This window comes from Macaca nemestrina, chromosome 6 (genome assembly GCF_043159975.1).
Source record: "Macaca nemestrina isolate mMacNem1 chromosome 6, mMacNem.hap1, whole genome shotgun sequence".
In the NCBI taxonomy this organism is placed as follows: Eukaryota; Metazoa; Chordata; class Mammalia; order Primates; family Cercopithecidae; genus Macaca; species Macaca nemestrina.
The window spans coordinates 57731271-57803359 of NC_092130.1; the positions used below are offsets into that span (position 1 = coordinate 57731271).

The window sequence follows — 72089 nt, forward strand, 5'->3', positions numbered from 1 at the left end:
TATGCCAATTAGGTCTAGGCCTGTTTGAAGTGCTGATAGGACCAGTTCTTATTCACAGAGGCAATTGGTTTGTTGGAACTATTTGAATGATTCAACTGCTTCCACAGTAAATGCATTACTGTGTGATTAAGTTTAATATGCTCCTGACATTCATCAAACAACATAGCATATCACACTTTGAGAAAGAATACTCTGGACAGTCTTTCAAACTTAATTCTCCATCTGGAATGGAAATAAGAAACTACAGTTGATACAAAGAAAGTATTGAATTGGAAAGATTTCGGAAAAATCTTCTTTAGGGCTTGCTGGGCAAACTAGTAGTCTAACCTTCTGGGAAAAGAATTAGGTAGCTCACTAGAGGTTTAGTTCTACACTCATTGTTCACTTATAACTTGGAATGTTAGAATCTATGCTGCATCCAGCATTGAACATGAAACAGGTAAAATAAATAGAACAAAGCATTCAATTAAAAAAAATTCCCACTGCCTGTTTTTATTTTAAACTGGTGATTTGGAAGCAATAAATATTTTCACTTTTACTTTATGAAAGTAAGTTCATTTCCTCTCTTTTAAAGGCTGAATCAAGTGGATAACTTATTTTTTTAATTTTTAAAAGATTTTTCAGTGTGCTGTTTCCTTTTTTCCCCCCTTCAAATTTTAAGTTCCAGGGTACATGTGCAGTACATGCAGTTTTGTTACATAGGTAAGCATGTGCCATGGTGGATCGCTACCAGAACCTCCAAATCACCTGGGTATTAAGTCCAGCATCCATTAGCTATTCTTTCTGATGCTCTCCCTCCCCCACCCCCAACAGGCTGCAGTGTGTGTTGTTTCCCCCATGTGTCCATGTGTTCTCATCGTTCAGCTCCCACTTACAGTGAGAACAGGCGGTGTTTGGTTTTCTGTTCACGCATTCATTTGCTGAGGATAATGGCTTCCAGCTCCATCCACGTCCCTGGAAAGGACATGATCTTGTTCCTTTTTAATGGCTGCATAGTATTCCATGGTGTACACGTACCCAAGTGGATAATTTAAAAACAGCAAGTTTGTAATTGGCAAGATGATAAAGATAAAATAAAAAGAGCAAAATCAAGACTATAAAAGATGTAAGAGGTCCAATATGCAGGAGTTAGTGTAGTGTGTGTAGGGTGATGTGACACTAAGTATATTTATAGAACTTAGTTTGAATTCATTTTATTTTTTCTACAACAAATATCCACCCTTACTGCTGAAAACTATTTAAAATCATATATTTGCATATTTATCATATAAAGTACATATTTAACTCCTTTATTAACATTAATGCATATCATTATACAAAACAAATACCCATGGTGCTTTTTGTATAACCTGATTAAAAGTTGGTGTGTGTGTGTGTGTGTGTGTGTGTGTGGTATGGTTTTAAAAATTCATTGATTTGTATACTGTATCTAGAGGTATAAAAAATATTGGGTAACCTCAGTTATTTTTAATTTTAGTAACTTTTAAAGTGACTTTTTTGTTCTTTTTTTCTTAGTAACATTATTGGCATTTACAGGATTTTTAGCTTTCTCTTTTTTCTCCTTAGTATCTTATTTTTTTATTTATAAACATTCATATGCTATACTATGCTAATGTTGGCTATAATTTAACTGTTATTCACTGCTTTGACTCTAGTTTCCTAATTGAATGTAGCAGAGGTTATAAAAGATGAGATTTACTCTGCTTAGCACCCTTCAGAAAAGTGGATATTGTAACTTCCTTTAATAATTTATCTTTGTTTAACAATTCTTACTCTCAGTAAATTCTTTGTATTTCTTAACTAAATCTCATATGGGAATCAACCCTGTTCATATATTAATTGTCTTCTCCAATTGTTTTGGTTTGTTTTCTTTTGTGGGTTCTGCCCAAGGTAATCCTATAATGAAATGTGGAAATAAATAGTCCAAATGCACACAGAAGAATCACCCTCCAGTTCTTCAGTGTTCTTTTTCTCCTTGGCATATTACAAACATTGGAGTTTAAGAGGTGAGATCTGGGGTCAAGCACACTATATTTCCAATCCTAGCTTAGTCTCTTACCAGGTGGTGATGTGATTTTGTTTAGTCTCAGTTTTCCCCTCTCAGAAATGGTGGGAATAATGATTACACTCCCATTTGGATGTGGTAAGGATTATATGACATAATGTTTAACATACTACTTGGCACTATATAAGTGCTCAGAATAAATTATACAACAATTCTAGTCCAGATATTGAAATACTTAAAATATATAATATTAAACATTTATTTTAGTTTGATGAAATATCAGAGCAGAAAAATAAGAAGTTCTTATTTAACATGTCTATGTGTGAATAAATTGAATGTGGGGAATTTGAACGTGTTAGCTCATTTTCAAATAAAGCCTCTGTAAATAACTAGGACTTACACAGTAAAACAATACCCCAAGTGAAAAATTACACTCCATATATAAACTATATATTGCACAAGTTACCCAGAAGTGATGTATAAAGATATTTAATATCCTGGAACTTATTCAACTACAACTGTGATGCTATACACAAGTTGAGTTCTTACTCCTGGGTAATAGTACTTTCATTTATATAGCATTTTACAAGGCCCTTTCACATACCTTAGCACATTTTATCTTCATAAAAATCTTGCAAGACAGGCAGAACACATGTTATTACCCTTACTTCGCAAGGGGAGAAAACCGAGTTTGGAGAAGGAAAGTAACTTGCTTAAAGGCCACAGAGTTTCTGACAGGGTAAGAACTCCCTTTCCATCACTAGTTCTGGGATCTCCCCCCTCATGGTGCCTCTCTGCCAGCCTCAGTAATGACAAGGTTTAGCGTTGAGATAAGAGATCAGAGAAGGGAAGGTGTTTGTACTTTTTGTTGCCATCTGCCAGGCTCTGTATTTGTAAAAGATCGTGGGCCAAACACCTCTGGCATGCTCCTTCCCACTGTCTCTAGTTTCCTGTTCCTCGGGACTCTACCTATATAGGTAAATGTCTCAAGATGGCACCATGAGACTGACACGAGTGCCCAGAGGTGAGAAAGAGGGGGCTAGACAGAGTTCCCAACACGAGGAAGGAAGAGAACGAGTCTTTGGAAAAGGGGAGATGCGAGTAGGGAGACCATATCTGTAGTGCTCTTTCTAGCCATGAAAGAACCTCCATGCCTCCCAATTCTGAGGCATCTGCTATTTACTAAGGCAGATAGCAAGTAACAATGATCTACTCCTTCTTGGAGAGCTGATTTTTTTTCTAGGATCAGTGGAAGTGAACAATTTTTTTTTTTTTTTTTTAAAGAAGAGAGGTTTATTTCTTACAGTTCTGAAGGCTGGGAAGTCTTCCAGCCTCAAATGGAAGATGGAGGGGCCATATCTGGCCACGGCCTTCATGTTTCATCCTCTCATGGCAAAAGGAAGGGAGAGGAGGAGGGGAGAGAGAGAGAGAGAGACAGACAGACAGGCAGAGAGAGACAGAGAGAGAGAGAAAGAGAGAGAGAGACCAGTGGGGGTGGGAATAAAGATTTGGAGAAGAGGGCCGAACCCATCCTTTTATCAGGAACCCACTTCTGAGATAACTAACCCACTCCCACAACAATGGCATTAATCCGTTCATGGGGGTTCTGCCTAGTACCTCTTAAAGGCCCCACCTCTCTGCGCTGTTGCTTGGGGGATTAAGTTTCCAATGCGTGAGCTGTGGGGGACACATTCATACCATAGCAAGCTCTATTCACAGCATCTATTTCTTGTGGAGTCAGATGAGGTATTCCGTGTCTTCCTAGGAATTTGTCCATTTCATTTATCTAATTTGTTGGTGTTCAATTCTTCATATTATTTCTTTCTAAAAATTTTTATTTCTATAAGGTTGGTAATAAAATCTTGACTTTTGTTTCTGATTCTAGTAATTTGAGTCTTTTTGGGGGTTGGTCAATCTAGCTAAATGTTTGCCATTTTGTTGAGCTTTTCAAAGAACCAGCTTTTGATTTCATAATTTTTTTCTCTATTGCTTTTCTATTCTCTATTTCATTTATTTCTACTCTAGGCTTTCCTTCTTTCTGCTTTCTTTGGACTGTTATTATCAATTATTGAGAGTGTTGTATGAATATGCCACATTATGACTATGTATTGGTGAAGTTTTCTTAAGAACTTTAATTTCTGTTAAAATTTGCCTCATATATTTTGAGTATATGTTAAGTATATACAAGTTCGGAGTTATATATTTCAGGTTAATTGTTCCTTTTGTTGTTGTCTAATATACTTTATTTCTAAAAAACTGTTTTGGCCAGGCGAGGTGGCTCACACCTGCAATCTCAGCCCTTTGGGAGGCTGGGGTGGGAGGATCACTTGAGCTCAGGAGTTTGAGGCCAGCCTGAGCAACATGGCAAAATCCCATCTCTACTAAAAATACAAAAACTAGCCTGGCATGGTGGCATACACCTGTAGTCCCAGCCACTTGGGAGGCTAAGGCAGCAGGATCGTTTGAACTCTGGAGGCACAGGTTGCAGTGAGCCGAGATCGCACTACTGCACTCCAGCCTGGGCGACAGAGCAAGGCTCCATCTCAATAAAAAAGTTTTGCCTTAAAGTTTAATTTGACAAATATTAGTAAAACTATGCCAGCTTCCTTCCTGTATAAAACTTATTGATCTGAGACCTTTTAAAAATATATATGTAAGTATTTGAAGCTATAAATTTCATTCTTAGCATTGATTTAGCTTCATCCCATGTTTTGGTTTGTTGTGCTTCTGTTTTTTTTTTTTTTTTTTTTTTTCAGTTAAAAGTGTTTTCCAATTTTACTTACGATTTCTTCTATTTATTTATTTATTGAGATGGTATCACTGTGTTGCTCAACCTGGAGTGCAGTGGCACAGTCACTGCTCACTGCAGCCTCGACCTCTGTGGCTCGGGGTATGGATCCTCTCACCTCAGCCTCCTGAGTAGCTGGGAGCATGGGCTCTGGCTGCCATGTCCAGCCAATTTTCCATTTTCTGCAGAGACAGAGTTTTGCCATGTTGCTCAGACTGTGATTTCCCATTTAACCATTGGTTATTTAGGAATGTATTGTTTAATATCCACATATTTGTGAATTTCCCAAATTTTCTTCCACTATTGATTTCTAATTTCATTCCATCGTGTTTGGAGAACACACTGCGTGATTTCAATCCTTGCGATTCTCCTGCCTTAGCCTCCCGAGTAGCTGGGACCACAGGCATGCGTCACCACGCCCAGCCAATTTATTTGGTACTTTTAGTAGAGACGAGGCTTCACCATGCTGGCCAGGATGGTCTTGATCTCCTGACCCCATGATCCACCCGCCTTGACCTCCCAAAGTGCCAGGACCACAGGCATAAGCCACTGTGCCCGGCCTATTCAAAACATTTTCTATGTCTTTTTTTAAGTTTTTGAAGTTTTCTCCACAGAGGTATTAATTTTCTTTGTGAATTCCTAGGTACTTTTACATTTTTTATTGAGAGGTACTTACCTTATGTTTCTTTATTACTGGTGTTCAGAAATGATATTAATTTTGTAGAATGATCACGTGGCTGGAAAATGTGCTAAAATGTCATTCTAAAAGTTTGACTATTTATTTTGTTAATTTTGCGAGTTTATCATCTCACCTTCAAAAATCTGTTTTTATTTCTTCCTGTGCTAGTTTTTGCACCTCTTATTATGTCTGGACCATTGTACTATATATATATTTTTTCATTATACTATATTAAAACTAGTGGTGATAGTAATTTCCCCTCAAATTTGGACTGAAAGTCTCCTTTAAAAAAACCCCAAATTCAGCCTGGGCAACATGGCGAAACCACTTCTCCACTAAAAATACAAAAATTAGCCAGGCATGGTGGCACGCATTTGTAGTCCCAGACACTCAGAAGGCTGAGGTGGGAGGATTGTTTGAGCCCAGGAGGCAGAGGCTGCAGTGAGCCAAGATGGTGCCACTGCACTCCAGCCTGGAAGCAGAGTGCTGTCTCCAAAACAAAAACAAAAACAAAACAAAACAAAACAAAAAACAAAAAACAAACAAAAAAACCCTAAAAATTGGAAACAAAAGGTAAGTTTATAACTTTCTCTCATTAAAAGTGGATGATAGTGTATACTCACTTCCACAACACATATACTAAAATCAGAATGATACAGAGAGAAAAGTGGATGATGGCTTCTCTGGTTACCTTGAAAAAAAAAATTCTTTTGAACTGGATAACCCAGCTGGGTGCGATGGCTCACTCCTGTATTCCTAGCACTTTGGGAGGCTGAGGCAGGTGGATGATGTTAACTCCAGGAGTTCGAGACCAGCCTGGGCAACATGCAAAACTTTGCCTCCACGAAAAATACAAAAATTGGCTGGGCTCGGTGGCTCATGCCTGCAATCCCACACCATGGGAGGTCAAAGTGGGCGAATCATTGGAGGTCAGGAGTTCGAGACCAGCCTGGGCAACATGGTGAAACCCTGTCTCCACCAAAAACACAAATATTATCCGGGCATGGTGGCATGCACCTGTAATCCCAGCCACTAAGGGGGCTGAGGCAGGAGAACCACCTGAACCTCGGGAGGTGGAGGTTGCAGTGAGCCAAGATTCTGCCACTGCATTCCAGCCTGGGTGACAGTGCGAGACTCTGTCTCAAAAAACAAAAAACAAACAAAAAATTAGCCGAGTGTGGTGGCGGGCACTTGTAGTCCCAGCTACTCAGGAGGCTGAGGTGGGAGGATCACCTGAGCCCAGGAGGTCAAGGCTTTGGTGAGCCATGATTGTGCCACTGCATTCCAGCCTGGGTGACAGAGTGATTCCTAGTTTTAAAAAAATAAAGTGGATAACCCCGAAAACCACTGTCCTACTTTTAGAAACTCCAGGATAGTTTTGGGAGGGGAATTTTGGAGTCTCATTGGCCATGTAAGGGACTAGGAAGGCTTCTCAGGGAGAATTGTGGGGCTGATTGCGTAGTGCCCAGCTCTACTTGGAAATCTCTTTTCACAACATTTCCATGGAAATCAGAGACACAGACCCAGATGTTTGGGTTAAAATGAAACAAAGGAAACAATAGCTATGTACAAGAGGCAAGAAGACCTCTTTTTAAAATGGTCCATATTTATTAGTACTCTGGTCAGAGAAATTCAAAGTCTACCGTATTGGAGGTTTTCTGGAATTCCAGGCTGTCTGTTAGACTGTAGGCTTCAAAGCTTTGGCTTGTCATACTGGGCCAGGTTTGTGTGGGAGATAGGCCTACAGCTGGACCAGCAAAGTGCTGAGAGAGAAATCCTGTCCTCCTACCTGGTACCTTGTGGGTGAGAGATACTGATACCGACAGTGGAAAGAAGAGCTGGATATCTCATTCTCATCAGGAAGATTGTACAGTTCTATGATTTGGGATATGTCATAGGCATCGGAGTACAAAGTAGGAACTGGGGCCACCAGCCTCTCTCATTGAGTATCTTGCATTTGGAAGTCACTTGTGGGACTTTCAGTGAAGGTAGAGTTCCAGGCCCAGTTGGAAGAGTCTAGGGGCTGAGGTGGAAGGGAGATGTAGAAATCTGAAACTACAGGAGAAAAAGCATAAAGACTGGGGGGTGTTCAGGGGAAGGTGGGCACATTCTTCTTGAATGGAAGGATCTGGTTTGCTTGCTTTGCTGATTGCTGCTGCTTCAATCTGAATTGCCAGTTCCTGAACCAAGCCTTTACTGTTGACTCCAGTAGGTTGAGTTTCAAAGCTAGATTCTCCTGAAGGTTTCTATCTGGGAACACAGTCTGGCTAAACAGAGCTTCTAGCTCTTCATACTGTTGGTGGATGAACGAAGTACGTTTTTGATGCCTTCTCCATGTTGCTGTAGTCCCAGCTACTCGGGAGGCTGAGGTGGGAAGATCACTTGAAGCTGGGAGGTTGAGGCTGCAGTGAGTGGAGACCATGCCACTGCACTCCAGCTTGGATGACAGAGTGAAACTGGGACTAACTGGATCCTGTGGTGGTTCACCTTCATGTTGGAATCATTCCTGTTGATGATGGGTCTGAGTGGAAATTCTCTGGCTGGAAATTCTGTTCATCATGGTTTCTCAAATCTGTCATGAATCCCCTTAGACTAACCATTTTCAGTCCTGCGTGGTGTGTCTCTCGCTGGAAATGCAGTTTCCTTAGTGTATCCAAAAGTTTTAAAATAACAGCCGTATCCAACTCAACAATAAAAGAACAAATAACCCAATTAAACAATGGGCAAAGATGTGAATAGACATTTCTTCTAAGAAGATACATAAGTGGCCAATAAGCACATGAAAAAGATGCTCAATAAATATCATTAGTCACTAGGGAAATGCAAATCAAACCCACAACAAGATACCACTTCACACTCACCAGGATGGTGAATAAAAAAGACAGACAATGACAAGTGTTGGTAAGGATGTGGAAAAATTGGGATACTCATGCTTTGCTTGTGGGAATGTAAAATGATGCAACAGCTTTGGGAAACAGTTTGGCATTTCCCCCTAAAGTTAAACAGAGTTACCATTCGATCCTGCAGTCCCACTTCTGGATGTATACCCAAGAGAATTGGAAACATATGTTCACACAAAAACTTCTATACTAATAATGTATACATTATATCTATACAATGGAATATCATTCAGCCATAAAAAGGAAAGAAATATGAATACTTGATACGACAGGAATGAACCTTGAAAGCATTATGCTTCGTAGACACAAAAGGCCATATATTATATGATTCCACTTATATGACATGTCTGAAATAGACAAATCCATAGAGACAGAAGTAGGTTAGCGATTGCCAGGGGCTGGAGGGGAAGGGGAAAGGGAGTGACTAATGGATATGAGGCTTATTTTTGAGCTGATAAAAATGTTCTGGAATTAGATAGTGATGGTTGTACAACTTTGTGAATGTACTGAATGCACCAAACTGCACATTTTAAATGGGTGAATTTTATGATATTTGGATCACTGTAGGTCTCAGTAAAAAATCCTTATCCAAGATGATGATAACACCTAACATTTATTGAAGGGTAGTGTAAGAAATTGTGCTACAAGTTTTATGAATTATTTAATTCTCTTAACAGTCACAGGGGTATGTGACTCTTATTATTTCTACCTTACAGAGGGGGAAACTGAGGCTTACAGAGAGTTACTAATTTGTCTACGTCACACAGCTTTTAATGCCAGACTTCAGTTTTGGTTTGATACCAGACTCGGGTTTTTACCACTATGCACTAGAGCCTCTGTAATAAGCATGACTAGACTTTGAATAATTTCCTGTTCTCTCTGTATTTGGGTCACTGGGTTCACCTTTGGTGTTTTTGGACCTTTTGATATTTTATTCCTTCAGGATTCTATAATTGGATGCTCTAGTGACCAGGAATAGGGAAAGATCTGTCTGGCAGTCCACTCCTCATCTCTCACTTCAATAAAGGACTTTGTTGAAGGCCAACTCCATCCCCTGTTTGCTCAAACATAATTCACTTGGAACAGCTCTTTGGATACTTCAATCTAAATGAAAGCCCTCCTTTTAGAGGTTCTCCTTGAACCGTATCCTTCTTTTTTATAGCACCTATTACAGTCAAGTAAAAATTTGATTAATAGCTGTCTTCCTCACTAGCCTACAAACTTCGTGATATTAGGGACCAATATAGTTTGAATGTTTGTTGCCTCCAAATCTCATGTTGAAATTTTGAGCTCCAGTGTTGAAGGTGAGCCCTAGTGGGAGGTGTTTGAGTCATGGAGGCTGATCTTTCATGAAAAGCTTTGTGCTGTCTTCATGGTAATGAGTGTCTTCTCAGTCTATTAGTTACCAGGAGATTTGATTGTTAAAAAAGAGCCTAACACCTTCTCTCCTCCCTCTTTCCCCCTCTCTCATCATACGATACATGGGTTCCCCTTTGCCTTCCACCATGAGTAGAAGCAGTCTGAAGTCTTCACAGGAAGCAGATGCTGGCGCTGTGCTTCTTGAATAAATTAGCCTCACGTGTTCCTTTATCACAATGCAAATGAACTGAGGCAGGAACCTGTCTGCTTTGCTCACTATTGTACACTCAGAAAGTAGCCCTGAGCACACAGTAAGTACTCAGTAAGTATCAATTGAATAACTAAACACCAGCACAGTGTGAAGATGTCTGCCATTTTCACACTTCTCTACTGTCCTCTACTATACAGGGTTCCTTTTTAGAAATGTCTATGTTATTCCCCTGGCTTCTGGATCCAGTGCTTAAGCTCAGCATGGGAGTGCTTCAAGGCCACTGCTGGCTTGCACTGTCGGAAAGTGACGCACTAGTGGAAGGCTTTGGCTTCGGTTCTAACCTCAGAGACTTCTCTAAATGTTTCCCATGTGTTGTGCTCCTTCACTCTGACTGGGATTTTGGCTATCACCTAATTCCTTGCCTCCACTAGCCCTTATGACTGTCCATAATAACATTTCCCATGAGCTCCCCTATGATGCTAAAAAATTTTACACCTGGCAAATCTAACGCCACCACCTAACTGGTTAAGCATGTACACGGCAATATTCCCAGAATAGAAGCAAGCTGAACAATCCCAAAATGTTAATTTCCCTAGGTTATACAGCAAATAAGTGATAGAACCAGAATGAGAAACTTACTAGATTCTGAACTTTTTAAGGGATCTGTTTTGTGTATTTGTTTTCCTTACCATGCCCGGCACAGTCCCTGGCACTATTAGGAACTCATTAAATATTTCTTAAATAGAATCCAAAATTCTTTCTGGAGGGGACTCACATTCTCTTTTGCTTCAACAGATTCTCAAACCCCTCAGTATATCTCCCCTCAACTACTCTTTCTAAGTTTTTATAAGTTTTTAGATGTGATTGGAGCACCCAAATTCCAATGATGCCTAACCAAACCCACCAAAAGAGTCCCACTTTCTCATTTTTCATGTTACTATTGTTGGTGCCACCATTTTTTATCCACCCAAGGTTGAAATCCACTTTTTAAATCTTTTTTATTCCACAATGAGTGGTTGAGTCCTATAGATTCTCCTTGTATAAAACCTTTGTGTTTTTCTTCATTTTCCACTGCTACCAGCCCAATGTAGACTCTCTGTCTTTCAACTAGACTTACTGTGATAACAGCTTCTGATTTTCCCCACCTCTGAGCTCTCTCAAATGTGCTAGAGAATGGTTATTTTTTCTGGAATAATTTTTCTTACTCTGATAGGCTTTTCTCAAAAACTTTCAACAACTCCCCACACTATTTTGTCCAAATTAAAATCCCATGGAATCCAAAGTCCTTCAAAAGTGATTACAGCTTACTTTTTTGTCTTGATCTCTGCCTTTTAGGAGCACAATTCTCTGGGCAAACCAAAAGGTCCTCTTCAGCATTCCCTGGGCATTCCCTAATTCCCCACTTCATGCTACCTATGATTTATTCCTTATGCAAAAATGTCTATATCATGGCCTGAACATCGCAAATGAAAGCTCATCCCAGAATTTTTTCTTGATTCCTGCCCCCAAATGAGGTCTTGTCATCTTTTGACTTTGGAATGAGGAGTCAAATTTTTGTCACTCTTCTGTGGCATATCTGCTGTGTGTTGTAATTCATGGTGTGGATGGCATCTCCCCTAGGAGACAATCAAGTCAGATCCATGACTTACACAATTTTGTACCCTGTACCACCAAGCTAGTGCCTTTTAAATAGCAATTGTGGAATTTAAATAGCTCGTTTTTTTTTTTAATCATTCATTTCTTCTATTTACATACTAAAAACCATTTCTTTGTATTCAGCATCTTACAAAGCTGATAAGTCATGTATCTAAAGCTCATTGCTCAGTTCCTTCATATACTCTATGGACATAAACTGTTTAATAAACAGACAACATACAGAATGGGGGAAAAGCTTTGCAATCCATGCATCTGACAAATGTCTAATATCCAACATCTATAAAGAACTTAAACAAATTTACAAGAAAAAAACAAATAACTCCATTAAAAAGTAAGCAAAGGACAGAACAAACACTTTTCTAAAGAAGACATACATGTGTCCAGTAAGCATATGAAAAAAAGCTCCACATCACTGATCAATAGAGAAATGCAAATCAAAACCCCAATGAGATACTGTCTAACATCAGTCAGAATGACGGTTACTGAAAGTAAAAGAATAATGGATGGTGGTGAGGTTGTGGAGGAAAAAGAAATGCCTGCACACTGTTGGTGGGAGTTTAAATTCATTCAACCATTGTGGAAGACAGTGTGGCAATTCCTCAGAGACCTAAAGACAGAAATACCATATGGCCCAGCAATCCTATTACTGGGTATAAACCCGAAGGAATAGAAATCATTCTATTATAAAGACACATGCATACCTATGTTCATTGTAGCACTATTCACAATAGAAAAGACATGGAATCAACCTAAATTCCCATCACTGATAGACTGGATAAAGAAAATGTGGTACATTATACACCATAGAATTCTATGCAGCCATAAAAAAGAATGAGATTATGTCCTTTGCAGGGACATGGATGGAGCTGGAGGCCATTATCCTTAGCAAACTAACACGGGAACAGAAAACCAAACACCACATGTTCTCACTTACAACTGGTAGCTAAATGATGAGAACGCATGGACACACAGAGGGGAACAACACACACTCCAGCCTTTCAGAGGGTGGAAGGTGAGAGGAGGGAGAGGATCGGGAAAAATAACTAATGGGTACTAGGGTTAATACCTGGATGATGGCCGGGCACGGTGGCTCACGCCTGTAATCCCAGCACTTTGGGAGGCCAAGGCGGGCGGATCACGAGGTCAGGAGATCCAGACCATTCTGGCTAACACGGTGAAACACCGTCTCTACTAAAATACAAAAAATTAGCTGGGCATGGCGGCGGGCGCCTGTAGTCCCAGCTACTTGGAGGCTGAGGCAGGAGAATGGCGTAAACCCGGGAGGCGGAGCTTGCAGTGAGCCGAGATCCCGCCACTGCACTCCAGCCTGGGAGACAGAGCGAGACTCCGTCTCAAAAAAAAAACCTGGATGGTGAAATAATCTGTACAACAAATACCCATAACACAAATATACCTATGCAACAAATCTGCACATGTACCCCTGAACTTAAAATAAAAATTAAGAAGGCCGGGAGCAGTGACTCACGCCTGTAATCCCAGCACTTTGGGAGGCTGAGATGGGAGGATCATGAGGTCAGGAGATCAAGACCATCCTGGCTAACACGGTGAAAACCCATCTCCACTAAAAATACAAAAAATTAGCCGGGCATGGTGGCAGGCGCCTGTAGTCCCAGCTACTTGGGAGGCTGAGGCAGGAGAATGGCGTAAACCCGGAGGCGGAGCTTGCAGTGAGCTGAGATCCGGCCACTGCACTCCAGCCTGGGTGACAGAGCGAGACTCCGTCTCAAAAAAAAAAAAAAAAAAAAAAAAAAAAAAGAGGAAAAAACTGTTTACTTTTATGCAGCCAAGGAACATACGAAAAAAAGCACATCATCACCGGTCATTAGAGAAATGCAAATCAAAACCACAATGAGATGCCATCTCATGCCAGTTAGAATGGCGATCATTAAAAAATCTGGAAACAACAGATACTGGAGAGGATGTAGAGAAATAGGAACGCTTTTACACTGTTGGTGGGAGTGTAAATTAGTTCAACCATTGTTGAAGACAGTGTGGCAATTCCTCAAGGATCTAGAACCAGAAATATCATTTGACCCAGCAATCCCATTAGTAGGTATATACCCAAAGGATTATAAGTCATTCTATTATAAAGACATATGCACATGTATGTTTACTGCAGCACTATTTACAATAGCAAAGACTTGGAACCAACCCAAATGCCCATCAGTGATAGACTGCATAAAGAAAATGTGGTACATATACACCATGGAGTACTATGCAGCCATTAAAAAGAATGAGTTCATGTCCTTTGCAAGGACATGGATGAAGCTGGAAACCGTCATCCTCAGCAAACTAACACAGGAACAGAAAAGCAAACACTGCATGTTCTCACTCATAAGTGGAAGCTGAACAATGAGAACACATGGACACAGGGAGTGGAATATCAGACACCAGGGCGTGTCCAGGGGTTGGGGGCAGGGGAAGGAGAGCATTTAGACAAATACCTAATGCATGTAGAGCTTAAAACCTAGATGACGGGCTGATAGGTGCAGCAAACCACTATGGCACATGTATACCTATGTAATGAACCTGTAGGTTCTTCACGTGTATCCCAGAACTTAAAGTAAACAAACAAACATGCTATGGAAAAAAAAAAAAAAAAAAAGAAGAAGAAAGAAAATATCAACTGTCGAAGGCATAGCATACAATGACTAAAAACTTTAGATAGTTGGCCAGGTGCAGTGGCTCATGCCTGTAATCCCAGCACTTTGGGAGGCCAAGGTGGGCAGATCACCCGAGGTCAGGAGTTCGAGACCAGCCTTCCCAACATGGCAAAACCCCGTCTCTACTAAACATACAAAAAATTAGCCAGGTGTCGTGGCGGACACCTGTAATCCCAGCTACTTGGGAGGCTGAGGCAGGAGAATCACTTGAACCTGGGAGGTGGTGGTTGCAGTGAGCCGAGATTGCTTCATTGCACTCCAGCCTGGGTGACAAGAGCAAAACTCCATCTCAAAAACAAACAAAACAACCCCAAAAAACAAACTTTAGATAGTTATTCCTAGTTTCAATTAATTTTGAATAGAAAAATACTGAGAGGAAAACTTAAAATATAACACAGACACAATGGAGCAGCCAAAAGACTAGTCCTAGCCTACCCCATGGAATGCAAATTTCTGGCGCCTAAAATACTGTTATCTTTTTGGCTGGTTTTGAGTGGCAGTGACTGGCATTAGTGGGATTCTACTCTCTCGGGGATGAAAAATGAAGTTTGAAAGAATGTTCATTACCATCAGGGTATGTGTTGACCAAACTAATTTTTTATCTGCCAAAATGTGTATACTGGCTTCTGTCTCATCTAGAGACCTCTGGAACTGAAAGTAATTGATCAAATTAGCCCAGCTATAATCCCCTACTAGTTCTGTTATGATTGTAGCTTGTTAACCTTAGTATACTGTTTATTTAAACCATGTGGATGACATCATGAAAACCACCCCCATTTCATCAAAGCAGGATGCAGACTATAAAAAACAATTTGGTTTCTAACCACTCTGAGATACAGTGTTTTTTCTTTTCTTTCCCATATTAAAAGATAAAACATAAAACCTCAGTTCTCAGCCATTTGATTTTCACTCCAGCTGGCCCTCCTCCAGTGAAATGGAAGCATTTTCATGTCATTTAGAATCAAGCAAACTAAAAATATCAAACAAGTTTGCTTCAGTCCTGGAAAAGGAGAACTGATGACAGAAACTGTTCTTTTGATTTTCCTCTTATCCTTCATTTGCCAAGTTCACTTTTCCATGCTGTATAATGGTTTCCTGCACCACAGCCTGGCAGATAATGCCCAGCAAGGTCCTTATGCTGGAAGTAGCTACAAGACTAGCATGCTATTTCCCCAATGCTGTGATTATTCTCCTCATATTCTTCTTGTATTCCTGTACAAGCGCTGATATGTTTTGATAAGAAAAATTGGTGCATATGTGTGCCATTCTCACCTTTTGAGGCATGCTAAGCTCCTTGGCTCCTATGGTGTTTCTGCTGTCACAGTTCCAACATCATTCCACAGACACAGCTTTCTTCTGAGTAAAATTATTAGCATCTATGAAGGCTAATTTTAAAATGTTAGTAAGAGACAAACTGGCAGTTCACAAGTAAGCCATTGCTTTACTGGGGGCATAAATATGAGCCAACACTCCAAAAGAGGAAATGAAATTCAAAAAAGTAATGGAATAAACGACAGCTTTACTCTGTAGGCACAGGCAATCTTTAATACTTTTTCAGCCTCCATTTCCTTAACATCTTGGATAATAAACCTACCTTTCAGATTGTGAGAATTCATTTGACCAACTGACTTTCCATGTACTAGTAATCTTTGTTTAGGTGCTACAGGAGTTTAAAAATGTAGAAAGTCATGATCATTGTCCGTAAGAAATTGATAATCTAGTTCAACACTTCCAAAACTGTATTCTTTGGAAAATTTGTTCTAAGACATACTCTGTGAAAAAAGAATTCCATGTAGAGAGAAGTCTGACTTCCTTCTTGGAAAGACACAACATATTAAAGGCCCTGAAAAATTCTGAAGTAAAGAAATGTGTTAAATGTGCTTAATCTAGAGTTTACCAAATTTATTTGATCATAATCCCTTTTTGAATGTAATACCTATAAACGTCTCATGGAAAACATTTTGGAGAATGCTGGAATACTGGCTCAGTAGCTTGTTTACAGGGATTTCACACTTTATTTCCTTTGTATCACCAGAGACCTAACCACAATAAGTTCTTAAAAATATTTGTCTAAATGAATATACTGTCTAACCCAGGTAGTTAGAGCAGTACCTCCCAAACTCCAGTCCATAGATGGATTTGTGCTGTCTTGCATTAATATTTCTTGAGGAAATATGTATATATATATTACACATATATAATATACATAGTAAGTATATATATTAAAATATGTTAAACTGTTATAAATACATCCTGGGTTTTGATCCTGTAGTTTTCAACTCTATAGGTTTGGGGTTGGACCTGAGAATTTGCATTGAAAATTTCCCAGGGGATTCTTAATCATGGCTAGTTTAAGAATCACTGGTTGGTATATATACATAAAAATAAGACCAGAGCTTAACATTTGGTCTCCCTTAACTAAGGTTTTCTATTCCATGGTCACAAACTAAATTCTAGCCTTGAAAACACGTGTCCTTTGTAATCCATCACAGATGTGAATGAGCCTGGTCAAGTCCAAAGCACTGGGCCTGAAGGTTGATCAATAAAGTTATCTTCACATATAGAAAAAAGAGTAGTATAATTTTTTTTTTCAGATTTAGCACAAACCTGTGATTTTGAGGAATGTGGAAGAGATATGAAATATTTCTGAAACTGAGAGGGTTTTTTGGACTGGTCTTTAAGATTGTTGCAATGATATTCCCGGCCATATGAATCCTCCCCAGAGTATAATAAGGTGGCCTTAAAACTTGGAAGGTTGGTCTGGAAGTTTGATATGACCATGAACTCAAACCTTGGGTGACAAGGCAGAGAAGATTATTTTTTTTTTCTACATCAGCATTGTAGATACTATACATCAGCAATAAAAAGTCCTGTAAGATCATAAACTTTATAGTCTCCCATGACAAAAATGTTCTATAAAGAAATAGAAATATATACTGAAAAGGTCTCTGTATTTTATACCCCAGATATCTGAGATCAGTCTTGTTTGGTCCCCTTCTTATAAAATTCAGTTTAAAAATACCTCTGTTTCATGGTTATTTTTCATGTACTGCTGACAATCAGGGTTAATTGAGGGACAGTTTTTCCCCTGAAACAATCTGAAGTAAGATCTTTTAGGTGATGAAATCAGCCAAAGCAAGTGGTACTAACTTAGGAGATTTTGAAGAGCCTTTGATGTTATTTTCTGAGGATAAACAATCAGGAGAACTATAAGGATTGCACATTAGTTTTTTGTTTTAAAATAACTGTCTTTTAAAAAAACCAAGCTAGTAAAAAACTTTAAAGATTTAGTAGCAGACTATACTTTCACTTTTTTTGCTTAATAACCCAATTTGATCTTCATGATGAGATTATATTATGGAATAGAGCCTTTACAATGGTTTCCTCTGATTGGTTACAGAATTTTATACATCTTTGCAATTTAATGCTATGTAGTGATTAAAAATGATTACACAATTCTATATTAATTTACATGAAAAAATTTTTAAAAAGGAAAAAAAAGATGCTCAAGATAATTTGTTAAGTGAAAAAGCAGGATGCCAAACAGTATGATTTCATATGTGTATATTCCATATATTTAATGTATTGATTCAAAATGGAAATAATAGCTATAGTTAACATGAGACCATGTGCCAGGCACTGTTCCAAGCACTTACATATATTAACCTATTTAATTCTCATAACCACCCATTAAGAGTACTCTGTCTCAAAAAAAAAAAAAAAAAAAAAAAGAGTTCTTCTCTTTTTTTTTTTTTTTTTTTTTTTTTTTTTTGAGACGGAGTCTCGCTCTGTCACCCAGGCTGGAGTGCAGTGGCCGGATCTCAGCTCACTGCAAGCTCCGCCTCCCGGGTTCACGCCATTCTCCGGCCTCAGCCTCCCGAGTAGCTGGGACTACAGGCGCCCGCCACCTCGCCCGGCTAGTTTTTTGTATTTCTTAATAGAGACGGGGTTTCACCGTGTTAGCCAGGATGGTCTCGATCTCCTGACCTCGTGATCCGCCCGTCTCCGCCTCCCAAAGTGCTGGGATTACAGGCTTGAGCCACCGCGCCCGGCCAGGAGTTCTTCTCTAATATTTCCCTCCTCCCTTCTCTTGAGAAACTGAATCATAAAGCCGCTTGCTTAGGGGCACAGAACTAGTAACTGGCAAATCTGGGATTTGAACCCTGGGCACTATGATTTCAGCAGCCTGCCCTCTTAACCACTTGGCTACAAGACATGTAAAAAATACTCATCCTATTTGAGAATGGTATAGTATGAGTTGTTTTCATTTCTTTATACCTTTATGGTTTGCTACAATGTCTTTTTCAGCCTATACGACTTTCAAATTAGAAAAACAAAATTTTGGATGAAAACGAAGAACTCTTCCCTCACCAAAGAGCACAGTGATAAATGCAACAGAGCCTCAAATGACATCATGCTATTTAGCGGTCAGTCTAGCAATTTAAACAAAACTCTTCAAGGATTACATATTTTCTTAACATTACTGATAAGGATATAAAAACTCTGCAATGTAGTGAGTTCTCTAGTGAAAGATGAGTCAGTGGCAAAGAATTGGCAATGTAATCCAGTATATTAATAGCTTGCAGATCCTATAATCCAGTATATCCAGTTTTAAAAATGAATGGTGCATAACAGATAATACTAGTTAAAGTTAAACTACACAGAATGGATAAACTATACAGAATAGATAGCATAATTTTTGTATGGTGACATCTTGGTATCTGTGGGAGATTGGTTCCAGGACCCCCCTGGATACCAAAATCCAGGGATGTTCAAATCCCTCATATAAGATGGTATACTATTTTCATACAACCTACATACATCCTCCCAAATACTTTAAATCATATCCAGATTACTTGTAATACCTAATACAATGCAAATATTATGTAAATAGTTGCTATACTGTATTATTTAGGGAATAATGACAAGAAAACAAGTCTGCATATGTTCAGTACAGATGCAGCCATCAACTTTTTTCTGTCTGTATATTTTTGATCTGCAGTTGGTTTGATCCATGGATGTGGACCCACTGATATGGAGAACCAGCTGCATTTATTATGTTAAAAGATATTAGGGTGCAAATCTACTAGGTGAACATTCCCATGTGCTGCTCACCACCTGGATACCTAAAAACACTGCCCTCCACTTGGTCTGCTTAGTGGGTTCCCAGTGTTCTAGCTGGTATCTTCTCAGTGGATGAGGAAGAAAGGTCTTGAAGGGTAGTATTCTGAACGGTAATCTTTAAGTCCAACTCTTCTAAGAAGTTTTTATAAAAGGCCAAAAACATTCACATTGTCATGCTTCATGATTGCTAAGTAATGTAGAAAAACAACAGTCCCATCAGTCTGATGGCTTTGTTGTTTTATAAATCATGTCATTTGCGAATCAGAAAAATCCTCCTCTTCTGTAGATTATAGTGTAGCTTTGTTTTGTGTTAATCAATTAGATGTAGAAGAAATCTCAGGGAAGTATAATTTATTTTATTATTTTGCATAATCCAACAACTTAGTTCTTTAGCTGATATCAGATTACCATGGACTGCACTGGAAAGTCTCCAGGATCCTTGTAATACTACAATTGAAGCAGTGTTTGTTGAATAAATACCGTATGTATTTCCAGCAGAACTGTGCTAGAAGTGTTGGGAAAGGAAAAGAAACATTACCTGTCACTTCTGTCAGTCACATTGATTTCTTGTGTTCAACAGATTAAGGGAAAGTTAGACATTGCAATTTAGAAATTAAATATTTCCAATAGAGAGGAGGGAATTGTTAGGGCAATAATTAATAATTTGAAGGTTCAGTAGTCAACAGTTTGACTTGTAGGGTCATGTTTTTTGCTGCTCCTAAAACTGGGGAATTGGTGAAAAGAATATCAATAAGATAAAGTTGAGATCTTTTTCTGATTATAAACATAATACATACACTGCCAAAAAGTTAAACTATACAGAACAGTAGCAAGAAAAAAATTAGATAAAATCTCATTGCCCAGAGACAACTAATGTTCTTATTTTAGCATAACTCTAAACTTTTGTTACACACATTTCTTGCAAAAAAAGGACCAAAACTGTTTTAAAACTTAGTTTCTCAATAATATACCTTAAAATTTTTGTTAATAAATGTAATTCTACATTTTCATTTTAAATATAGTTGTTCATTTCGTTGTTTGAGAGTACCATAATAAATTATTTAACTTACCCTGTTTTTTTAGAGATTTGGGTTTTTCAAGTTTTATGGAATCTTACAATACCACCACACACACACACACACACACAAACACACACACACATTTATGTTATATTTACATAACATGTATATGTATGTATTTTTGATCATTAATTTGATGATTTCCTTAGGATTAATTCCTGGAATTGGAATTGTTGCATCAAAGGGTAGGCATATTTGTCTTAACACAATATTGCCAAATTGCCCTCCAGAAAGGTATAGTCAGTTTATACCCTGACTCACAAAATGAGAGTGCTTGTATTGAGACCAATATCACCAATACTATGTATGAGGGGATCCAAAATTTCACGGAGGCTGAGTGTGGTGGCTCATATCTGTAATCCCAAGATTTTGGGAGGCCAAGGTGGGAGGACTGATTGAGCCCTGGAGTTCAGGACCAGCCTGGACAACATAGTGAGACTCCCATCTCTATATTTTAAAAAGTTAATGGAAAGACAGAATTCAAAGATAAAAATAAAAATATATAAACTTTAGTTCTCAACATAAGCTCCATCAAGTTCAAGACAGTTTTGTAAGCAATGATACCATTTAGTCCATCCTTAAAGAAGTGAGTGACCTTGGAATTTAATCATGTCAAAGCAGTTTTTTTCACATTATTAACTGAAGAAAAAAGGTGCCCTTTACAGATATTTTAAGATTAGGAAACAAAAAGAAGTCAGGAGGAGCCAAGTAGAAGTGTAAGGCAGATGTCTAATGATTTTTCCATTGAAATTCTTACAAAATTGTCTTTGTTTGATGAGAGGAATGAGCAGAGTGGAGAAGACCTCTTCTGGTAAAGCTTTCTTGGACGATTTTCTGCTAAAGCCTTGGCTAACTTTCTCAAAACACTCTCATAGTAGGTAGATGTTATTGTTCTTTGGCCCTCCAGAAAGTCAACAAGCAAAATGCTTTGAGCCTTCCAAAAAACTGTTGCCATGTGATATGGTTTGGCTCTGTATCCTCACCCAAATCTCATGTTGAATTGTAATCCCCATGTGTTGGGAGAGGGGCCTGATGGGAGGTGACTGAATCATGGGGGCAGTTTTCCCCTTCCTGTTCTCATGATAGTGAGTTCTCATGAGATCTGGTTGTTTGAAAGTGTGTGGCACCTCCCTCTTCTCTCTCTCTATTGCTCTACCATGATAACACATGCTTGCTTACCCTTCACCTTCCACCATGATTGTAAGTTTCCTGAGGTCTCCCAGTCATGCTTCCTGTACCGCCTGTGGAACTGTAAGTCAATTAAACCTCTTTTCTGCATAAATTACCCAGTCTCAGGTAGTTCTTTATAGCAGTGTGAGAACAGACTGATACACCATGACCTTTGCTCTTGACTGGTCCACTTTTGCTTTGACCAGATCACTTCCACCTCTTGGTAGCCATTGCTTTGATTGTGCTTTCTCTTCAGGATTGTACTGGTAAAGCCATGTTCCATCTTCTGTTACAATTCTTTGAAGAAATGCTTCAGGATCTTCACCCCACTTATTTAAAATTGTCATTGAAAGCTCTGCTCTTGTCTGCAGTTGATCTGGTACAATAGTTTTGGCACCCATCCAGTAGAAAATTTGCTCCACTTTAATTTTTCAGTCAGAATTGTATAAGCTGAACCATTTGAGATATCTATGGTGCTGACTATTGTTTCTGCTGTTAATTGTTGGTCCTCCTCAATTAGGGCAGCAAAGGATTAATTTTTTCCTTTCAAATTGATGTGGATTGTCTGCTTCTGTGGGCTTCATCTTCACACCATTTCATCCCATCAGTGATTTCCCCATTCTTCCTCCCAAACTTCACCATAAATTTGATGTTTGTTCATGCTTCAATTTTAGCAGAATCATATTGTTCTGATAGTGGATCTTTTCAAATTGCTATCTTATCTTTCTTAGTGCTTCAAACTAGATCCTGTTCAGGTATGTTACAAGTTAGTATGAGTGCAAAAAATTTGAAATCCACATATAGTTTCTTTATAATATGCATTTTCCATGAGCTTTTTGAACTCTCCTCATATTACCAGTTTAAAAACACTTGGGACTTTTCTAGGTAAAAAGTTTCTCTCCTCTTTTAAAATTTGCTTTCTGTCAATTACAAGTAAGGTTGAATATCTTTTTACATATTTAATGCACATTTTAATTCTTTCTTTTGTGACTTGCCCACTCATGGCCTTTGCCCACATTTTAATTTAGATATTAATCTTTTTCTTATACATTTAAATTATTCTTTATATATTTATTATATTACTTTTCTGTTTGTCGTACATGTCATAGATTTTTTCCCAGTTCATTTTGTATCTTTACTTATGTGTTCTTCTTTTTCTATACAGAACTTTTAAATTTATAATTTTTTAAAATTTAAATAAAAGTTTTCCTAGGAGTCCCTGCTTGTTGCTAATTTTCTTTGTTGATTTAATTTACAGAAAATAAATCTAATATAAGCCTATTAATAAAATCTGGGAATACTTGTAAGTTGAATAATAAATATACTCAGTATTTTATAACTGAAAGCAAATAATACTTTCTAAATTTTTAGCTGTTAATTAAAATTCAAACTAGAATGTTTTCCCCATTAATGTGTGTACTGTGAGACACATATACTTCTTTTACTTTTCTAATTTGATTGTAATTTAGTGTCTCTATACCTGGGTCTTTATACTTATTTCTAGATATCTTTACATTTTAGGCACTTGTGAAGAGTAGCACTTCTGTGGAAACACATAAACAGACATTTAACAACTTGGCAATTTGTATATTTGCATATTCTCACACACATACACACATATATTAGAGCTCAGCTTTGTCAGAGAGCATTTATTGAGCTCACAGAATGTATGTAGGAAAATACCACTGTCCTAATGTGGTTAATAGAAATGGAAGTTTGTTACAAATAGTTACTGCTAACAGAACTCATTTGCATTTTTTTAAAAAGTGTCATGATTCTGACCTTTTTACTTTGGTAACTGAAAGGTAGCAGGAAGGACAATAATTTAGCTGTGGTACAGTGTAAGGGGTTTTGGTGAATACTTGCCAAATACCATTTTATATAGACCTACTTGTAAAGCAAATAGTGACCTGTTGCACAGCCCAGCTCCATGTGTTCAGTCAAATTTCCTCTGAAAAAAAATCATGCAGTGAGCTGCCACCCACAATTCAACTTGGTTAAATGTTACCTCTGTCTTTTAATAAAAATGTAAAACCCATGGGCCCAATTCACTCTACTTGGCTCTGCATGTGTAAAGGGTGAATTAAATAGAAATAATTAGGGACTGACTGGAAACACTTGAAAAAATTAAACTAGGGATTAACTCAGATGCTAAGAGTTGCTGAAGTTCTTTTTGACCTTGTCTTATAAACATAATCTGTTTTGGTAACCTTGATTGCTTTGCAAAGTTGACTGGTTGACATAGCATCTCCCTGTGAGGTAGATTCCTAAGCATTCAATCAAATATGAGACTAAGAGATAGGAGTAATAGTATGCTTAATACTTGAATTATTACTTCAGGACTTGTTACATAGACTCTTTAAAAGAAAAAGTGTTTTCACACTCACATTTCTGATCCAGTTGGGGGCCATACTTTTATTGCTACATGGACTTTCAAAGACTCCAAGCTCATTTCAATTGCTGGTGCAAGGGTATAATATATCATAGTAATTTGGCATTTGTTTATTATTATTGTCACTGAATCTGCACATTTGAAATTTATTTTTAGTTAATGAATGCTGTTGTACATGAGTGGGTCTCTCAGAAGCCAATAGGATACACTAAGACCCTAGTGTCAATTAAGAGTTGAGTAATAGTTTCTGTACTTTATTTATGTTTTCTTTTTGGGAAGTTTATAGATTTTTGAGCAATTTTTTTCAGCATTCTAAGATGTAATCCTTTTGAGGGTACATACAAGATCCCCACAACTTGTAAATTTAGAACATAAATATAAATAAAATACAAATACTTTTTTGACATAGCTTTACTAGAGTGTAGAATGATACAATTTACCATAAATTGATGTATTAAAATTTTAAAAACAAAATGTGATCTGTCAGACAACAGAGTCTGAATTTACGGAATTTGAAGAAGGCAATGATTCTGTATCAATAACCCTTTTAGTGGGTATGACATTAGAAGACATTAGATTTTCAATAGTATCTAGAGGAATTGTGCACAGTGAAGACTATACACTTGGTTATTATATTTAAATTGGACCATACAGTTTTTAGGAGCATATAATGACATTACACATAATGTTTTTAGCACGTTGCCTTTCTAGGCTATAAACAAGACATGTTACCATATTAAGTTAATGACCCAGGCTTCCCTGATATTGGCACTCCCAGGAATTATCTCTATTTTACAAATGAAGAAATCAAGTTTTAGAAACATTAAAGAACTTTCCCAGCTCACATAGTAAGTGCTAGAACTGGGCTTCAAACCCAGTCTTGCTGACCACTGTGATATTCAACAGTGCTTGCCAAATCTTGGTGAGTTTACCTCGGGCAGTACATATGAAATTATTTTAGGTAGAACACAAACACATCTTTAAAAATGTAATATGTGTGTATTTTTAAAAACCATCCTCTCCATCCATTTTTTAATTCTGTATTTTGTTTCTGTCTTATGGTACCTGGAAAATCCTTATTCACATACAAGAAATGGTTGCCTTACAAATGAAAGAAGATATTTGCAGTATCCCTGAAGCATCTTTTGAAATCTTTCTCTTTTATTTTCTATTTTTAAAATAGCAGCTTTATTGAGATCCAATTCACTATCATCAGGTTCACCCTTTTAAAAGTGTGGATTTTAGTGGTTTTTAGTATACTCACAAAACTGACCATTGATTATTACTATCTAACTTCAGAACATTTTTATCCCCTCAAAAAGAAACCCCATAGGCATTCAGCAGTCACTTCTCATTCTTCTCTCCAGATATCTTCTGATAATCATGAATCTACTTCCTGTTTCTATGGATTTACCTATTCTGAATATTTTTTATAAATGGAATTGTACAATATGTGGCCTTTTGTGTCTGGCTTCTTTCACTTTGCATAATGTTTTCAAGGTTCATCAGTTTTGTATGATGTATCAGTATTTCAATCCCTTTTATGGTCAAATAATTTTCCATTATTTGGAAATTTATTTGTATGGATGTATCACATTTTGTTTATCCATTCGGCAGTTGGTGGACATTTGGGTTGTTTACACTTCGTGGCTATTATGAATCATGCTGCAATGAACATCCATGTACAAGTATTTGAGTCCTTATTTTCAAACTTATGGGCAATATATCCAGGAGTGAGATTGCTGGCTCATATAATAACTCTTTGTTTAACATTTTTTAGAAACCACCAAACTGTTTTCCATGGTAGCTACAGCATCTTACATTACCACTGACAGAGTGTGAGGGTTCCAATTTCTCCGTATCCTCACCAACACTAGTTATTTTCCATTTTATTGACTGCAGCCATCCTAGTGGGTGTGATGTGATATATGTATTTATTTTAATGTATACTTGAAAATATAATTACCACATTAATTAAGCTCAATATTTGTTGTCCCTTTATGGAAGCAATAAGACTCCTTAAGTACACTTTTACTTAAGGAGAAAAAAGTCACTTAAAGAAAATTAGTAGATAAATAATGTGTAGATGAGATGTGGACACTGCAAAATTTGTGAAGGTGTGGTCTTGGGCAAATTACTATATTTCTGTAAACCTCAATTTCTTGTGGCAATAAAAGATGACATCAGATTGCTGTGAGGATTAAATGGACTAGTATTCATAAAGTACTCGGAACAGTACCTGTAAAAGTGTGTGCTAAATAAGTACAGAAGGTGGTGTTGAATAAGCCAAGTTTGAGAAACTCTTGCATAACTTATAGTACAGCTCTTTATTGGCAGCAACTGACTTTTTCTATAGGAGGTATTCAATGTTTAAGTAATAAAATGGATGGCCAAGTGAATGTAATTGTGTTGAATTACCCTGTACACTCTGAGCTTGCATGATAAAAGGTGCTGTAGAAATGAAGAATTTTCTTGGAGTGGGGATGGCCTGGTAACACAGACATAAGAGAACCACTGCTGTTATTCTACCACAGAAAAACCCAAGCTGCTCTCCAGCACCAGCCACCCTTAAAGATTCTAGTGCTGATGCTGGGAGGTATGAAAAACACCCATCCTCCTCCTGACTTCTTGGCTTCTTATTTTTTTTTCTTTTTCAAATAATTTTAAAATTAATAGGTGTGACTAGATTTCAGTTCTCTTTCTTTTAGGCCATAACAAAAGGCAAATATGCTATGACAATAAATGGTGATATTTCATGAAGTCTCTATAATGGGATTTGCATTAGATATTGTTCTCATGAAAAATCACAGTTGCAGTCAGCAGTAGCCACCTGGCTGCCACTTGACATTTTGGGAAGTGAAACATTATAAACAACTCCCTTCTCTTATCAAATTCATTCTCTCACGCTTGGATGTTAGAGTTTAAACATTCATAAATTCAATGGCCAAATAAAAGTGATTACATTAGATCAAACATAAAGAACTTACTTGAGTAAAGCAAGAGAGCTAATGAAAAATATATTTCACTAAAATGAAAAAAACTTTAATTTTCATTTACAGAATTATGAGCAGTGTAATGTTCTCTGCTCAGCAGTGCCCCTGTTTTATGCATCCTTACAGTTAATAACTTATTCAAGGTATTAAATCTGTCACATTCCTTTTACTTGGGTCTGTGATGAAGAATTTACAGCAAGAGACCCAGAACTGACCCAGCAATTCTAAAACATAACACAGATATGAATCCAATTATTCTCCATCTAAACGCCGACATTTATGCCCTGCATCGATATGTGACATCTGAACCAGTCATATTTAATAACTGACTCATCAAAGCCAATCCAGAAGCACAAGCAAAAGGATTATTTCACACCCACTTTCAGAATAGAGTTCATAAACGAAAGGAAAAGAGAGCATGTCAGCTTGCTCTATGTAATTTAGATATTGACATAAAACATATTTTTAAAAGTTGGTTAAAGAACCAAATATGTGCTCCCCACAGTGTGCTGGTCTTTCTCCCTTTTGTGACTACGTTTGCACTGAAAAAGAAAGAGTCGCTTGTACAAGTTCATGAAACAAAACAAATCACTTCTGCAGCAGGAATATATCAGTGGGTTGCTGCTCAGGTCTAAGGGTTCTTGCCAAATGCTCCTATCATTTCTGTTTTTATTCTTTGTAAAATCAGCAACTGGAGCTGCTTAAAATGTTTTCCATATAAAAACTTAACTGGATCAAACAGTGGCCTTGCAAAGAGAAGGGAGGGGTGGGGGAGATTCCTTTGAAAAAAAATTGACTGAAAATTCAGGGATTGTGGTATAAACAAAAATTATGTTAAAAATATGGATTATAAATTGAGGCATTTTATTTTATCCCTCTACAATGGAGAGGAAGGGAGATGCATCTAGAACCAGCTGAAAAGTGATAAGATTATGAGTGTACACATTGTGACAAGATTATGAATCAGTGCTTCAACCAATGAGGACGGTAGCCTTTTTCTTGTCCTCAGTGTTGAAGAAAGCAAAAGGAACCAGGAGATTAAGAGGTTAAGAGATTATGATTCAGGAGAGAGTGAGTAAGTGTGCATCCTCAAAACACAAGTAAAGATTAAAGTAAAAGTCAAGGCTTAGGAAGCAGCTAATCATAAAACACACTTTCTTATATTTGATCAAAATTAGGTTCTATGTGGAGAAAAAAGTTTGAAGATTTTTTTGACTTCTAATGGATTTTATGTGAGAATAAAGGGACAGATTATTAATTCCCAAGGAAAAAATTTTAGCCAACTTTTTACATTGTATGAATTAGACTTTGCCTTTTTATTGTTGTTATTTATATTATGAGAGACACATTCTCTCATGACCATGAAAGGGATCAATATAAAGCAACACGATAAAGCAATCCAGTATCTCCAGAACTTGAAGTAAAAACAAAAGAGAAAGTTTCGATGTCAAAATTCAAGATGGCAATAAGAATGACCCTCTTCCACCAACACACAGACTCTATATTTGTATGATGTGGGTATTTTAATCAGTAGAAAAATGTGGCCTGGAAAAACACATACTTAAATCTTAGCTGTGATTATATTTTAGGGGACATAAATAATCTCCTTGACTAGAGGATTATCTTTACTTTGCATTAGCCTCTGTCAGAGCCGAATGGCTTTCACTGATTCTGGATTGGTTTTTATGCAAATTTCTTGGTGTATAAATGTATACTACATGGGTTAAATAAGCGAGAACCTCACACATACGTACGGTGCAGCTTGGGATTCTAATTTCTCAAGAGTGGATCTTTTTTCTCTCCTAGCTGTTAGTGTACAGCAAGTTTCTTGACTGTTTCTTTAGATAGTGATTAGAAAGAAATTTTCTGTTTCTTCTTTCATGAACAGAGAAGTCTGTCTATTTTCCGGATTTCAGTAGATATCTCATTCCAGCTTCCATTTGCATGACCGTAAACCATGGATTCTCTGCCAGATACAGGCTTTAAAGCTCCAGGATCTAGCCCAATTAAGAGCTCTGATTGGTTTAGATATTTCTATAAATCTTCTGCAACTGCTCAGCTTCTGACTCTGAATTCCCTTTTTGTATCTGTCACCTGGAGTATTTTTTGCTTGTTTATTTAAAAACTGTCTGATAAAAAATGTTTTGCAATATTTTATCCAGTTGGTTAGAAGTCCACAGTGTATTTGCTGATGATTTGAACAACCCTGGAAGTCAGGTAGAGTTTGCTACTAATTACTCCTGACTTCCTGTATGTAGTGTTAACATAGGGATAGGGATATTAGAAATAGGGATATTAGTGATTCTAGGAGTGAGTGGACTCAAGGAGGGTCAGGAAGACCCCAGTCTACAGGCAGTCAATTCTTTTACTTTACCTACCTTGTCTTTTATCTGGAAAACCAGACTATAATTTTTTCTCTTCCTTGTTTTTTTAATTGCGTTGAACTCTTTACCCCTGAAGGAATTTTTTCCCCTCAAATGTTTCCTGGTAAGTATGTGTGTTAATTTAAATCGGCAATTATGATGAACAAGCTAATACGCAACATTAGTCGGGATCTGTCTAGCTTTTAATTTCGTGAAGAACAAAGGAAGAAGGCAGTGCTGACACTCTAAGACCTTCAGAAAACAAAACTTTGAGACAGCAGGGCAGAAACGTGTGCTTGTTTCCATGAGACTGCACAACATCCCTGTCTGAAATTCCAATAATCTCCACTGATTTTTTTTTTTTTGTAAGCAAGATTGTGTTTTACTCATTCTTGTATTTCCCAGTGGCATCTGGTATATATCTACGCTCTACATACTAGTTGACTTGAATCTCAGATAAACAAGTTTCCCATCAAAGCCGGAAACATTTTTTCCTCTATGGTTATGATCTTTATATGTAGATAGCCATTTTTGGTAGTGAATGCTTTAGTACAGATTTGTTCTTCATCAGTGGAATTCCAGCTCTACATTGTCCTATTCCAAACAGGAAAGCCTTGCTTTGGATAATAGGAGGAGGAACCAGTTAATGTAATGTAATGTAATGTAATGTAATGTAATGTAATGTAATGTAATGTAATGTAATGTAATGTAATGCAATGTAATAGATGATATATATACCCTCTGTTTTTGTCATTTTTAGCTGCCTGGCATCCATTTCCTTTTCCTAATTACATGAAATTTGTAGGGGTGAACTCCTCTCTCTGTTCTTAAAATTGTGATTTTAGTGGGACATAGTTGGCTTAAACCTGTCAGCTTAATCTATCACTTGGACCACTATGACTAATTACAAATGGGTTTGTAATCCAGTCAGAGGTAGTGAGAGGGAAGAAAACATTTGCAGGGGTTTGCATTGTAAACTTTCCACATTGGAAGAACCAGCAACTCACTGAGACAGGAATAGACATATCTAAGATGAGTTTGCCTTTCTTTCAGTACCACTGTCTGGGAGCTAACCCTGTTTAATTAACTGGTTTTGAATCACACATAATATTGCAACAGATCAGAGGACTCCCTTTAAAGAAAAGGAGGTGCAGGCAGTGGGCATTCCCCCAGAACTATCTCGTTTCACACCACCTAGAAACTGCTGGCCTGATAGAGTGTTAGAATGGCCTGGTTAAGGATAACTGAAGGGCCAGCTTAGAAGCAATGCTTTACGAGAATCCAGTGCCATCCTTCAGGACACATAGATACTTTGAATCAAATGTATTTTCATGGTACTCATCCTCAATAGGATGATTACGTGAGTCTAAGAACCAAGGGTGGAAACAGAAGCAGTTCCACTTGTATTACTCTCAGTGGTATAATTCAGTGGTTTTACTAGATTCACAAAGTTGCACAGACATCACCACCATTAATTACAGAACATTGTCATCACCTAAAAGAAGAAACTCTATACCCACAGGCAATTACTCCTCAAACCTCGTGCTCTCATGCCCTGGCAATGGCTAATGTGCTTTCTATCTATAGATTTCTTTATTCTAGGTATTTCATTTAAATGGAAACATACAATATGTGATCTAGCTTCTTTCACTTAGCATAATATTTCCAAAGTTTATCCATGTTGAAGCATATATCAATACTTCATTCCTTTCCATGATGGAATAACAGTGAATTGTACTAATATACCGTATTTTGTTTATTTACCTATCAGTTGATGAATATTCAGGCTGTTCCCACTTTGGGCAATTAAATAATGCTGCTATGAACATTAATGTAAAGTTTTTGTGAGGATGTATGTTTTCAGTTCTTTTGGTATATACCTGGGAATGGAATTGCTGGGTCATGTGGTAACTTTGTGTTTAGCTTTTTGAGGAACTGTTTTTTAAACAGACAAATATTACAAAACATTTTATTTATTTATTTATTTGTAATTGACTTGGACTTTAATTACATTGTGACCAGACAATGTTATCTGTTCTTTAACTCTTGTTGTTTTATGATCTTGCATAGATATCATTTTCACAAATGTTATATGTCTACTTGAGAAGAATGTGTGTTTTCTAATTGTTGCACAAAAAGGTCTCTATGTATTCACGAGTTCATGACCTTATTCATTACTGATATTTATTCTGCCTGATTATTAGGAATTGGGAGAGGTTGTGGATTTGTCAGCTTCTCCTTAGGTTGCATCAGTTTTGCTTTACATATTTGGGGCTTTTTTTTATTAGATGTATATAATTTTATAATGCAACATATTTCTGGTGAATTTAACCTTTTATTAAGATGTTCTGTCTTAAAATCTATTGCAACTACCATTCAAATAGTTATTCCAGCTTCCTTTTTGCTAATAGCTGTCTGGGATATAATTTTTCATCACTTTACATTCAACCTTTTTAAATTCTTAGGTTTAGATGTTTTCTTCTTTACAGTATATAGCTGGACTTAAAAATGTTATCTCATAATTTCCATCTTTTGACTAATGAGTTTAATCTATTTACATTTTTGTTGAACTTTTGTTAGTTTATTTTTGTATTATTCTGTATTTTTATTTCTCATGCTTTGGTCTTGTGCACTGCAAATTTATTCTATTCTTTTGATTACTATCCTTGAGGTGTTATCATGCACGCTTAACTTGATGTTATCTATTAGAGTTTGAAGTTAAATAATATCTTAACTTCTTTCCTAAAATATACAAGTATCCTAGAATGTTTTAACTTTCATCACGCCTCTTCTGACCTATATGCTATTATTTTCCAGTACGTTAATTCTGCCTGTATTATTATTTTATATAATGTTTGTCCTTATAGATATGTTTGCCTTTTGGAAAAATTATTTCTTCTTGCATCTCAAACTATCATTCTGGAATGATTCTCTGTCTTGAAATATATCCTTTAGAAGTTATTTTGGCTGATTCCTTGGTGGAAATCTACTTCCTTTGGGTTAAAAAAATCTTTATTTTACCCTCATTTTCTCAAAAGAGAGTTCTTCTGGGTATACATTTTTTTATTCCATTATTTTTGTTGAGAGATCTGTTGTAATTCTCATTGTTGTGCCTTTGTAGATAGCCTGTTAGATCTCATTTTGTTTCCTCTTTTGCATTCTGTTTTTCTCTCCTTTTGGGATTCTGATTAGATGTATGCAAATTTTCTCATTTTATCTTCCACTTCATGTTTTTAAAAATATTTTTCCATCTCGTCATTTTGCACTATATGCTAGGTATTTTTTAATGTATATTCTGGTTTACTATTTCTCTCTTAAAATGTCTTATTTGGTCTTTAATTGTAGATTACTTTTTAAATTTTAATAATGCCATTTAAAAAAATTTCTAAAGGCTGCATTTATTTCTTTTCAAATCTGTTGGGATTTTTCCTTTTCGGATTGTCTTTTATGTGATGCATCCTCAATTTTTCAAAATATTACCTACAAGGCAGGTCTGTATTTTTCTATCCGATCATTTTAATAACTGCTGTAATTGAGAAGAGGGTCTAAAATTATTGGTTTTGTTCACTGTCTCTCAGACATAATGGATTGCTTTCTTTTGTATCTGAGCTATTGGATTGTGAATTCACGTCTTGATTTTATTCAATGGGAGTCCCTGTTCGCAAGTTGATAACTAAGGAAGCTTTCTTCCAGAGAAGATTCACTTTGCCTCTGCCAGTAGCCAGAAGTAGCCATTAACTGTGGGACCTTGTCAACTACTCTGGATGCTCACAGCTCACTGGGGGAAACTCTAGGATCCCTTCCCTACATAACTGCTAGACCAGACTTATTTTTCCAAGACTAATTTTCCAGATGGCACCACTACCATTGATAACTGCTTACAAGCATACTAATCTCTCCCCATTGCCTTTTTTTTTTTTTTTTTTTTTTTTTTTTTTTTTTTTTTTTGAGACGGAGTCTCGCTCTGTCGCCCAGGCTGGAGTGTAGTGGAGTGATCTCCGTTCACTGCAAGCTCCGCCTCCCAGGTTCACGCCATTCTCCTGCCTCAGCCTCCTGAGTAGCTGAGACTACAAGTGACCACCGCCACGCTCGGCTAATTTTTTTTTTTTTTTTTTTTTGTATTTTTAGTAGAGACGGGGTTTCACCGTGTTAGCCAGGATGGTCTCGATCTCCTCACCTCGTGATCTGCCGGCCTTCCTCTCCCAAAGTGCTGGGATTACAGGCGTGAGCCACCGTGCCCGGCCTGGAAGGGGAAGTATCTTTACACAGAAGTGGTGTCTCAAACCAGGAATTAATTGCTCTGTAGTTGAAGGGTCTCCCAAAGCACCTAGGCAATTTCAATGTCAGAACAAGTAGAACCGACGGGGCGCGGTGACTCACGCCTGTAATCCCAGCACTTTGGGAGGCCGACGCGGGCAGATCACGAGGTCAGGAGATCAAGACCATCCTGGCTAACACGGTGAAACCCCGTCCTACTAAAAATACAAAAAATTAGCCGGGCGAGGTGACGGGCGCCTGTAGTCCCAGCTACTCAGGAGGCTGAGGCAGGAGAATGGCGGGAACCCGGGAGGCGGAGCTTGCAGTGAGCCGAGATCGCGCCACTGTACTCCAGCCTGGGTGACAGAGTGAGACTCCGTCTCAAAAAAAAAAAAAAAGAAAAAAAAGAAAAATAAAAATTAGGACCTCTAACATTCTGTTAATAAGCTTCTTTTCTGTCTAATTGCCAAAGTCAACTCCTGTTGCTAACATCTAACGGGTATAAAACTGATGAAATCTACTATTTTAATTTTTTTTTTTTTGTTATTTACTCATTGTTTATTTTTTTCAGAGACAGGATCTCTCTCTGTCACTCAGGCTGGAGTGCAGTGGCGAATCACAGCTCACTACAACCCCTACTCCTAGGCTCAAGTGATGCTCCTGCCTCAGCCTCCCAAAGCACTGGTATTACAGGCATGAGCCACCATACCTGGCCACAATCCATTATATTTTATACTGAGATCAAAATAGTTTTACATTCACATAGACACATAAACATTGTTGAGATTTTATAAAAACAAATCCTTATAATCACAGAGGCGTTCCCTACCTGTGTATTCTTAACTGATGCAGAACATTGACTAAGCTAACACTTTTAAAATCAAGTCTCTCTAACTAGAAGTTTTCTCCCAAGAAAATATCTATTTAATCTGGCTGGATTTTTTTTTTTAGAAGTTAATCACAAATATGACAAGATAATAGAAATTGCATTCTTTTTTTTTTTTTTTTTTTAAAGACAGGGTCTCACTCTGTCACCCAGGCTGGAGTGCAGTGGTACGACCTTGGCTCACTTTGGCCTCCACCTCCAAGATTCAGGTGATTCTTCTGCCTCATCCTCCTGAGTAGCTGGAACTACAGGCATGCACCACCACAGCCAGCTAATTTTTGTAATTTTAGTAGAGACAGGGTTTCACTGTGTCGGCCAGGCTGGCCGTGAACTCCTGACCTCAAGGGATAAGCCCACCTCAGCTTCCCAAAGTGCTGGGATTACAGGAGAGAGCCATAGCACCTGGCTGAGGAACTGCATTCTTTATCAGTGGAATCACAACCATTCATCATTTAGCTATCTTGTCCTCCTTAAAACATTAGTCTTTGTGTAATTGCAAACCATTAATGGGAAGACTACTCTGGCTTTATCTTTTTGAGGACTTTCACCACATTTTGTTAACATTATAGTAAAACATATTTGATTAGGGCTGCCAACTTCCAGGATTTAGGAAAAGTGGTTACAGAAAATAAAGAAGAAATATGGAGGTGTCTTTACTTAACATTAATTCTTTTAATATTTAGTGAGCACCCACTTCATAATGGAATAGTAGTAGGGATTACAATGGTGAGTAGAAAGATGGTTACTATATCCTTGGAGCTTGCAGTTTTTGTTTTGTGTATGGGAAGGACAAGATAAAGCATTGATCAAATAATCATACAAATAAGTGAAAAATTTTAACCATGTTAACTGCCAGGATAGAGACATGGTGCAAAAGACAGACATGGTGCCGTGTGTGTACAAAAAAGTTGCTGTAGTCAGGGAGGCTGGGAAAGGCTTCCCTAAGAAAGTGACCACTGAACTGGCAGCTGAAGGATGAATAGGAGCTTACCAAATGAAGTGAAGTGGTAAGTGAAACACCAGGCAGAGAAACCCCCAATAAGCAGGAGCATGGCACATATAAGGAACTGAAAGAACTTAGTGTCTGGCGCCAACAACGCCATTGTGCAGTGAGATGAGGCTGGAGAGTTGGTCCAGACCGAGCCACATGAAGGAGTTTTGAATTTTTCTTAAGAGCAATAGAAAATCATGCAGATGGTGAAACCCTTTAATGGGTGTGTATGTGTATTTAGAAAAGCACGCAGAATGGATTTCAGGATGCAAAAGTGGATGCAGGCAGGAAAGTTAGGATGCTATTGTAGTCGTGAAGGTGCTTGGCCTAGTTACCTTAGACAGAGATGTCCTGTTAACTATCAACTTTGCTTTAAAAAATATATGCCTCCTGAACCAGGTTTTTAGCCTCTTTTAACTGATCAAATGTTTCAAAGTGTGCAAACTCACATGCACAAATTTAGCCAAAATATCATATCTAAGAGAAGTTAAGCTATGTCTGATCCAGGTGCATCAAATTTCCTTTGTTTAATTGCTCTCTAATTATGCTGTCTCTATTGATTGTATTCACTTTCTAACAACCATGCACTAGGTTCTTTCATTATCTTTGGAGACTTCACTCGTACGCTTGTCTTACAATCACTTTCACATCTGCCAAGGAAAAATTCTCACTACTCAGTTCACTCCTGGTTGTTCTAAAGGACCATGGAAGTTTTATCTGCAACAAATGTGTGGATCAAGGGTGTAAGTGGATAAGATCATGTATCTTTGACTTGAAGACACTTTTTTATTGATACATAATAATTGCATATAATAATTATGGGGTACATGTGATATTTTGGGGGCATGCATACAATATGTAGTGATCAAATTAGGATAATTATAATACCCATCACCTCAAATGTTTATCATATCTTTGTGTTGGGAATATTTCAAATTTTCTCTCCTAGCTATTGTGAATCTACAAAAAATTATTGTTAACTATAGTCACTCTTCTGTGCTATCAAATACTAAAACTTAGTTCTTCTATCTAACTGCATTGTGTATCCATTAATCAATCTGCCTTCATTTCCTTTTCCCCTTACCCTTGACAGCCTCTGGTAACCATCATTCAACTCTCTACCTCCATGAGATTCACATTTTTAGTTCCCACATATGAATGAGAACATGTGATATTCATTTTTCTGTGCCTGACTTATTTCACTTAACATAATGCCTTCCGACTCCATCCATGTTCTTGCAAATGACAGAATTTCATTCTTTTTTTATGGCTGAATAGTATTTTCTTTATCCATGCATTTGTTGATGGGCACAGGTTGATTCCCTATCTTGGCTGTTGTAAATAGTGCTGCAATAAACATGGGTGTGCAGATATCTCTTTAATATACTGATTTCCTTTCTTTTGGATATATACCCAGCAGTGGGATTGCTGGATCATGTGGTAGATCTATTACTAGTTTTCCGAGGAATCTCCATATTGTTCTCCATAGTGGTTATACTAATGTAAATTAGCATTGAATCTAAGGATCACTTTTGGTAGTGTGGTTATTTTCACAATATTACTTCTAATCCATGAATATGTTTTCATCTCTTTGTGATTTCTTCATTTTTTCCTCAGTATTTTATTGTTTTCCTTGTAGAGGTCTTTCACCTCCTTGATTAAATTTATTACTAGGTATTTTTTAAGGCTATCTTGTAAATGGGATTACTTTCTCGATTTCTTTTTTCACCAGTTGTTTTTTTGTGTAAAGAAATACTACTGATTTTTGTATGTTAATTTTGTGTTCTATAACTTTAATGAATTTGTTTAATCAGTTCCAAGTGTCTTTTGGTAGAGCTTTTAGGGTTTTTTATATAGAAGATCATGCCATTGGCAGGTAGGAAAAATTTCATTTTCTCATTTCCAATTCGGATGTCCTTTATTTCTTTCTCTTGCCTAATTTTTCTGGCTAGGAATTCCAGTTCTATGTTGAATAAGAATGGTGAGTGTGGGCATCCTTGTCTTGTTCCAGGAGAAGGTCAAAGCTTCGGTATAAAGTTAGCTATGGGTTTGTCATACATGGCCTTTATTGCCTTGTGATATGCTCCTTTTATACCTAGTTTGTTGAAGGTTCTTATCATGAAGGGATGTTGAATTTTATCAAATGCTTTTTCTGTATCTGTTGAGATGATCAGACAGGTTTTGTCCTTCATTCTGTTGATGTGATATATTATGTTTATTGATTTGCTTATGTTAAACCATCTTTGCATATCTGGGATAAATCCCACTTGATCATGGTATCATGGTTTACAGTCTTTTCTTTGCTAGTATTTTGCTGAGAATTTTTGCATCTATGTTCATCAGGGATTTTGACCTGTAGTTTTTTTTTTTTTTTTTTTTTTTTTTTTATCCTTGTCTGGTTTTGGTATCAGGGTAATGCTGGCCTCATAGAATGAGTATAGAATGAGTTTGGAAGAATTCCTTCCTCAATTTTCAAGAAGAGTTTGAGAAGAATTGGTATTAGTTATTTAAATGTTTGGTAGAATTCAGCAGGAAAGTAATCATAGTTCTCTTAAATATATTTAATTTCTCTTAAATACATTACTTGCCACTTGATGGCCCTTTTGTACTTATATCAGGAATAAAATGCAGCACATTTTCATGAACTTATGACACTTCTCTCCTAGGTCCTGCATTCACAAGAAAACACAGAGTGTAGTCATTACCCCAGTGACTATTATTTGCTGATTAATATCAAAAGTATATCTCATTGCTCTGTTTCTGTGCTATTCCATGCTTATTATAAATTTTTGTTTTAGTAACAAATCATAGCGTAATCTTTTTGAAGAAATTTTAAAGTTAGCGTGAGAAATCTTAACAGTACATGTAACTCATGTGAAGTGCTGATAATATGAGTAGCAATAACCGTGTTTGTGCATATATAGGTAATGACCACCATATCATGGCTATAACCTGGCCAACAGGGATTTTAAAATCACACTGATTTGTTTTTTTTTAAATAATAAGGTTTATTTTATTTTATTTTTTTTTGAGACAGAGTTTCACTCTTGTTGCCCAGGCTGGAGTGCAATGGCACAATCTCGGCTCACTGCAACGTCCACCTCCCGGTGCAAATGATTCTCCTGTTTCAGCCTCCCACACACCTGGGATTACAGGCACCCGCCACCACGCCCAGCTAATTTTTTTTTTTTTTTGTATTTAGTAGAGCTGGGGTTTCACCATGTTGGCCAGGCTGGTCTTGAGCTCCTGAGATTCGCCCGCCTCAGCCTCCCAAAGTGTTGGGATTATAGGCACGAGCCATCATGCCCAGCAATAAGGTTTAGTTTTTAGAGCAATTTTAGGTTCACAGTAAACTTGAGCAGAAAGTACAGAGTCTTCCTATCTACCCCACGTCCCCCACACAAACTGCCCAACTATCAATATCGTGCACAAGGCTTAGGATATTTGTTATAATCAATGAACCTGCATCGACACATCATTACCATCCAGACTGCATAGTTTACAGTAGGGCCCACCCTTGGTGGTGTATATTGTATGGGTTTGAACAAGTATATGACATGTATCCACTGTTATACTATCATATAGAATAGTCTTACTGCCATAAAAATCCTCTGTATTCTGCCTATTCATTCCTCCCTACCCACTGATCTCTGGGAACCACTAATCATTTTACTGTCTCCATAGTTTTGCTTTTTTCAGAACATAATGTAGTTGAAATTATACAGTATGTAGCCTTTTCAGACAGGTTTCTTTTATTTAAGTTTTATCATAGTAATATGCATTAAGTTTCTTCTATGTCATTTGATGGCTTATTTCTTTTTAGTGCCAAATAATATTCCACTGTCTGGATATATCATAGTTTATCCGTTTACCTACTGAAGGACATCTTAGTTGCTTCAAAGTTTTGGCAATTGTAAGTAAAGCTGCAACAACATCCATGTGAAGGTTTTTGTGAGAACATAAGTTTTCAACTCCTTTGGGTAAATACCAACAAGTATGATTATTGGATCATCTGGTAGGAGTATGTCTAGTTTTGTAAGGAACTCCTAGACTGTATTTCAAAGTGGCTGTACTGCTTTGCATTTCCATCAGTAATGAATGAGAGTTTGTGTTGCTCCACATTCTCACTAGCATTTGGTGTTGACAGTGTTTTGAATTTTGGCCATTCTAATAGGTACATGGTGGTAACTCATTGTGGTTTTAATTTGTAATTCCCTAATGACAGATGATGTTGAACATCTTTTTAGATGTTTATGTACCATCTTTCTATGTTTTTTGGGTATGGTGTCTGTTTAGGTCTTTTGCCCGTTTTTAAATTGGGTTGTTCATTTTCTTATTGTTAAATTTTAAGAGTTCTTTGTATATTTTAGATAATAGCCCTTTATCAGATATGTATTTTGCAAATATTTTCTCCCACTCTGTGGCTTGTCTTCTCATTCTCTTGAAGATCCCACTGATTTTAAGCCATAATTTCAAATATGTAAAATGTGAAAGAAATATTCACTTTAGAATTAGTGAAATATAAAATTCATGCAAAAGTCTTTTTCAACTTTTAGATTCAGGGGGTACATGTGCAGGTTTGTTACATGTGCAAAAGTCTTAATGAATCAGCAATGGCAACCAAGAGGGAGGTTGTAGGCTTTGGTTTATTATGGAAACTAGATGACAAAAGGCTGAGTATAATATTAATAGCAATTTGATCACCTAAATCATTAATACGGAATGATGAGTCACATGTAGTAGGAAGAAACATAATAGCAATAAACATAAAATCCTGTACTTAGGCTCAAACAAAACAAAACAACTCTAAAAGTATAAGATAGAGCAGAACTGATTTACATTTTTATATGAATGTGTTTATATGAAAAGACTGTTGTTAAAAATTGGCTATAAGCAGGGCACAGTGGCTCACACCTGTAATTCCAGCACTTTGGGAGGCTGAGGCGGGTGGATCATTTGAGGTCAGGAGTTCGAGTCCAGCTTGGCCAACATGGTGAGACCCCGTCTCTACTAAAAATACAAAAATTAGCCGAGTGTAGTGGTGCGCACCTGTAATCCCAGCTACTCAGGAGGCTGAGGTAGGAGAATCACATGAACCCGGGAGGTGGAGGTTGCAGTAAGCCAAGATTGTGCCACTGCACTCCAGCCTGGGCAACAGAGTGAGACTCCTTTTTAAAAAAAAAGACTATAAATTCAACAACGTGAGGTGACTGCCAAAAAGACAAAAGTACAGAAGACTTGCATCTCATGTGGTTGTCAAAAGGGACAAAAAGACAAAATTCTCATCAAGTCAAAGGTACCATGAAAGTCTAAAATTTCCCATAAGGACAGCAGTAAGGATGAGTAACACTCATCCTTATGCTTACGAGTGACACTCCTAAGTGTCCTAAGTGACACTCGTAAACATAAGGGTGAGTGACACTTAGCGCTACCTCACCATCAAAAGTGTTAAATTTGTGAAGCGTGAATGCCCCATTCACATTGCTTATTTCATGTTTACTCTGGAACATGTGTTCACTCAGTGGGCAGTATCTTTTTCAATTTATTTTTGCTGAAACACATAGTAGAATTGTATAAGTTAAGTGCATGTATAATGTAGCTGCACTGTAATTTTACATTTGGTTAATAGAAGAATAACTTGCACAGGGCAGGTGAGCATCCTACTTTCTTCTATGCTAGTCATTCTACATCTGAAACATCCTGTTCAATCCTGTTCATCCCATTCAATTGTATGACACAACTACAAAGAGTTGCTGACAAATGTGTAGAGGGCAGTGTCATTAACAAGGAATTGTCCTGGTGACATAACAACTTATTCTATTGGGAAGAGGGATGCTTAGCTTGGAAAAGGCAGCTTGGAATCTGTCTTCAAATATTTGAAAAGCTGCGATGTTAAAGATGGATTAGATTTAAGGTGCATCCCCCTTAAGTCAATATGATACTCCACATGTGGTCAACTACTGTGGAGCACCATGGGAAGATAATCTCCCGTTTTCTGGGGGACTGAAAATGTAACTAAAGATTGCAGTTGTTTTTTGGTAGATACATCACATGATTGAGTCCTGTTACATATTCAGTCGACAAAAAGTACAGTTTTTTTTCTCCACAAGATGTGTTTTCAAGACAGATCTACTTAATTCCGTGCATGGAAAGTTAAATTTTGCACCTTAGTGAAGAGTTTATATTTCTCCTGATTAAGTGAAGTTTTATTAGCTTTGCTCTTCAATTTTAGTTTAATGAGGTTTACTTGTGTGTGGGGGTGGGGGGAGGGGGGCGGGGCGGTAATACTCATTGTATTTTCTTTCCTGTTCAGCTTTTTCTAATCCACAAACAGGGCATAATTGTTCTATGCTTTTCATCCAAGGTGTTAAAGAGAAATGTTGGACAAGATGAGACTGTCTTCATAAATTTCCTGTTGCTTATAACAGAATACTTAAAATTGGGTAATTTATAAAGAAAAGGTATTTGTTTCTTACAGTTATGGATGCTCACATGTGCAAAGTTAAGGGGTCACATCTGGTGAGGGCCTTCTTGCTGGTGAGGATTCTATGAAGAGTATTGAGGCAGCAGAGGACATCACATGGTAAGGAGGCCTAAGTGTGCTAAATGAGGTCTCTTTTCTCCTTCTTATAGAGCCACCAGTCCCACTCCCATAATAACCCATTCATCCACTAATCCATGCATGGATTAATCCATTCATGAGTGCAGAGCCCTCATGACCCAAACAACTCCTAAAAGCCCCACCACTCAATATTGCCAACTTCAGGATTAAATTTCAACATGAATTTTGGAGGCGACAAATATTTAAACCATGGCATGTCTAAGTGTAAAATAATAAAGGACTCTACTGAAAGCTCCCTCTAATTTGATGCAATCCATAAATTCATGTTATTCTCTATTTTGTCTATTAGAACAGAACAAAATTAAGATATACCATCTCTATGACTTTTCCTTAAAAAACCAGTGAAAGTATGGTCAAAAAATTAAATTAGCCTTGTTTGCTATGAATTATTCTTAGTACAAGTATGTTCGCTAATTGTATTTCCCAAATGTTTCCGAATTATTTAAGCATCTTAAAATTGTATTTTGTTTCTAGATATTGCTATCAAATTAATTTGATGGTTTTTAATTTCTGGAATATATTTTTATCTTTCTTTAGAAAATTGGTTCATTTTTCCATTTCCCTCTCTTCTGGCACCTTCACATTTTCACATTTGCACCTTAGTGAAGAGTTTATATTTCTCCTGATTAAGTGAAGTTTTATTAGCTTTGCTCTTCAATTTTAGTTTAATGAGGTTTACTTGTGTAAATTCTTCAAGCATCGCTAGCAAACTTTGCATGAGTGCACCTTCAGGGCCTTTCAGCTACTGCAGCTGTGGTAATTTGTAATAATTAATCAAAACAGCTTAATTATTACAGTGATCATGAATAGAAGTTAACTTGTAAAGTCAGTATGTAAAATGAAAATTGAGTAAAGACAAAAGTGCTCTTGAAATCCCCTTAAATTGCTAATACAGAATATGATTTGGGTATACAATGCTATATACATTATATATATATGATATGAATAGATATATAATGTACATAGTATAAAATGAAGAGTTTCTATGAAAAAATACAGTGCAGTCACTATGAGGGCACAGAGAGCTGAGACTCATGGAGGGGCAACAGACTCAAAGGCTTCATGTCAGACAAACTGTGGAGCTTGATATGAACTCAGTGAATCAATGTGGGCAAGTTTGCCCACTATTAGTATCTCTGACTCAGAGTTCATATAGCTGTGTTCCCATGAATAAGCCACTCCTTAATGCAATTTCAGTGTAATGTGTCCTCCATTTTGGGCTTTATTTCTCCCTCAAACGTGCCTTATTTTGGTCTGATGGTGTAGCGCATACAATAAGTCTCAAAGGGTAGGAAATGAGAATATTTGGTTACCTTAAGTCCTTAAAGAATCCTGCCTGCCATGTATGGCAGATTTTACTTTCCATTGCATTTTTTTCCCCATTGAATCTATAGAGAATTATTTCACAAAGACTTTCTCTTTCTGGTATCATGTTGGTCTCTTCCTTGACATCATAACCTGTTATTCACACTCTAAATCCTTTCTATTAAGAAGGAATTTCCTCTAGCTGAAAGATAACATAAAAGAAGGACCTGTATCCCCAGTCTCTTAAAGTTCCTGGTGGTAGGGGCAAGTGGTATGAAACAGAAATCGTGAAATTTGGTTTAGAGGAAATAACCAAATGCTAGAAACTTCCAAAAAGATTCAGAATGAGAGAGCCCTGTATTCTCATTTGTACACATTTTTCTTTGACCTTTGGGCAAAGAAAAGTGACATCTTGAGAGACTACACAAATAATTCACACAAACACGCCCTACTTCACATTCCCCACCAAGCTATTGAGGATAGTATTTAAAACCAAACGAAACTTGAGCTGTTTGTGGTTCCCCTATTCCCTGCTCCCACGAGTTGTGCACCGATTCTCATGCAGAGATGAAACAAAGAATGTGCACTCTGTGCCATGCACACCGTCCCTGAGATGCAAAACAGTATTATATAGAACAAAACCTGGACGCTACTAGTAACACTACACCAAGCTCAGTGCGGACTTAAGATATGTTTGATCTTCACTGGCAAATAAGATACAGTGAGATTATAGCCCGTTGTAGCTGGGGGTGATGGGGATAGGGTGGCTATGGCAGAGGTGAACAGGAACACGTGTGGGTAAACCATCACTTCTAAAGGGTCAGTATGGCAGGAAAGAGGTAATAGAGAAAAACCTTCTGTGAAGTATTTCATTTTTGTGATTCTTTAACAATTTACAGAAGCAGTGGCACATAAGGGAAGTTTCCTCCTCTTTGGGGAATCATAAATAAAATAGTGGTGTAATCAAAGGACAGAAGAAAAAAGAGACTTCAGGTATTTAATTCTTATTTACCTCCTTCTCCATTATGTATGACTCCTGGGCAGGCAGGAAGCTTACAGAAAACAATAACTCAGCCTAACACTGTCTGCCAGAGCCTTCCAAGTTCTGAGCCTACTGCTCTAATTTATTGCTTTCTACTCAGTGAATAGAGAAAGGTTTGAAAAGGTCTTCACGGGGAAAAAAAAGTGGTGAGGTTTCTGCTGGATTTGCTATCAGGGAAAAAAAAAAGTGGTGAGGTTTCTGCTGGATTTGCTATCAGGCTTGTTCATCTCTCTGATCAATAGTCTTCACTGAAGTTTAGGTCTCCACCATGGTCTCCAGAGAGCCTGAGCTTCTGCTAGGGAACTTCCAGAAGCTTCTGCCTGAGGTGAGGGCTGGGAGACAGGAATACAGATGTTTTGACTGGCTTCTCTGCAGCCTTGGGAGTGTCAGGAGCATCAAGACAACCCTGTGATTGTGGAGAGGGCCCTTTTTGCCCACTCCCTAGCCAGGAATCCTGGCTGTAACTGTCAATTTCTTTACCCTTATACCCACTCAAGCCACAGTCAATGCAGAATGAATGCTATGTGCTGTTATCTTAGCAACATTCACTGACCATGTCGGGGAAGAATATTATATGTTGAAAGGAAAGTTTAGCCAGGTGGATTCTGCAGAAAAGGACAAATAATTGCAGACAAACATCTCCAGAAAGTAGAGATGGACAAGATCTCTGGGCAGGTTGTCAGGCCCACTCTCCTAAACTTCAGTTCTCAATTCTTCCCCATGGAAAAATAGCTCATTAGTCCCAATGTAGTCTTTTTGAAATGCTTCAGAAACAAATTTCTAAGCATTTTTCTCCACAGAATTCCTTACTAAAAATATGCAATACAAAGATATCATAACTTATATTTGTTACCTTTGACTGAAAAGCAATGATGACTTATTATGGAAGCAATTGCCAGAGGTTCCTCCTCGACCCTTTCACTGATAATTACCAATAAGTTTCCAACCATAATTTGGTAAGTATTATTAAAATAAAATACAGACCAGACATGGTGGCTCACACCTGTAATCCCAGCTCTTTGGGAGGCTGAGGCAGGCAGATCACCTGAGGTCAGGAGTCTGAGACCAGCCTGGCCAGCATGGTGAAACCCCGTCTCTACTGAAAACACAAAAATTAGCCAGACATGGTGGTGCATGCCTGTAATCCCAGCTATTCAGGAGGCCGAGGCAGGAGAATCACTTGAACTGGGGAGGCGGAGGTTGCAGTGAGCAGAGATCGTGCCAGTGTGCTCCAGCCTGGGTGACAGAGTGAGACTCTGTCTCAAAAAGAAAAAAAACCCAAAACAAAAAAACAGTATTTTGAGATTTAATAAAATTTTCCCAATTCTCTCAATATTGCTTAATGTCTTGTTACAGCAAAAGATTGTATTTTTTCATAGACTTATCACTATTCAGGTTATATTCCTGTACAAAAAGTGCCAGATTGTTATTTGCCTTAGGTAATTCAGTGGTAGGAATAAGTTTTCGAAGGTACATTTCAGCATTAAAAGTAAGGCATAAATACGAATCAATAAAAAAAAACCTATAAGAATGTGGAGGGCTTTGAAGAACATTTAAAAACATTAGACAGGCGTGGTGATGTGCTCCTGTAGTGTCAGCTACTTGGGAGACTGAGGTGAGGGTGATTTGAGCCCAGGAGTTTGAGGCTGCAGTGAGCAATGATCGTGCCACGGCACCCCAGCCTGGGTGACAGAGTGAGACCCTGACTCAAAAAAGCAAAACAACAACAACAACAAAAACCAAAAAACCAATGTGGAGGGCTTTGAAAATCATAATGTTATAATTTGTTTTAATCACCGTTGGTGATGGGGAAAAGTTATCATTAATCCTGTGGTCAAAGTTTCAGTTTTTGACATAGCCATAGATGACCCCAAGTCATTAGAAAAACAGATCATACAATAATATGCTCTCAGAATCTTTTCTATGCAAAAATTAAGAAGAAATTTGTATTAGTAAAATGGCATGAATTTTCTGTCTATATAAAATAGAGATTATTTCTATGATTCTCAGTCTAGAATTAGAATCTGCAAAGACAGACATCAATTATTATCATCTTTCAGGTGGATGGAGAGTTAGGAAGAAACTATGTCCAGACACTTGTGATATGACAAAGTAACAGCTATCTGAATATGAATATGGCAGATTGGCTATTACTCCTGTGGGACTGGCAGCAGGAATGCTGGGATAAGCGTGAGGCAGGTGAGGCATTTCAGATGCAAAGTATAAGTGTATGATAGAACCCCAAAAGCATCTATCTCCTTAGGTTTTGTGCCTTAGGCATCTCGCTTGTCTCCCCAACTCCTTGCTCTGAAAAATAAGATTAGTTATATGAGTTAAGTGTATTGTATATGTTGAAGAATATTTGTATGTAAGAGATCTAAAAACTAAAATGAAAACACAGCCTTGGAAATTGTAATTAATTATTTTACTTTATCCTGCATTTATGCTAATTTTTTTCTCCACCATGTACAAAAAGTGCTCATGTTACACAATTAAATATTTAAGAAATGTACAATAGTGCTGTTTTGGGAGAGTTGATGCAGAACCAATGGTAGAAAAATGACTTTATGACCTGGCTGCATAATCTTTCTTCCAAAGAGCTATTTTTGCTGGCATTTCTGTAATGACCACATATTGTGGTTAGACAGCAAGTTGATTTCAAATCATACTTTTATAGGTAGAAAGTGATTTTATTTGCTTTATAAATTCTTACCATAATAGTATAAGCAAGTTGGCAGCTTAAGATATCAATTTTGAAGTGACTGAAAATTTCTTCCTTAATGTCATACAATGTTGGAATATAAATTGATTAAGAACCTTGCCAATGCCTTTCCAATGGTCTAAGAAGAAAAATGTAAGATATGCACTATTTAATAGTGAAGGATTGATTGAAAACCTTTGAGGAGCTTTTGAAGGTGAAAAAAAGTCTTCCTGCAAATGGCTGATTTTGTAGTCACCAACTGCACCCACAGCTATATGCCAGAGCTATATTGGCACAAGTGACTTATATCCATAAATTTTCTTTCATCAGCACAATTACTACAATTGTCCTTGGAGTACGAAAGATGCAGGCCCAAGTTTACAGATGCTCTCAGCATTTTTCTTCCCTTTTCTGTTTTTCTTTATGGATATACTTAGCCTTAAACCAAGGATTACCTACTTTCTTTGGAGCAACGAAGATGTTTTCTATCTAAGGCTTTTTTGTTTTTGTTTTTTTGTTTTTAATTTTAGGCTCAGCACAATTAAAATAGACACTTCTAACAGTACTTTCTCAAAATAAATAATAAGTTGGTAATTACCAAAATTTTAAGGTGACTTACTTGAGTATCAATTTGCTAATTTCCTTTTCATTAAACTTACAAATATTTTCTGCTTCCTTCAAAGCCACAAACAACTAACTATGACTATCTATATTTCATTATTTCATTCAACCCAAAGCAAATTACAAATATTGTAACTACGTATAAGCAAACTGTTTCAATGTCAAAGGTTCAATACAAGGGGGAAAGCAATGTGCTGATTACAGCAATAATTCAAATTTCCAAGTATGCTTGCCATCTCTTTTCTGCAGACAGATTTCTTCCGAGTCACCGGTGGGAGCTTCCCAGGGAGATGCGGCTTTATTCCCTCATGGCAAACAGGAGGAGGATGCTGCGCGGGAGCTGATGCCACCTGGCAGCGATGGTGGCACAGACTGCTGGAGAGGCACAGATTGGAACCCAAGCCTCATCAGACGGCAGCTGTGACAGCGGCATATTTCAAAAATGTATTGCAAATTTCACACAAGGGGTCTTTAAAATAATTTGAAAGTCTCCTTGGCTTTCACAGACTTTTAATTAAGAGAGAACACCTCTTCTTTGAAAATCAAAACGCTTTTTGCCTATTTTATGTATCTGAAGGTAGATGGGAACTTACAGTCACATTAAAAATTTTGCAGTTGATTATGTAGTTTTCAAATTTAAGAAGCTACTATGAATAATTAACTCAAACAACAAGAAGAAAAGGGCACGTTGGCACCTCACAATTAAAAGAATAAGAGTGAAATGATGCTACCTTTGAAGACTTTATTTATTTATTTATTTATTTAGATGGAGTTTCACTCTTGTTGCCCAGGCTGGAGTGCAGTGGCACGACCTCGGCTCACTGCAATCTCCGTCTCCCTGGTTCAAGCAGTTCCCCTGCCTCAGCCTTCCAAGTAGCTGGGATTACAGGCATGCACCACCACACTCAACTAATTTTGTATTTTTTAGTAGAGACGGGATTTCATCATGTTGGTCAAGCTGGTCTCAAACTCCTGACCTCAGGGTGATCCACCTGCCTTGGTTTCCCAAAGTGCTAGGATTACAGGTGTGAGCCACTGCAACCGACCTGAAGACATTCTGTATTCAAGTATTCAGCCTCTACTTGACATGTTAGCAAATGAAAGGGTAGTGATAATGGAAGAAGTTTATCTTTTGGGATCTTACATGCAAACTTGAGAACATCTTTCCTGCTAACTGTAGAAGAAAAGGTCTAGGTTCTATTTCCTTAGTTAGCCTCTTTCAGAGGGGATTTCTTGATCCAGATTAAGCCACAATTGAGAAGCATCAATGCATATAGCTCTTCAGGCCATAAGATCACAGATAAGAGCAGAAACTAAGAAGCATCCATCTCTCTCTCTCTCAGCCTCTGCGTAAATATCTCTGAAAGAGGAACATGAGTCATGGGCTCTGAGGCTTACTAGAGATAAGAATATCTACGTCGTTTGCTCTGGTGACTTTATTCTTGATGGGTCCAGGTTGTGTGGAACCTGAAGTTTTCACAATTATGGGGGTCTTCTTTAAGCAAAATACTACAGAATTACAAATAAGAAATCAAGTTCAGGGCTTTAAGATTCTAAAGTTAAGCTTCATTAGCTTCATGGTGAGTCCACCTCAGGGTCTTACACATCCATGCAAGTTCCACTTCTGACAGGTAGCGCAGTGGGCCAGGTTGAGTCTCCACATGAAGAGTGTGGAGAGGGTTTTGTCTGCATGAGATTCCTATGGGTTTCAGAAGGACAAAATGGCTTCTTCACCACAGAAATCTAAACCCCATGAAGTCAACTTTTAGGGATGTGCAGAGTAGCTAGTAAAATACGAATGACTAGACTTTTATTTCTTTCCATACTGTCTGCACAAAATGCAGTTTTGAACAGTTAGTAAGGCCAAAGAAATGGATCATTTTGAAAGGCCATTTGACCCTTTTTTTTTTTTATCAGTTATATGACCGCATGTTTTATCCCTTTCTCATGTACTTACCAGCCCTTCCAACCTGAAAGGGGAATTCTCAATTTTAGCTATAAGGCTGTGAATTGAATTTGAAGTAGATGGTTAAACTCGATCATTACAAGTTGACAGTGTATCTATAAATGACTTCAATGGCCTTTGTAAAAGAGTGCCATCCCCACACAGAAACTACAGGAGCCCAGCATCATACAAGGGAGTCATCTCCCAGTGAGTGATAAGTCTGTTCAGGGCACGACACACTCAAATGCTGTTTTAATCCATTCGAAATCACTGTATCTGAATTTTTTTTAATTTAATTTTTTATTTTTAGCTAGCCTTGACTCCTAGTTCAAGGTGATGCAAGTATTTCCCAAAATTGGTAGATATAAAGTATGTTAAACTTCAGTCAGGATGGGGTCAGTACCAGGGCATTATGTGTAGGAAGAAAGAGTTCTTTCTATTCACCACATTTAATCGGTTCCCTTGATGCCTCAGTGGAATTTGACAGGTCTGTGTTTTCAATTCTTTCTTCCACACTTCCTGCCTCTTTGCTTTCTCATAGGGAGCTCTTTTACACAAATCTCTCTTCATCTTTTGCTCTCGCTTTAAAAATAACTATTCAATGAAATGTGTGTACATATTCCTTTTCTTTAGTATATATATTTAAAAGAATAAAAACCCCACAAGAATTGTGTCATTGCTCTGAACATTATTCACTAAGTACTATATTTTAATGCTCTACAGTAAAGATAAGCGATATCAGTTGGCCCAATTCAAAAATGGGATCAGGGCCATAGAATGTTAAGGGAAATTAAATTGACATTCATAAGTTACAGAATGCTGTCAGAAATAAATTCTGGCTAATCTCGGAAGCTGGTCAATGTTGAGAATCCAGCAATCTACTGATACCAGCCCTGGAACAGTACAGAAATGAAGATATACTTCACCAAAATTCATGATTGGACTTAAAAGGCCAGGAAGACAAAAGAAGGACAAGGTCGCTTTAAATTGATAGACTCCCTTTTACCTCACAGAATTGTTAGGAGAATTAATTGAGATTATCTACATGACTACTTTTATAGATGATAAATCCTTGTTTAACATTTTAGACATTATTATTGCCTGAGGCTGAGATATATTCAAAGGACTACAGGAGAAGGCGAGGGGAAGAACTGTCCTTAAACTTGAATCCCTTTGTAATATTGATGTGTTAAAACAAAAGTTGACTTGCCTGTGGGCAGGATCAATTAGAAAACTTCTGCTGTGGTGGATTTTTTTTTTTTTCTTTTGAGACAAAGTCTTGCTCTGTCACCCAGACTGGACTGCAATGGCACTATCTTGGATCATTGCAATGTCTGCCTCCTGGGTTCAAGTGATTCTCCCCTTAAGCCTCCCAAGTAGCTGGGATTACAGGCACCCACCATCATGCCTGGCTAATTTTTGTATTTTTGTAGAGATGGGGTTTTACCACGTTGCCCAGGCTGGTCTTGACCTCCTGATCTCAGGTGACCTGCCCACCTCGGCCTCCCAAAGTGCTGGGATTACAGGCGTGAGCCACCGTGCCTGGCCTTGCTCTGGTGGATTTTGATGTTGAATAAGATGCAGGGTGAATTAAGCAGTGAGTTTTACAATCTGCTTTGGTGTGGATCTCACATATGAATTTCACATGACGAATTCCTTGATCGAGGTAGACATTAAGGGCTTACAGCATGTATTACACTAGCACAGGGATAAGCATATAGCAGGGGCATAGATGTGTTTTTTTTTCTTTTTAACTTTTTTTTTGAGATGGAGTTTCATTCTTGTTGTCCAGGCTGGAGTGCAATGGCACGATTTGAGCTCACTGCAACCTCTGCCACCCAAGTTCAAGCAATTCTCCTGTCTCAGCCTCCCGAGTAGCTGAGATTACAGGGGCCCGCCACCATGCCCAGCTAATTTTTTGTATCTCTACTAAAAAGTAGAGATGGGGTTTCACCACATTGGCCAGACTGGTCTTGAACTCCTGACCTCAGGTGATCTGCTCAACTCGGCCTCTCAAAGTGCTGGGATTACAGGTGTGAGCCACCACTCCCGGCCAGACGTGTTTGCTAAGCAAATGAATACATATGTGTAGTCCTAATTGTCCTACTGTCTAGTAGGAAGTACTCCCAGAGAAATCCAAACAATTAGAACTAAAGAAAAGTATTTACCTTAAAGGCAGATTTTTCCCCAATGAGAGACTGTGATATAATACTTAGTTTGGTTAAGGTAAGGAACATAGAAAGGGCTTTCGATGTCATCTATAATCCATTCACTCAGTAAATACTGAACAACTGTCATATCCCAGACTCTAAGTTATATTTGGGAAATACAAAGACGAATGAGGCATAATTCCTACCTTTTGTTACCCACATAAAGTACCTGTTTTTGCTGCAACCCTTGCTACCACTGTGAGGAAGGCAGTCGGAAAGGAACATGCAAATTACTATGAGAGCACAGAGAAAGCAGGTGCCTCAAGCGGTGCCAGACCATGTTGGGCCTGGTAGCTAAAGTCTAATGCAATGGACACTTTCAACAGGGTGGATAATTAAAGATATCAGGTGTGATGGAGGGTTTGACATCAGATGTATGCCTAATTGTAAAGAGAAAACATGTTTATGTTACACACATATATGTACACACACACACAGACACTATGCAAGAAAGGATGGGGCACAAACAGAGATAGAGAGATTAACCATTTCAGATTCATTTTCTGCCTTTCCATCTATGGGTAGACAGCAGAGCTAGAGAGTGATGTTCGATACTTTCACACTATGTGTAGGCATATTCCATTAAAGGATCTTAAATTCTATTAGTATCTGTGAAAGAAAAAATTATTCCATAATATTTGTTCAAGCATGGTAAGAAAGACTTTATTCAGGATCATCAAGATAAGTACAGGGATTACTACAACCAGGTCTTGAAGTGGGAGAGAGAGATTGGGCTCAACTCCAAATACAGAATGGGCAAGTGGGAATTTATAGCTAAGGGTCAGTGGATGGAAAATTACTAGGAGGAAACAACAGAGGTAAGGAAGATTCTGGCTAAACTGATTCTTGTTTAAGACAGGCCAGGCTGATCAGATATTTCATGGGGGATGGCAGAGGATGAGGAACCCAACCAAATATTGAGAGTGATAAGATATCGAGAGTGAGAGTGGGAGTGGGAGGGTTTCTTGTTAAATTGACTTAGTAGATTGCTAAAACTGGATTTTATGAGGAAGTACACAGATGGGCCTAGAAGAATATTCAGAGCCTGACTAAAGTTTGGCCAAGCAAAGAATCTTTGTCACATTCTTGTCTACATCTAAATGAGCGAATAAAGTCTCATATGTGGTAGGCATTTCATTGTTTGTACCACACCCCTTCACTCTGTTCCATGGACTCAGCAGTCTCGAAACTGTATTGAGCCAATTAGGGGGTCTGTGTGTGTGTGTGTGTGTGTGTGTGTGTGTGTGTATAAATTGAGATTGTTTTTTAAACCACAGATAGTGTGAATCATTGGGTCTTGAAATCAACTTAGTGGATCAAAACCAGAAATTTAAAATTCAAATAAAATAAACTGGAAAAATTTGGAGTACAGTGCATATTGTAAGTATAATCATTATTTTTGGGTAAAACTTCGGTCTCAGTTTTATGACTATCTGTGTGTGTGTGTGAGTGTGTTTACAGTGTTTCCTACTGAATAGCATAAAGTATTGCTTACTGTGTCAAGGTAAAAACAAATTGAAAGCCCTTGGTGTCAATCCTCCTGGTAAAGCCTCAGAACAGTTCTGAGGCTTAGCTTTGACTGGTGTCTGGCTGCATGGTCTGGCAATGACAAAGGCGTGCCACAATTGCTGCTGCAGGCTGTAAGCTAAGTGTTATATGACAGAAAACCTGAGCTGAAAGTTGTGTGACTGGGGCACTATGCAGACATTCTAATCAAAACACTGAGAGCCCTTGAGAGTTACCTTTGATATTCCAGAATTTTTCAAGGAGAGTAGGGTTGCTGTCTTAGTCCATTTGTACTGATATGACAACAGAATGCCACAGACTGTATGATTTATAATAAACAGAAATTTATTGGTTTACAGTTCTGGAGACTGGGATGTCCAATATCAAGGTGCTGGTATCTGGCAAGTGCCTTCTTGCTACATCATAACATTGCAGAAATCATCACACTGCAGAAGGGAAAAGAGTGTGATAGAGAGCAAGAGGGATTGAATGGACTCCTGAAGTAATGACATTACTTCATTCATGAGGGTAGAATTCTCATAATCTAAGCACCTCTTAAAGTGCCCACCTCCCAATACTGTTGCAATGGCAATTAAATTTCAACATGAATTTTTGGAGAAAACAAGTATTCAAACCATAGCACTGGCCTTGGCTTTTGAGAATTATACTTTAATCAGGGACTGACAGGTGCGCACAGTAATACGTTGATAGTTTTGCTCAATTTCTCCTTTGCTATGTTGTAGTGAGGCAGGTTGGTTCTGAAGCCTGGCTCCCTGCTGCACTGGAAGCCCTCTGGAGTCACTCAGTGGCAAAACTCTGTAGGAACCACATTTTCCATTTGGCTCATGCTCCCTGTCCCAATCATTCCCAGATTATGTGTCCTTGGGTTAATGAATTGGACTGGAGTTATCCCCTTAGTGGGTGAGTTGAAGTGGAGCCAAATGGGACAATGATGTACTTCCTCCATGAATGTTCATGAGTTCAGACTCAGGCACCTGTTTGTGTCCAAAAACTAGGTTTAATGGGAGGACCAAACCAAAAGACATTCTTTATTTTCTAGCTTAGCAGTTACCACTTTGTGTTTCTTTTTTCTTTTTCTTGTGTGTGTGTGTGTGTGTGTGTGTGTGCTGGATACGCTGGTGGGAGGCATGTTCTTACTCTTGTAGTCCAGGCTGGAGTACATTGGCACGATCACAGCTCACTGAAGCCTTGACTTTCCGAGCTCAGGTGATTTTCCCACATTAGCCACCTGGGTAGCTGGGACCACAAAGTCACACCACCACGCCTGGCTAATTTTTTTGGTTTGTTTTTAGCAGAGACAGTGTTTCACCAGGTTTCCCAGGCTGCACTGTGTGTTTCTATGATTTTTTTCTTAGAAACTATGATAAATGAATTTATCCCAGTAGATGTGATGGAATGGAGAGCCTAAAGGCGAAAGAAAGAAGATAACATAAGTTCCCCACCTCCACCCCAACAAGTTTTGCCCTTAGGAAGGTAGAATCCTTTAATGCAGGCACCCACCACACATTCCTTTGAGTAACTGATAATTCCAGAGACATTAAGAGGCTCTCAGAGTCTCTCATTGTTATGCTTTACTGTACTATGTCATGTAAGCACTTCAAATCTGCTTTTAAAAAATAAGGTTTGATAGATCTAAAAAAGACTTCTTTCTCCTACTCAGCCCTTTCCAAGGCACCTCAAAAGTGCATTGAATTATTATATTACTCAAAAGTGCTGAGGTTAGTGGGGGTAGATTCAAATGTGAGGTCTCTGTAGAAATTCTGGAAATATGAGACTCTAATAGTTAGAATACCTTGTGAGTTCTTCATGTAGGAGAGTTTCCTTTTATAGGTGTGAATGCAGTTCATGTGTTTTGGTGAACTGGATCTGGCCTTGTAACTGTCCTCTTTCAGTTTCTTCCTTTCTGAAGGCAACACCTTGGTCTTATTCAACTTTATAATTCCAGTACAATTATCGACACTAAATAATTGTTTGGTGAATGAATGTTACATCAACTCCAAGAGAAAAAATATTTTGATTAGTCAATATATGTTAAGATAAAAATTATTATAACCTTAATAAGCCTCTGTGTAATTAAAAGTTTAACAATCTCTTCACTTGAATATCTTTGGGTAAAATATAATGAATATTATAATATTCATTATAATATCTGAGATAATGAATATCTCAGAGTGCATTGTTGGGATGTGATTTGTTCTCTTTTTTTAATTTGTAAAAGAATACAGCTTTTCAAGATGTAAGAAATGATATGGAGAAAGAAAAATAATCTACCCAAGGAGGTGAAGCTTTAACTTCTTAGTAATTTGTGTATATGTATGTGTGTGTGTGTGTATTTGTGTACATGTGTGCATAGGAAAGGGTAAGGAAAAAATTTAACAAATGGCTGAAAAGAGAGATAAATAAGGAGACAGACAATGTCTCATTTACATCAAGCTGTGAGACCAGATATTTGTTACTGAATCCTTGGAATGAGAGTACAGGTCTTGTTTATTTACATTTGTTCTCAGTTTGAAAGACAGCCCAAGAGGTAAAATAAAATGAGAGTGCCTCAAATGCCTTCTAAATTTCCCCTTAAATTGAATTTCTTGTTTTATCAGGGAACAATACTTGCACTGATGTTAGGCAGACAGCTAAAAGGTCAACAAGTTCCCTTGGTTGCCTTTTGTCAAGGGTTTTTGACTTGTCTGTGAATAAAGATCTCCCAGGAGGAAGGCAGACCTGAATTTCCTGTCATCTAGAAGACAGCAATGAATTTGAAAATGTTACAAAAAGCATAAGGGACTTCAGGCACACCTTCAGACCCAATGCGGTGCCAATCGCTGCCCATGTAAACATGTACACAGAAATGTTTTGGATTTGTTCTGTCAACTTTTGGTTGTGAAACAAATTGTTCAACAGCAGCCCACCTTGAATACCGAATGAACCAGAGAGGTTTTTTTTTGTTGTTGTTGTTACCGCCTCATGCCTAATCAGAAGACACCATGTTCTCTGCTCACTCACAATGTAAGAACATGCTCTGTGAGGGGGAGCCGTGGGCTACAGGGCTGGCAGAACTCCATTTTTCTTACCACGTTTCTGTTCCTTGACCCTCTGCAGATCTTCTTTATGTATTTTTCAGTGTCTGAAATTTCTGTATTCATGTTAACAGTAAGTCTTCACTACCAGCATCTAGACGTAAATAAATAGGTCTCTCCTGATAAATGTTAGTCATTTTTTGAGATAAATTGTTTTTCTCCAAAACAGTCGCAACAAAAAATACTTACCCCCTATTTTTTTTTTTACGAAAGTTTGTTCTTAGAAAACGTGAGGAAATTTTTGTCACTCTTTTTTAAGCTGGGAATTGATTATTGTCTGCCCTGAGCCCCATTTAGGTAACTGAAAACACTCCCTGGGATAAGAGGATAGAGTGGCAGCACATTTTCCTTCAGGCCAAGCCTGTCCAATCCCTGGCCCATGGGCTGCATGTGGCCCAGGATGGCTCTGAAGTGACTCAACACAAGTTTATAATCTTTCTTTCTTTCTTCCTTCCTTCCTTTCCCTTTCTTTCTTCCTTCCTTTCCCTTTCTTTCTTTCTTTCTTTCTTTCTTTCTTTCTTTCTTTCTTTCTTTCTTTCCTTCCTTCCTTCCTTCCTTCCTTCCTTCCTTCCTTCCTTCCTTCCTTCCTTCCTTTCTTTCTTTCTTTCTTTCTTTCTTTCTTTCTTTCTTTCTTTCTTTCTTTCTTTCTTTCTTTCTTTCTCTTTCTTACTTTCTTTCTTTTTTCTTTCTTTCTTTTCTTTCTTTCTTTTTCTTTCCCTCCCTCCCTTCCTTCCTTCCTTCCTTCCTTCCTTCCTTCCTTCCTTCCTTCCTTCCTTCCTTCCTTCCTTCCTTCCTTCCTTCCTTCCTTCCTTCCTCCCCTCCGTCCCTCCTTCCTTCCTTCTTTCCTTCCTTCCTTCTTTCTCTTCTTTGTTTCTTTCTTTGTTCTTTCTTTCTTTCTCTCTCTCTCTCTCTCTTTCTTTCTTTCTCTCTCTCTGTCTCTCTCTCTCTCTCTTTCTTTCTTTCTTTTCTTTTTTTGAGACAGAGTTTCACAAGCCCAGGCTGGAGTGCAGTGGCAAGATCTCGGCTCCCTGCAACCTGTGCTTCCTGTGTTCAAGCAATTCTCCTGTCTCAGCCTCCCGAGTAGCTGGGATTATGGGTGCACACCACCACACCCGGCTACTTTTTGTATTTTAGTAGAGACAAGGTTTCAATATGTTGGCCAGGCTGGTCTTGAACTCCTGACCTCAAGTGATCTGTCCACCTCTGCCTCCCAAAGTGCTGGGATTACAGGCATGAGCCACCATGCCTGGCCTGTAAACTTTCTTAAAACATTACAAGAGTTGTTTTTGTGATTTTTGTCAAGCTCATGAGCTATCATTAGTGTATTTTATTTGTGGCCCAAGACAATTCTTCTTCCAGTGTGGTCCAGGGAAGCCAAAAGATTGGAAGTTCCTGCTTTAGGCTATCAAGAAAGCACATGGCTCATTCCCTGAAATGTTTTCAGTATAACTGCAAGTGGAGTAAAGAGAATTTTAATTTCTTATTTCCAGTGTCACTGAGCAAAACATAGGCATTCACATCCATTTGCCAAATATTTATTGAGTGCCTTTGTTACTGGAAAGGGGTCTTGTCCCAGACACCAAAATGGGGTTCTTAGATCATGCACAGGAAAGAATTCAGGGTGAGTCACAGAGTAATGTACAGTTAAAATAGTTCATTAGAAACTACTGGGGAGGGTGTCTTCAGAAAGCAAGAGGAGGAACGCCCCTACCTCAGACTTAATGCTTGCCTATTACATAGGGTATTAGGGCTAAGCATAGTATACTTTACCATAAAGGCTTGTGATCATCTTGTGACAGACTATTAGTATTGTTATTCTTTTGTGTAATTATTAATTTCAGCAAGAATTTTTGTGTGTACTATTATCTTTAAAGTGAAACCTGCTTTTAAACTAAGAATGTATTTTTCCATTAACTTGTTCCCTTAACCATAAACATCTTGTGATCAAGAATGCCTAACGTCCTGGGAATGTAACCCAGCAGGTCGAACCTTTTCCAGTTCCAATGCCTTTGACACCTTCTTATAAAAGAAGTTGAACTAATGCTGTAGAGAATAAAAGTAACAACAACGACAACTAGTATAATTTGAGTTGCTAAGAACTTTGTATACAGTCTCTTTTAATTCTCAGGAAAAAAAAACATAAAAAGAATTTTCTATGAGGAAATTGAAGCTTAGAAAGATTGCTTACATATTCCATGGTCACATAGGTAGAAAGCAATGGAGCTATGATTTCAATCTAGGACTTTCTAAATAAAAACTCTGTATGAATTAGTTAAGGTTCTTATTACAAAGAAATATTTAGTATTTATTTATTTGTTTATTTATTTAGGCAGAATCTCACTGTGTCACTCAGGCTGGAATGCAGTGGCACGATCTCTGCTCACTGCAAACTCCGCCTCCTGGGTTCAGGCGATTCTCTTGCCTCAGCCTCCCAAGTAGCTGGGATTACAGGCATGCATCACTCTACCTGGCTAATTTTTGTGCTTTTGGTAGAGGGGTTTCACCATGTTGGCCAGGTTGGTCTTGAACTCCTGACCTCAAGTGATCTGCCTGCCTCGGCCTCCTAAAGTGCTGGGATTACAGGTGTGAGCCACCACACCTGGCCTTTAAAATTTAGTAATTTTAAGTTCCTGTTTTAACACGGCTTATATTTAGTTTCCAAGAATAGCAAGTTGTATTATATATTACTGATTCAACATCATACATAAGCCTCAATTTCCCCCGTCTTCAGGTTTCCTGACAGAATTTTTTCACTTCCAATTAAAAAAAAAAAAATTCTGGTAGTTGGAGAATTGTAAACAATTCTCAAAACAACAAGAGTATTATAAAGCTCATTTTGAAGAGCAAACAAACAGAAATAGCTAAGAAGTTGAAAAATGCAGTAATGATGGCATCGTCTCACTGGATAATGAAATATATTATAAAGCTATGCTAAATAAAATTTATGGGAAGTCATTGCTTTAGACTGAGCTTCTGAAGTCGATCTCAACAGACAAACCATAATGGAGTTACTCATGTTAAGTGCTATAAAGTCAAACTGAAATTTAAAAAAAAAAAAAGAAAAGAAAAATCTGCAAACAGGACCGTTTTTACAAAACAAACAAACAAACAACCTCAGGAGTTTAAGATTAACCAGTTGGGAAGGACTCAGTCAACCTAAGCTGGCATGAGAAGGATGTCCCCTCTGCTTTATCCCTGGAAGAAAAGTAATCTGAAGTAACCTGGTGTTAACTTGTTCACTTTTTTGTATTACACTGTTTCCTTGTTCCTGTTCAAGCCATACAAAAACCAGTTGTTCTGCCATGCTCAGCGAACCTTTTTCTTTTTTTAAGATGAAATGTTGCCCAATTTATGAATCACTAATGAAAGTCAATTAGATCATTAAACTAAATTGCTTGAAGTTTTGTTTTCTAACATCTATTCTAGTTGTTAGCTATACTAACAGCTATACTAACAGCTATACTAGTTTTGGGTATTTATAATATTAGACTAACCAGTGGAACAAGTCCAGAAACAGCCCCAAGAATAAACAAAATCTTAGGGTACGTGAAGCGTGACATTTCAAATCAGCAAAGGAATATCCAGTTTATGCTAAAACAGTTTTTTCACTAATTGGAAAAAATTAAATTAAATCTTTACCTCCCATCTTATGCCAAAATTGATCCCAGATGGATTCAAGAAGTTTTCTTTAATTTCCTTCAATAATATTGTATAACTTCTGTGCACAGGACATTTATTATATCTTTCACTATGTCTGTTTCAAGGTATTTAGGAATTTTGACTGTATTAAGTATGGTATCTTTAATTTTTTTGTTTCCTAACTGCTTGTTCTTGTCCCACAAAAATATAATTGCATATTGATCTTGTATCCACTGACTTTGCAAACTTATTAATTCTAATATTTTATATATAGATGTCTAAATTTTTATATATACAATTATGCTATCAGTTTAAGGAAACTCCCCTCTATTCCTATTTGTTAACAATTTTTATTATTAATATAAACAGGAGATTTTCTGAATTTATTAAGATGTTTGCGGTTTTGTCTTCTTTATCCTGTTAATGTGAAGAGTTATACAGAATGATTTTCAAATTTTAAACCAACTTATCATTCTTGAAATAAACTCAACTTGGTTGTGTTATATTGCATCGACCTTTTTCTATATTTCTGGGTTCAGTTTGTTAACGTATAAGATTATTGTGTCTATTATTAGTGAAATGGGCCTACAATTATCCTTTTTGTAAAGTTCATGTCAAATTATGTAGAATGAAAATGAATTAAAAATTATTCTCTCCATTTAAATTCTCTGGAACAGTTTGTGCAACACTGGCATTCTTTCTTTAATATTTGTTACAATTCACCAATGAAGTTCTCTGGGCCAAAGGTTTTAGTAGGAAGGTTTTAAATGGTGAATTTAATATTTAAAATAGTTACATAATATGACTATTTATATATTCTGTTTCTCCGTATGTCAGTTTCTGTAACTTATCCTTTTCTAGGAACTTGTCCAGCTTATTTAAGTTTATAATTTATTGACATTCTATTCATGATATAATGTTAATAACACCTACTTATAATATTTTACTAAATAAAGCTTTTATTTTAAAATAGTTTAGATTGACAAAACAGTTGAAAAGCTAGTACAGAGATTTTCCATAATACTTCATCCTCACTTCCCCCAATGCTAAAAATTTATGTTATTATGGTACATTTGTCATCCCCAATGAACCAATATTGACACATTATCATTAACTAAACTCCATACTATATTTAAATTTCATTAGTTTTTCCTGTGTGCATGTGTGTGTGTGTGTGTGTGTGTGTGTGTGTGTGTTTGTGTGTTTCAGATGGGGTCTTGCTCTGTCACCCAGGCCAGAGGGCCGTGGCAAGATGTTGGCTCACTGCAGCCTCCACCTCCCAGGCTCAAAAAATCCTCCCACCTCATCCTCCAGAGTAGCTGGACATACAGGCATGAACCATCATGCTTGGTTAATTTTTAATTTTTTCTGTAGAGATGTGGTCTCACTATATTACCCAGGCTGGTCTCAAACTCCTGGGCTAAAGTTATCCTCCCGCTTTGGCCTTCCAAAATGTTGGGATTACGGGTGTGAGTCACTGCACTCTGCCCCTAGTGCATTTTTAAAAATTGAGGTATGACTGACATATAAAAGGTTTGCATATTAAATGTATACTTACTAAAGAGTTCAAAGACAAGTATACATCTATGTAACCCTTACCATAAACAAGGTCATAGACAAGGTCATCACTCCTAAAAGTTTTCTCCCTCATTCTTTTGTTTTCTGGTAGTAAGAACATTTAACACCAGAGCTACTCTCTTAACAAAATTTTAAGTATGCAACACAGTGTTGTTAATGTATTGTAGACTAATGCCTTTTTTTCTGTTTAAAGATTTCATCCAGAGCATTAAATTACATTTAGTTGCCATATCTCTGCTTTCTTAGACTTTCCTTGTTTTTGACGACCTTGACAGTTTTGAAGAGTACTGGTCAGGTCTTTTGTAGAATGTTACTTACTTTGGATTTTCTGATGTTTTTCTCATGGTTGGGCTGAAGTTACTTGTTTTTAAAAGGAAGACCAGAGGGGCAAAATGCCATTGTCATCACATCATATCAAGGGAACATGTTATCCACTTTTAATTTTTAAAATATTTGCAGAATCTATAATACTATCCTCCTCTTTTCATTCTTGGTATTGATGATGTGTTATTTTTCTCATTTTTTTCTTGATAGTTTTGACAGGAATTTTTCAATTTTATTAGTCAAATAAAAAGTCAAAGAACTGACTTTTGGCTTTGCTAATTCTATTACATGTTTGTTTTATATTTTATTTGTTTAACTGGTTCATCCTATGGTATTGTGTATTGTTAACATTTGTTTTAATACAGGCTGAATTAGTCATTGTTGTATAAAAACTGTCCTTATTATTTCCTTTCTTTTCTGTCTTTGGGTTTAATTTCCTATTCATTTTCTAGCTATCTCGTAAGGGATAATTAGCTAATTGATGTTTCACTTTTCTTGTTTTCTAATATTTTTAATATTTAATATTCTAAACTTGGGGCTATACATTTCTCTCTAAGCAATATTTTAGCTGCAAGATTTGATATGTAGTATTTTATTACCATTCATTTAAAAATATTGTCTGATTTCTCTTGTGATTTCATCTTTGACCCACTGAAGATTTAGAAGTTTTTTTTTTTTCTTATTACTGAAGAAATATGAGGATTCCATAGTGGGGTGTGTTTGTGTGTGTGTGTATGTGTGTGTGTGTGTGTGTGTGATAAATTTCTAGCCTAATTCTGCTGTATTCAGAGAACGTATTCTGTAAAATTTAAATACTTTGAAATTCATTGAGAGTTGCTTGATGGCCAGCCTAGCATATGGTCAATATTAGTTAATGTTCCATGTATGTTTACAAAGAGCAGAGATCTCATTACCAGCTATATGCTTTACATAGACTGTGTGCCATTCCCACAGGCCTTTTGTGGTTATGAAACCTCTAGCCTCCTTCCCAAGCCACAGGCTCCACCAGGGTCCGCTTCCAGTCTGATACCCTCCCTGAGCCTCTACAATGTCAGTTAAAATCACTGTGTTGCCTTTTTATTTTCTTGCCTTTTTATTTTCTAGTACACTGTGATTTCCCTTTTTATTCAACCTCAGTTATTTATGGAAAAAATGTTTTCTGTTCTACTCTATGCAGAATTTCTGTGTTCTTTTAGTGGGAGGTCTTCTTGCTATATTGCCACAAATGCCCCTCACCTTCAATAAAACATACTGTCTTGTATGCAAATATTAGTTTAAGCTAAATTAGGAAGTTTTGGGGTCAAACTGAAAGAGGTCTCATTATGCATGTAACTAAAACCAATGCCACTTCCTTTAAAACACTTAGTCCTAACAAAAGGATCCTTCATGTCAACACTTATCTAAATTGACAGCTGAAAGTCTGAAATGAAACCTTGTTCCTTTTAAGTTAGCAAATGTTCTTTCAAGTATACCAGAGACTACAATATACTTCCCTAAAGGAAATAAAAATCTGTAACAAATCTAAAAAGGAGATGCATAAACAGATTTTTAAAGTAGTAGACTATTTCAAAGTAACAGTGTTTATATCAGGAGTGATAATAACATTATTACTCCTAAAAGGTTTTGTAAACACTGTGCTAAGTGCTTTACTGGATTCTGTTACCAATTTCTCACAGCAACCCTTAGGTTCTTACTATAATGTTACATTATAGTAAGACGTTACCTTGAAACCTATGACTGAAATACTAAGATACTACAATAGGTGTTGCCTTTCAGAGGAGCAAATACCAGAGAAAGAAGAGAGGGAATTGTGAAGGCAGATTTCTTTGGAGGCAGCCAAATGCTATGATTCCTGGTCCCACTTCAAGGAGGAAGGATGGAGATTGTTTGTCCCTCACCTCTGGTCTGGTGAGAGGGGCTTAAGGAAGCCCCTGAGGAGCTTACCACACATCCCTAGTGGTTGGGAGGACATAGAGTTGAACGTTGCCACAGTGCAGTTAAAAATCCCTCATTTGACATAGCATGAGGAGCTTAAGGTCAAAAATCTGTGACTAAGGCCAGAGGTGGCAGAGGGAAAGGAACTAGCCGCACTCTCATAATGGTGGGCAGCAGGAAGCCCTGAGCTTTCTTAACAAACCTGATGTGGGGCAGGTGGAGAGAAATGGACTGAAGCTCTTTTATATCTTGCTTAAGAGTTCTGGCTGGGTGTGGTGGCTCATGCCTGTAATCCCAACACTTTGGGAGGCCGAGGCAGGCGGATCACGAGGTCAAGAGATCGAGAACATCCTAGCCAACGTGGTGAAACCCCATCTCTACTAAAAATACAAAAATTAGTCAGGTGTGGTGGTGCACACCTGTAGTCCCAGCTACTCTAGAGGCTGAGGCAGGAGAATCGCTTGAACCCAGGAGGTTGCAGTGAGCTGAGATTGTGCCACTGCACTCCAGCCTGGTGACAGAGTGAGACGCCATCTAAAAAAAAAAAGAAGAAGAAGAAAAAAAAAAGAGTTCTGCCTGGGAGAGTAGAATGCTGGATACCAAGGGCTGGGTGGGGATGGGGGCAGGGGTGAGCACTGGGGAGACCCTGGCAAAATATATAAAAACCTCAGTTAGACAGGAGAAATAAATTTAGAAGAGCTAAAATTGATAAGAGAGTAGATTTTAAATGTTCTCCCCACAAAAATAGCTTGATTGAGCCATTCCACAGGCATAAATATATCAAAACATCATGTTGTACATCAGTAATACATACAGTTTTTATCAGTTAAAAAATAAAATAAAAAATACCATCTGGAAATGCCATGGGATCACAGTAGTCTGAGCGGGATGAAATGCTGAAAAAATAGGGATGGAGGCTGAGCAGCAACCGGAGGGAGATGCATCCCCTGCAGCCCAGCAGTACAGTAATGAGCTCCCAGTGGGGACTGCAAGAGAAGACATGAAATGCCCAAGAGAATAGAGGTCATCTTTAAAATGCACGGGGCAGATCTTCAGAGACGATAAAGCCACCTTACAAATGGGACAGTCAAGAAAGAACTTCTATGCTCCCCTTTTTACTCTCCCTCCTTCTGGTACTCAAACTATGTTGGGTTCCAAAGTAATGCTTACTAAGATGGGAGAAGGAGGTGAAAGTGTAAGTCTGAAAATAAGAAAAGGATGCTGTTCTTAACACGCATACTAAAGGAAGTTTTCAGATATCCAGTTTTTGTACCTGCAGTTCACCTGGACGATACTAGTAATTCATAGACACAAACACCCACCCAAGTGTCCGGCAATTTTTCCATCCTGTGCTCATCATCCCATATTAGGAAATCATATAGTTAGGGAGGATTATAAACACCCTCTGTCCTAGAATCAGAGATTGAACGCCTGGTCTGTGTCACCCACTTAAATGATTCGTTTATTCTCATGGTACTTTGCCCTTTGGCCTCCATCCCTTGTTTGCCTAGACCCACAGAATATTCAATTCACCAAATATTGAATGGTCTCCACTCGTGGACCAGACAACGGGGACCAATGAATGAATAACACCGTTTTTGAATTCAAGGAGCTCACAATTTAATAGGAAATCTATACAGTGCAGTATGATGAGAGCATGTAGGGGCAGATAGAAGTTGAGGTACAAGGGAAGGGTCACTCTATGAGAAAATTCAAGTAAACCTTCCTATATTGTGTCTTAAAGAATGAGTGGAAGTTTATGAGGTGAAGGGCCTTTCAAGGAGGGCTGTACTGTGTACAGAATCACTGGGCATGGTACTATAAATGAATTAAATATTTTGGTCTGGCATAACTGGGCATCAGATTGGAAGTGCTGAGAGATCTGGCTGAAGAAATAGCAGAAACAGACCATGAAGCACCTTGAGCCATGGGCTCGGCTTCTCATTGCAGACATCAGAGATCCATGATTGCAAGTTTTCAAGAGGGGTATATCATTCTGTCGGATCTATGTTTTAGGATGATGATTATTGGCATCCTTTGTGAAGAATTCACATCCTTTGTGAAGAATAGTTTGGGAAGTGGCCACTGCCCATTAATATTTTACCCAATGTAAGTAGGTGGAAATCAGATGAGAAATTCAACAAATTTGTTTACTCTCTACCTCATTTCTAATATCAGCAGAAGTGCCACAGAAATTAGCATAGTAATTCCTGGTAAGCTGTTGTGTTTTAGGTATAGGTCTTGACACTAGTTTTGGTGTTGATCTCGCCACTCTCTCTCTCTATATGTATATACATATATATGTGTGTGTGTGTATGTATATATGTACATATCTGTGTGTGTGTATATATATCCATCCTTAACTTCTGAGAATTATCTGAATGCAATTACTTCCCAGTGCATAATGTGCTAGATGATTACTCAATACTCAGTGACCTTCCAGGATTCTTGAAAAAGATGAATTATGCTGGAGCCTAGAGATGCATAGGTCTTACAAATTTCTTGAGCATAGATTCCTTTGAGAATTCCCATGCATGAGTGCATGCACATGCATGCCTGCACATGTTCCTTATATTTTCAGGAGTTCATAGACCCACTTAAAGCCATCCATTGATCTCCCAGGACCATAAACTCCAGCTAAAAGATGGTTACTCTAAAATCACTCAGCAAACTGGAGGTTAAAGTCTTTAGTTGGTGATCAAGTTCAAAAGAACTAAATTTCAAAGATCTTCTAGGAACTTTCACAGTTCACCAGAAGTCTCCTTGTAGCCTAGAGCTGAGAATAGTGGCAGGGCTTCCTGTTTGGGAGATTTTTGTTAACTGGTATCAACTTCAGAGGTATTGATGTTAGATATAAATGGAATGGCTTTCTTCTTTCTACTTCAGGTACACAGCAGTCAGAGTAGACTTGAGCCAGGTTGAGGACTTCTAAGGCAAGGCCATAAACTCTGGGCATAGATGCTCAAGTGAAGGCTGGTCTTCTGTCGTAGTTGGGTGGCTAAGGTGGCAATAACAGTCATGATAGCTTATTAACAGGGAGCTCCTGAGGGATATTTCATGTCTTCTACCAATGCTGGCCTAGTAGACCATCTTTTATAAGACAAGCCAATGTAGTTCCCACATACTTTATTTTCTCATTTCATTATCACCAAATTTTTTATAATCCCCAGTACATATTACTGGGCTCATAAAACAGCAATGTTGAACAGAAAACTAGAAAAGAAAATATGCCTAATCTCGCATTACTGCCTGCCTGTTATTTGAGACCCATGAGCCACTGGAAACTCTACTTTAAGTGTCTTGCTGAGTTACTCTCTATAACTTAAATTTAATTTGTATGTATTTTTGGCACAGTTTTTGTTTTAGTAAGTATTTTTGGCAGCTTGGTTTTGGCACTTCAAAATACAACTCATAGACTTTCATAAGTTTTCAGTTTGCTTCCCCACAGACTTTGTCTAAGTGGCTGGCTAAGAAATCCAGATGCAATGAACTTCTTTAGAGCATTGCAACAACCAAAAGACTGATGTGGTGTGTGCATGCTTTAGAAGGTATCTAGCATCAATCTAATACACAAGTGTTTTCTTGAGAGCAGAGAAGAAGTACATTTAAAAATATATATATACGAATACATATATCCTTTTTACATATCTACAAAAAAAAACCTTTTAAAAACAATTATGCCATTTTGTGGTAAATAATAATAATTATAACTACAGCAAAAAAGAATCTCAACTGTATGCAACCTTTTCTGCTCAGGTAGCCAGATTTATTACATTAATATGTGCTAAGACTTGAAAAAAGGGCCTTCTGTAATCTAGCAGGACTTGATTTTATCATTGTGTCACTGTAGGGCCAAATTGAATGTGGCTCTGGAAAGAGCAGATCTTGTTTAAACAGGAACCAACAAGGACTAGACCTTTCAAGACTGTGAGACTGAGAGACATTACCCTGTGACTTGCTTATTTGTTTATTTTATTTTATTTTATTTTTTACTTATTATTATCATTTTTTCTGAGGCAGGATCTCACTCTCTTGCCTAGGCTTGAGTGCAGTGGTGTGATCATGATGCTGCAGACTCAACTCCCCAGACTCAGGTGATCCTCTGATATGGTTAGGATTTGTGTCCCTGCCCGAATCCCATCTTGAGTTATAATTCCCAGGTGTTGAGAGAGAGACTTGGTGGGAGGTGATTGGATCATGGGGACAGTTTCCTCCGGACTGTTTTCATGATAGTTAGGGAGTTCTCACGAGATCTGATGGTATAATAAATGGCAGTTTCCCTTGGGCTTTTCACTCTCTCTCTTGCCTGCTGCCATGTAAGATGTGCCTGCTTCCCCTTCTACCATGTTGTAAGTTTCCTGAGGCATCCCCAGCCATGAAGAATGGTGAATCAAAAAAACCTCTTTCCTTTATAAATTACCAGTCTTGGGTAGTTCTTCATAGTAGCATATGAAAGGACTAATAGAGTAAATTGGTAGTGAGGTAGTGGAGTGCTGCTATAAAGATACCTGAAAATGTGGAAGTGACTTTGGAACTCAGTAACAGGCAGAGGTTGGAACAGTTTGGGGGCTCAGAAGAAGACAGGGAGATGTGGGAAAGTTTGGAATTTCCTAGAGACTTGTTGAATGGTTCTGACCAAAATGCTGATAGTGATACGGACAATGAAGTACAGGCTGAGGTGGTCCCAGATGGAGAAGAAGAACTTATTGGGAACGGGAGTAAAGGTCACTCTTGCAATGCTTTAGTACAGAGACTGTTGGCATTTTGCCCCTTCCCTAAATATCTGTGGAACTTTGAACTTGAGAGAGATAATCTGAAATTGGAACTTATGTTTAGAAGGGAAGCAGAGCATAACAGTTTGGAAAATTTGCAGCCTGATGACGTGATAGAAAAAAACATTTTCTGGGGAGAAATTCAAGCGAGTTGCAGAAATTTGCATAAGTAACAAAGAGTCAAATGTTAATCACCGTGACAATGAGAAAAATGTCTCCAGGGTATGTGAGAGATCTTGGCAGCAGCCCTTTCCATCACAGGCCTGGAGGCTGAGGAGGGAAAAATGGTTTCATAGGCTGGACCCAGGATACCCCTGCTCTGTGCAGCCTTGGGACTTGCTGCTTTCTTTCCCAGCTACTTCAGCTTCAGTCATGGCTAAAAGGGGTCAAGATACAGCTTGGCCCACTGATTCAGAGGGTGTGAGCCTCAAACCTTTGTGTATTCCACATGGTGTTGGGCCTGCGAGTGCACAGCATTGAAGAACTAACGTTTGGGAACCTCTGCCTGTAGTCAGAGCATGTTTGGAAATGCCTGGATGTCCAAGCAGAAGTTTACCGCAGGGCCAGAGCCCTCATGGAGAACCTCTGCTAGGGCAATGCAGAAGGGAAATATGGGGTCAGAGCCCCCACAAAGAGTCCCCACTGGGACACTGCCTAGTGCAGCTGTGAGAAGAGGGCTATCATCCTCCAGACCCCAGAATGGCAGATCCACTGACAGCTTGCACCATGCTCTTGGATAAGGCACAGACATTCAATGCCAGCTGTGAAAGCAGCCAGGAGAGGGGCTTTACCATGCAAAGCCATAGGGTGGGGATATGGTTTGGCTGTGTTCCCACCAAAATCTCATTTTGAATTGTAGCTCCTATAATTCTCTCATGTTGTAGGAGGGACCTGGGGGTAGATAATTGTATCCTGAGAGTGATTTGCCTCTTACTGTTCTGTGATAGTGAATAAGTCATATGAGATCTGATGGTTTTATAAGGGAAACCCCTTCCACTTGGCTCTAATTCTCTCTTGCCTGCCACCATGTAAGATGTGCCTTTTACCTTTCACCATGATTGTGAGGCCTCCCCAGCCAAGTGAAATTGTGAGTCCATTAAACCTCTTTTTCTTTATAAATTACCCAGTCTTGGGCATGTCTTTATCAGAAGAATGAAAAACCACTAATACAGGTGGAGCTGCCCAAGGCCATGGGAGTCCAGCCCTTGCATCATCATTCCCTGGATGTGAGACATGGAGTCAAAGAGATTGTTTAGGAGCTTTAAGATTTAATGGTGTCTCGGCTGGATTTCAGATTTGCATGTGGCCTATAGCCCCTTTGTTTTGGCCATTTTATCCCATTGGATAAATGAGAGCATTTACCCAATGCCTGTACCTCCATTGTATCTTGGAAGTAACTAACTTGCTTTTGATTTTACAGGCTGATAGGTGGAAGTGACTTACCTTGTCTCAGATGAGACCTTGAATTTGGACTTTTGGGTTAATTCTGGAATGAATTAATACTTTGAGAGACTGTTGAGAAGGCATGATTGGTTTGAAATGTGAAAGGGACATGAGATTTGGTGGGGGTGGTGGGGCAGGTGCAGAATGATGTGGTAAGGCTCTGTGTGCCCACCCAAATCTCATTTTGAATTGTAATCCCCAGGTGTTGAGGGAGAGATCTGATGGGAGGTGATTGGATCATGGGGATGATTTCCTCTGTGCTGTTCTCATGATAGTGAGGAAGTTCTCACATGATCTGATGGTTTTATAAATAGCAGTTTCCCTGGGCTTTTTACTCTCTCTCTCACCTGCTGCCATGTAAGATGTGCCTGCTTCCCCTTCTGCCATGATTATAAGTTCCCTGAGGCCTCCTTAGCCATGTGGAACTGTGAGTCAATTAAATCTCTTTTCTTTATAAATTACCCAGTCCAGGGTGGTTTATTTATAACAATGTGAGAATGGACCAATATATCCTTCCACCTCAGCCTCCCAAGTAGCCAGAACTATAGTCACATGCCACCATGCCTGGCTAGTTTTTTTAAATTTTTTTTTTTGTAGAGACAAGGTCCCCATATGTTGCCCAGGCTGGTCTTGAACTCTGGGCTGAAGCAATCTGTCCACCTTGGCCTCCCAAAGTGCTAAGATTACAGGTGTGAGCCACTGCACCTGGCATTTATTTTTTTTTTTAAGTGTGAATTGAAGCTGACTTGCCCAGAAATGGGAAGGCTTCATTAGCCATATTTACAATGAAGATTGCCCCTTGAGACCCACTGTGTTCAGCAGAGTGATTCTTGTTATTGTGATGTTCTATAGCCTCATTTCTTTCACTTTCTAAGTTTTCATCTTGCAAAGAAATGCTATTTTTCACTAATCCTGAATACTACAGTTTAAATTTGTAAAAGCTTTGCCTGACTGAATCTTAAATCTCTCTTAAGACTTAGTTTGGGCATTGTATTCTCTAGAAAGTCATCTTTGACTGTCTTTGGGAGTAGCATTTTTAGTGTGCTTTAAATATAGTGTATGGGTAATAACAAGCACTATAATAGGAAAGGATGATACAAAGTTGAATAAGACATAGTTCATAGTCAAAAATATTATATTGCTTTTGTATTTCCTCCAGGTTTTCTATTTCTACAAAGCATTCAATGTTATTTCTTAAGGATGGTGCTAGGTAATTTTAAAAGGAATCGGAATGGCTGAGAACATAGCTATTGAGTACAGACTGCTGGGACTGGCCCTTGACTCTTTTTGTTAAAAGCTGTGTGACCTTGGGCAACTTACTTAATATTTCTTATCCTTGCTTTACTTATTTATCAAGTAGGAGCAATAGTACTTACTTCATGTGTTTCTTTTCAGTATTCAATGTTTTCTTTTGAAGCTCAATTGAGAAGGATCGCCTCCTTATTCAGAACAAAAAAAAACCTAACATTTGCCCCCTTTAATGACAGAGTAGGTGTACTGCAGTTCTGGTGAGGAGTGCCACCCACACCTTAGTTTGAAGGACCTAAGAGCAGCATATTATTCATCCTGTGTATTGTGAGCCAAAGAACTGAGAATGACTTGCCAACTGGGTGCTGCAGAGTGAAGGACTGTGTAATGACCACTGTGTACCCTTCCATGGGAGGCATGGGGAAGAGGTGGGAAATGGCAAAGGTGGGCTCATATGTTCAGTGTCTGGCAGTAGTGGAACAGAAGAAAAAAGGAAAAGAAAATGGCTTGGGTGGGGTTGTGTTACAGAGAGTGGACATTGTGATCTACCATCTGAGGACTACAGG

General features: G+C 38.0%; 1 pseudogene; it reads right to left on the minus strand.

Moving 5' to 3' along the window:
* Positions 1–7094: 7094 nt before the first annotated feature.
* Positions 7095–11350, minus strand: LOC105463199 (arginine-fifty homeobox-like; annotated as a pseudogene).
* Between the last annotated feature and the right edge of the window lie 60739 nt (positions 11351–72089).